Source organism: Cenococcum geophilum (assembly GCF_001692895.1).
Source record: "Cenococcum geophilum 1.58 unplaced genomic scaffold K441scaffold_2, whole genome shotgun sequence".
In the NCBI taxonomy this organism is placed as follows: Eukaryota; Fungi; Ascomycota; class Dothideomycetes; order Gloniales; family Gloniaceae; genus Cenococcum; species Cenococcum geophilum.
In genome coordinates, this window is record NW_027137560.1 from 1,948,501 (window position 1) to 2,019,912 (window position 71,412).

At 39.8% G+C, this 71,412-nt stretch overlaps 8 protein-coding genes across 8 annotated transcripts; 6 read left to right on the forward strand and 2 right to left on the reverse strand.

The window, feature by feature from the left end:
* Positions 1-5,667: 5,667 nt before the first annotated feature.
* On the forward strand, positions 5,668-5,823 carry K441DRAFT_533747 (uncharacterized protein; the record flags this gene model as incomplete). The annotated part of the gene is made up of 1 exon (XM_067642302.1): positions 5,668-5,823. A coding segment is annotated over one exon (156 nt), but the record flags the coding sequence as incomplete, so codon positions are not given.
* Positions 5,824-11,019: 5,196 nt separating this feature from the next.
* K441DRAFT_535424 (uncharacterized protein) lies at positions 11,020-11,172 on the forward strand (the record flags this gene model as incomplete). Its single annotated transcript, XM_067642370.1, has 1 exon — positions 11,020-11,172. A coding segment is annotated over one exon (153 nt), but the record flags the coding sequence as incomplete, so codon positions are not given.
* A 26,050-nt stretch (positions 11,173-37,222) lies between these two features.
* K441DRAFT_625823 (uncharacterized protein) lies at positions 37,223-39,923 on the forward strand. The gene is made up of 2 exons (XM_067646114.1): positions 37,223-37,634; positions 37,713-39,923. Exons 1-2 carry the CDS (start codon positions 37,546-37,548, stop codon positions 39,721-39,723), a joined length of 2,100 nt encoding a protein of 699 aa, XP_067509799.1. The 5' UTR covers positions 37,223-37,545; the 3' UTR covers positions 39,724-39,923.
* A 222-nt stretch (positions 39,924-40,145) lies between these two features.
* On the forward strand, positions 40,146-43,077 carry K441DRAFT_600765 (5'-nucleotidase). Its single transcript, XM_067645207.1, has 7 exons — positions 40,146-40,473; positions 40,578-40,633; positions 40,706-41,327; positions 41,391-41,678; positions 41,757-41,909; positions 42,023-42,588; positions 42,658-43,077. The coding sequence occupies exons 1-7, from the start codon at positions 40,209-40,211 to the stop codon at positions 42,727-42,729; spliced, it is 2,022 nt and encodes a 673-aa protein (XP_067509800.1). The 5' UTR covers positions 40,146-40,208; the 3' UTR covers positions 42,730-43,077.
* Positions 43,078-45,399: 2,322 nt separating this feature from the next.
* Positions 45,400-46,437, reverse strand: K441DRAFT_534907 (uncharacterized protein; the record flags this gene model as incomplete). The annotated part of the gene is made up of 1 exon (XM_067642348.1): positions 45,400-46,437. The coding sequence occupies one exon, from the start codon at positions 46,435-46,437 to the stop codon at positions 45,400-45,402; it is 1,038 nt and encodes a 345-aa protein (XP_067509801.1).
* A 957-nt stretch (positions 46,438-47,394) lies between these two features.
* K441DRAFT_683707 (uncharacterized protein) lies at positions 47,395-51,284 on the forward strand (the record flags this gene model as incomplete). The annotated part of the gene is made up of 4 exons (XM_067651719.1): positions 47,395-47,557; positions 47,712-49,732; positions 49,782-50,972; positions 51,033-51,284. 4 exons carry the CDS (start codon positions 47,395-47,397, stop codon positions 51,282-51,284), a joined length of 3,627 nt encoding a protein of 1,208 aa, XP_067509802.1.
* Positions 51,285-51,936: 652 nt separating this feature from the next.
* Positions 51,937-54,806, reverse strand: K441DRAFT_600771 (uncharacterized protein; the record flags this gene model as incomplete). The annotated part of the gene is made up of 3 exons (XM_067645208.1): positions 54,781-54,806; positions 54,595-54,731; positions 51,937-54,533 (listed from the first exon to the last, which is right to left on the reverse strand). Exons 1-3 carry the CDS (start codon positions 54,792-54,794, stop codon positions 51,937-51,939), a joined length of 2,748 nt encoding a protein of 915 aa, XP_067509803.1. The 5' UTR covers positions 54,795-54,806.
* Positions 54,807-54,963: 157 nt separating this feature from the next.
* Positions 54,964-58,970, forward strand: K441DRAFT_651152 (uncharacterized protein). Its single transcript, XM_067647141.1, has one exon. The coding sequence runs from the start codon at positions 55,081-55,083 to the stop codon at positions 58,891-58,893; it is 3,813 nt and encodes a 1,270-aa protein (XP_067509804.1). The 5' UTR covers positions 54,964-55,080; the 3' UTR covers positions 58,894-58,970.
* Positions 58,971-71,412: the final 12,442 nt, after the last annotated feature.

The window sequence follows — 71,412 nt, forward strand, 5'->3', positions numbered from 1 at the left end:
ATGGGTGGTTCTATCCACCCATTGTACCCGCAGATAGGAATTAGTTTAGGTAGTTCTTTAATAGGTGTATTTAGAAAGTTAGCCAGCTTTACGGTATACTAGGTGTCTATTAAGGCGAAGGCATTTGCTTTAGAGTTAGCTAAAGCAGAGGTTAAAACTTGGTATTTATTGCGGAATAAAGTATAAGGGATAGTGTAGCTTCTTTTACTAACTAGCCAACCCAGATTAACATCTAATATATTAATCCCTTTTAACCCTAAAGAGGAGTTTTTCTTTAGGGTTCCTCTTTTTTTAACTCTATGCTATCCTCCTGGATTAATAGAACCTCATCCGCTTTTGCGTTTGTTAGGCAATCCTTTATATAGTAACCTTTCTATCCGTAAGAGAAGCAAGCTCCTTAATTACTAAGGGCCTGTATATAGGGGTTGCTATATATAGGCCGAGCATTCGCCGGACCTATGGCAGGGCTGGCCACATAGCTAGCTACTAAATTGGCGGTGGGCTGTACGGGTGGTGCTGCGGGGGTTGCTGATCATGCTAGGGCATTACGGGCCGTTCTTATATTGCTTATAGTCTAATTTAAAGGGTTTCTGGCTTTATACCGTTTGGCGCGTACCTTAATTTAGTAAAGGCCTTAGTTAATAGCTAAGCACTAGTCCGTAAGTTCCTTTAGCGTCTATATAGTAGTAAAAACTAGTAGTACGGCTTGCTGCAGGTCTAGGGTAAGCTTGTTAAATAGGTCTGGCATTAGATCTTCCTAGGGAATTTAAGCCTAGCTAGCTAGGTGCAGAAAGCGGGTCTAAAAGGCCGAGAAAGTCTCTATCGTTTTTATGTTTAGGCTTTTATAATTAAGTTAGACGTTTTATACTTTAAAGGGGTCCTTATAAATAGAAGACAGGTAGATAATTATCTCTTCTTTAGAGAGGAAGGGCTCTACTAAGTCCTATACGTATCGCGGACGTAGGTACGTCTGTGCGTCCCTACTAGTACGGCCGAAGACATAGGCCATTTTAGCCTAAGTAGTAGGGAAGTGGTCCATATTAACTTCGAGCTTATCCTGTAATTAAAGCTTTTAATTATTAAATATAGGGTCGGTTCCGTCTATAAGCAATAAGGGGTCCGTAACCTTTATAGACCGCGATAATGCTAATACTATACGTTGGGCTAGAGCCTTAAGGACCATAGCAAGTCTTTAGGTGTCTAATAATTCCTTACTAGGCGTAGGGGGTTCTCTAGCTTTAAGCAGCTCTTAAAGTCGTTTAATTTTAGCATTGGCTGCTATAAGCTCCACTTAGGAGTTTAAGTTAGTTGCTATTTTACTATCGGAGGTATTTAAGGGTCCTGCGGCTGCTTTACCGGCTACTATATTTCTTGGCATCGTGGTATAGTTATTAGGGTAACCTCCGGTAGGATTCTGCAGGGGTTCTGGTCTGTGCGTATTCTATAGGTCTTATTCTTTTCTATTCTTTTAGTTCTGGTAATATTCTTTAGGTCTAATTCTATGTTCTATTCTAGTTTGTGGTCCGTAAATATATTTAAGTTCCTTCTTAGGAAGAAAGGGTAGTTAAGCTTTAGATAATGTTAGTGACTTAGTTAATTAAGGCACGAGTACGGTAAGAGGGGCGCGCAAGCCTGTATAATTGGTAGTCTATAAACGAGGATCTAAAGCTAGAGAAAGGAAAGGAGAAGAAGAGCAGCGCTGGTTAAAGTAGGGTTCTTTTTATGCGGTCTTCTAGTCACGTGACCGCGAAGTTCTGCCAAGTTCTACTAAGTTCTGCTAGGTTTTGCTAGTGCTGTAATAAAGAATAGGCTAAGCCTAAGGGGAAAGAACAGGGTTAAGCTAAGGGGAAAGAAGAGGGTTAAGCTAAGAGGAAAGAAGAGGGCAAGACTAAGGTTAAAGAGGAGCTTAGTAAGGGTGTTAAAGGGATAAATAGTATTCCTTATAAAAGTATAGAGAACGGTAAGAAGAATAAGCCTATTAACCTTATGGGTAAAGATGACTTAAAGGAGGACCTTAAGTATAGTCGATTATTATATTATAGGCCTAGTTTAAAGAAGGTAAAGGGTGTGCCTATAATGACTATTAGGTAGATTAGTAGAAGGGGCATTAAGTATATTAATAAATACGGACTAAAAAGTTATCTAAAGTATTAAATTGAGTTATCTACGGCGGATTCTTAGTATAAAGAGAATCTGCTAAAGAACTAAAAAGTTAGTAACCCTTTTAATTAATATAAAAACTAATAACTAAATAATAGCAAATATAAATATATAAGGCGTTATATTAATAATATTTTTAGAGTTACTTAGTTTATAGAGGACGCAGTTAATATAGATACTAAGTTAAATCTGCTTAATCTAGATATAAAAGGAGATAAAAGATACGGTCCTTACTACGTTTTAATTAATTAGGATATTAATAATAAGTTAGAGAAAAAGTAGGAGATTAAAGTAACTCTGCGGTTAAAATAGGGAGCGTATATTGCCGACTAGGTGTTTTATAATTCTGCTACTATTATAGAAGCTAAATTCTTTAAGTTTATACTAGATAAAGAGCTAGAAAGAAGTGGATCTCCTTCTATTAGGCTTACTATAGAAATAGCCTATATATTTTGTAATTAGTTATTTAGGGGATTACCCACTTTAACAGCCCGTTTATTACCTGCTTGTATAGGCCGGTTATTATCCGCTTATATAGGCTAGCGATTACCTACTATAGACTTGGCCGTCGACAAAGATTCTATATTTAAGAAATTTAAAGAAGATTACTTTATAATAATAGAAGTTAGTAATTTCCGTAAACTTAGTCCTTAGAAAAGAGGAAAATGCCTAGTAGTATAGAACATAAATAAGATAAGCTTAGGTTTTTAGGGTTTAGGTTAAGTAACTAAGTTAATTACGCTACGCAGTTATCCATACTTTGTTATTACTTTTGTTTAGTTATTATTAATTCTTATTTTTGCGTTAAGTTTATTAATTTTCGTATAACCTATATATTATATTAGTTAAGTAATTAACAATCCCTATTTTATAGCTTTTATATAATTTAAGGTTATATTTATACCTTTGTTAAAAACCTTCCTAGTATTCCAAAAATAAGGAATTAAAGAGGTCTAAATACCTTCCTTTAGTTATCTTTATATAAGTCTGTCTCTTAATAATTTAAAAGCCTATTACGATGCCTACCTAGAACTTTTATAGCTAAATTGCTTATGGCTTCGGAACAAATAGGTAGCATAATAAGTATTTACTAATAAGCGCACCTTAAAATGCGGCTATGCCTATTTTATACCTTAAGGAGTAATTTTATAGTATAGATGGTATCTATATAAAGCTAATAGCCTAAAGGCACGCTATTTAATCCTCTATATCTCTTTTTTAATTTAGCGCTTTAAAGACGAATTATACTTAGAATTTAAGAATGCCTAGAGACTAAGAATGCTTAAAAAATAAGAATGCTTAGGAAATAAGAATGCTTAGAAATAAAAACGCTTAAAAAATAAGAATGCTTAGAAATAAGAACGCTTGGAAATTAAGAATGCTAAACTATAGGTAAGGTATTTTATATTTTGTAGTATAAGTAAAATTTTCTAAACTTTAGGGGAATATAAAGAAGACGTATAATCCAACGCTTCTATTTCCCTTACCCTAGAATTTTCCGTTACTAATACTATATCTCTACTATAATATTTACGGTTTGCCTTATTAGATTATTAAGATAACCTCTTTTAGAGGACGCGAATTTATTTGTTCTTTAGGGCTAACGCGTTAAGAATAAAAGTTAATAAGCGGTTAGACTGGCTATTATTAGTTTATAAAGGTAGAAAGTATAGAGATATAGAGTACTTAAACTATAAGCCGCTAAATCTTGGCCCTTAGGTAATTGTTATCTATAAGTATATAAGCGTAATCTTAAGTATACTGCTAGAGTGTAGTAGTAACATCATTATATATAGCACACTATATAGCGTTATCTATAGATAGTTGAGTTAACTGCTATACGAAGTTTATATATAGCTAAACCTTAGCATTAAGCACGTCCCGTATTTGGTTATGCGACTAGATTTTAACTTAAAGGTTATACTGCTTAAAAGGAGGAAATATTTAGATAGTTGCTAGATTTAATAAGTTATACTTTAACTAGGATAGCCATACCTATCGGCTTTTATAGTTGTCTAGTATTAGGGGTTTAGAGGATTCTTTTAGAGTTAAGATGTTTAAAGGTGCTTTATTTATAATTTTAATTAGAGCAGCCTTTAGACTTAACTCTTAACGCTAATAGGGAGGCTTAGAAACGTGCTTATTAGATAACTAGCTTAGGCGAAGTAGTTAAAAATAGGGATACTTAGGTATACTTTTAGTGGGTATTAAAGGAACAGAGTTAAAAATTTATTAAAAGCCTAATAATAGTGGGGAAGCTTGCTATAAATTAAGGACTCTATTTTAAAGGCGCTTCTTTATACCTATTTAAAAGATATTAAGCTTAACCTTAAGCGTAAATATTAAAAGTTAAAGTTTAGAAGATAGAACTGTGTTCTAATTTTAATAACTAAGCTCTAATTCGCGAAAACCAAATTCAATTTCCTAATAACGGTTTCCTGGATTTTAGATTCGCACTAGCCGATTTCTATCTTATAAGGACATTTAAAATGCGCTTACCTCTTACTATAGTAGATACTTCCCCCTATAAGTAATTATGCTACTATATATAGATTCTAGTAGATATATAATTAAGAATGCGTTTACTAGGTATCCTTAACCGCAGAGGATACTAAACCTTAAGGAAAGTGCTCCGATAGCTCTAATAAAAGCCGCCCTTATATAGAAAGCTAAAAGTTATACTAATATAATCCACTAATTTATTATATCTCTTAGCGTACTAATTTTAAAAGCCTTTTTAAATTAAACAAATACTGCCGCTTCCCTAGAAGTCTTAGTTGCGATATTAAATAATACTTCCGGTGTCGAACAGCTGTAAGAGCTTATTACCCTAGGCACGCTTATATAGGGTAAAACTAAATAGGTAATATATTAGCGTAAGTATATCCCTAGTATGATTATATCTAGGAAGCTTAAAAAAGAGCATAAGCTAGTAGAGAAGGATATTCTTAGGTAAGTAGCGTATAATAACATTGTTAAGATTAAGTAAGTATTCTTAGAAGGCGAATTTCTAAGAATTGGTGTTAAATACTGTTAATTTACACTTAAAGAAATAATCTATATTTATATTAGACTAGAAGAAGCGCAGTTATAGTTTATTATGCGTTTAGTATGTTTTTTAAGCTCTTTAACTTATAGTTAAGTACTAAGAGTTAGGTTTTTAACGCACTTAACTACCTTAGGAAGCTAGGAATTTCATATTACCGGGTTAGCCTTATATTAATTTATATATCCGGCCAAGATATATAAGTGCTGCTCTATAAGTTTTCTGCAAAGAGCTCTATTTATTATACTAACTTTAATATAGTAAACTTTAAAGAGGCTGTTAAATATGCTCCTAATATTATCCTAAATACTAACTTAAAAGATTTAGGGTTTATATTACTAGCTTATATAGAGAGGCGCCCCCGACTATAGCTTAGAGATATAAACTATATTTAAGAGCAAAGGGCTATTAATAAGGTATTCGGCTTATATAATTCTAAACATTAGAGTAGCTATAACTAATTAATAGATTTTTTAGATAATCTGTTTAATTTAAAGAAGATAGCGTTCGCGAAATTCTCTAAGCTAATAAGAATATTTTATTATTTTCTTGCCTTAATTACTAATCCTTATAGCATTATTTTATTACATTTACTAAGGGAGATGGGCGGTGTTTAGAGCATTATCTCAAGTTAGTGTTATTTAAGTTGTTTATATTATAGAATAAAGGTAGCAATAGAATAGGAGGCTAAGTGTAATTTTAGGAATAGTCTTTGCCTTTTTAAGTATCTATTTAAAAATCTATTGTCCGTTTTCCAATTCTAATATCCGTTTAATAAGCTGTATAAAATTAAAAAAGTAATAAATTAGTCCTTTTAGCCTAAAAAGTAAATTGTCTTAGCTTAAAATAGAGCGCTTATTTATTTTAAGTGAAAATAGAGGTCCTTTGGTGGATTACTCTTAGCAGATATATTATAAACTACCCTTGCCCACTACTTTAATATATAGTATATTATATATACTAATAAACCTTAATATCTTCTATTAATTTGTTGATTTAAGCCTCTAATTATCTTAAGAAGTATATTATCCAATGCCCTAGACCTACGCTATTATAACCCTAGCAAGACTCCGGATATCAATTATACATTAAACAACCCTACTCTTTAGTCTCCTTCCTTAATAAAGCTAGCAAATTTCTATATATCTATTCCACTATTTTAAAACCACTTTAATCGGCCAAGTAGTAGTTAAGTTAAGGCTTTAGAAGCTATAGTATTGCAACTAAAAGGGTAATGCATTTCCTTGGTTATTTAATAGTATTAAGGCTAAAAAAAAATTAGGTAATTAAAGTAAGTTTAAGGTAAGGTGGAAACACTCCGTAGGGATATAGAAAATCTAGCAAAGTGGGGTAATAGGGTCTTATAATGGGGAAAGTTAATAACTAAAGCACTTAAACCTTTAGTTAAGCAGAAGCTTACTATATAGAGGGAAAAGCTAGAAAGTAATAGCTTTATAAAGGCCTAAATTTAAAAGACTAAGTTTAATAAGATAGAAATGTAAACCTAATAGTGTTTGGTATAATTTACTATTACTAGTATCTACTCTCTACTTGTTACCCTATATCTTGCTATAGTTATAACTAAGTAACTATATAGTTCTTAGCAATCTTATAAGTGGAAAAGATTACTATTTAACTAGGTTATAAAAACAATAAGGTATAAATTAAATAACTAAAAATTGTTGCTAAATATAGCTAAATACTAATTAAGGTTGTAGTTGTTAAATATGCTAAGCTGTGCTGCTAACTATATAATTGCTATAGCTAAATATAAAGCCGGGCTAAGTATGTAGTAAGAACTGGTATAGAAGGGAAGTAAATCTCTAAGAGGTTAAGGTGTATAGGAAATAATTGCATTAATTAGTAGGAAGAGGAGTTAGCTAATCTATAAAATTTTATATCTGCTGTATTATTAAGAACTATTAACCTACTAATTAATCTATATACTAGAGTTAGACTACCTCTAGGCTAATCTTTACCTATCCTTTAACGTTAAATTAAAGAACTGCTTATACTACTATACTAGTCTATAGATTTTAGACTATTACTTTCGTACTCTAGAAGCAGTTAGACTATCGTAGCATCCCTATATACTTTAGCTATAGATAATAGCGTTCTATCTAAGAAGTCCTTTAAGTTAATATTAATACCCCTATGCTTAACTAGAAGTTATACTACTATATTATACTTATAATCAACAGCCTATAATAGTAGTATCCGACTAATGCGGTCTCTTATATTAATATAAACATTTTTATATTCTAGAAGCAGTTAAACTATATTTTTATACCCCTTTTCTACGGCTAGTAATAGCGGTGTCCGGCCGTTTTCCTATTTATAGTTTATATTAACGCTTTCTAAGAGTAGCTGCACTACTATTGTTTGCCTAAACCTTATGGCGCACAATAGCTTATATAAAAAGTCCTTTGGGTTAAAACTACTAAGTCCACTTCTAATTAATAGCCATACTACTAATTTGTGTCCGTTTCTTACTGCCTATAATAAATCCGCACGCCCGTAGTATCGATATTAAGTTACTATTCCAATTTTTGCGGCTTTAAGAGATTTTTAAGTAGTCGCATCTTGTCCTTGTTTCGCAGCCCATATTAGTGCCGTACTATTCTCCCGTTTAACATTATAGCGATAAAGGTAGGGATTTAGAATACTATAAAGGCGGTTGTTTATCTAGGCGAAAGCGTTAATATATCCCTCCACTTATAGGTTCTCGGCTATTAATAATAATATTTTAATTAGCAGATTAAGCAGCAATATTCTTTATAACTGTTTATTAGCACAGTAAGTAGTTATACTTAAGCGGCGAGAATACTTACTACTAAAGTGGAAATCTATATAGGAGCTTTAAAGTAGTAGTAATTATTAATAGGTAAAGAGCTCTAGAGATATAAAGCGCGAAGTAGGAATCCTATAAGCTCGTATAAATAATGTAAGAATAGTGTGTATAAATCCCTTTCTTGTGCCTACTCCTTATATAGGGCATTAAAACGCTATATTCTTGCTTAAAAAGAGAATACCCGCAGCTACTACTTTCTAAAGAAATTAAACTTTAGAGTTGCGATTCGGTTTCCTAAGTATGGTTAAAATATTAAACCGTGTATTTTATTTTTCCGATCCGGCCCACGCTAAGCTAGATTCTAGATTCCGAAATCTGGATTTCAGATTTTATAATTAGGATATTTAAATCCGGCATTTATATATAATTCGTAATTAAACGCTAAGATTATAATATAATAGGCCTACTTCGGAAATATAAATAGCCGTTAGTCCCTATTAAACAGTAGAGGTTAAGCTAGTGCTAGTTATATCTCTTTCTACCTAAGTATAAACAACCTACCCTAGATAAGGATTACCTATATAAGGAGTAAGAGTGTGTTAAGAGTTTATTGTTATACTTTTAGGTCTCTTTCGTTAAAGCCTAACGTAACTCCTTCCTTTATTATACTTATTAGTAGATAAACTAAATCTAAGCTCCTTAGGCAAATCCTTAGCGAGAAAAATAATCCATCTTTAATAAACTCCTACTATTAGGTCTATTTTTAAAGTGACTTAAAGATATAAAGAGATAACAGCTCGTTAATATACATTAACTCTAAGATCTATAATTATAGTTTATTAGATTTTGTACCTAGCCTATAAAACGGGTACAAAATAGTAAAATAGATTAAATAGTTGAAATCAGGCCATTGCTCGGCGAAAGAAATTATAAATTCTCTTTCTGCTTACGTCCTTGCTCCTCTTTTAAACGTTATATATTACTTTACTTTAAACCTAGGCGGGCTTTATAGTGTATTAAAGCATTTAGCATGCTAAGCTACTAAGCCTCTACTATATAGCCTCCCTTAATCTACTCTTCCTTATATACTTGTAGTTCTTAATACTTTATCTACTATATTTAACCCGTCTATTGCGGAAGCTAAGCTCTAGACTAATATAAGAATAGTTATAAAAAGTGTTAAGGAATACGAATAAGAAGACAATATTAAAAAAGACTTAGGTGCCCATTTCTATAGCATTTAAGTCCTTAGATTAAATTAGAAATAGAATTATAGTATTTATTCCTCTATATTACGTAAACGCCTTCTTTTAGCCTCTATAGAGGCTGTATAGGCCCGCCAATATAATAGATTTCTCTTTAATATGCGCTATGTCGAAGCGCTTTCTACAATTATAATAGATAAATTTTGCTTAGATAAGTTATCTTTCTATTTTATTTAGTTATCTCATCCTTAAGGATTTACCGTGCGAGAATTCTAAAAGCATCTATAAGAATTGATCCGTGAAATGCTAAGCTAGGTATAGCTATGGTATTTTATAGTACCTTTAACTGCTTCTGCTTTACTACTAGTAAGTTATACGCTAGGATCTTATTATAAGAGTCGTATAATATACTAATCGACTATTTAGCTAATCGGCGTAGATTTCCTTCCGTCGCTTATTTTTAATACGCTTTTTGCAAACGCTTACAGAAACGCGATTTATAATTATACTATTTATAAAGATGTGCAATAAAAATTTATTTTGGCTATTTAAGAGGAAATGGAAGCCTTATTTATAAAAGTGGTATCGCAGCCCGCTATAGAGAGTACCTTACTTATATATTATTAATGACTTAAGTCCTTTTAGCCACAATTTATACTGTTTAAGAGCTATAAATCTTACTTTTGCTGTCTAATAAGGATGCCTAAGAAGGTCTTTAACTATGGCTATACGGTCTATAATATATGCATTAAGACCTTTAGTTAAAAACCGAAGTCGGAGAAGTATACGTTTATTATTTTTTCTTACTTACTTTATAGGGTACCCTAAAAAAACATCTAGCTTCTAATTTATTCTACCTATAGCTAGCACTTATATTCTTTATATAGATGGAGGCGGTATTTATAGCGTTATACCTCTTACTTTCCTTAATTACATTAAGCAATAAGTTTAGCATTTTAGTTGCCCGCTCTAGGATTATTTTAACTATATCTATAGGACCTTAGTTAGTACGTATTAGTTGCTAGTTAGATAATTCGTCTCCTAATATACTTTTAAGGCGGCCTAATTAGCATTAATATGTACTTTATGCCATGCGATCTCTAAAAGTCTCTCCGTTAATTTGAGGAGCTTACTAGAAAGACTTTTCCATAAGATTAAAAAGGACGCCTTTTCTTAACAAGAAGATTTTAAAGACTTATTAGCGCTCTTATTAGAGACTATTAGTATAATTTATTTGCTATTAAGAGCGCGTTCTAATAGAGTCTGGGCATTTCTCTTAAAATGTTTAATCTACTAAAGAACGACACGAAGGTTGCGGTGATAATAACAATTACGCGACTAACTATACCTTATTTAATGTTAAACTATAATAGAGGATAAAGACCTTAGGAGTGCGGTATATAGGTTAGAGATATTTATTTATCTAATTTTACTAATATTGACTTAAGGGTACCAACTTGTTTAGGCTTAGCGACTAGAGTATAACGTATTAATTAATAAAGCGTAAGTCTCTAGAGCCTACCTTCCTAACTTAAGTTTCCCACTAACTGCGTTAGGAAAGTGCTTCCTGTATATCTACGGCTCTATAGTATTTTAAGCCTAAAGTACTTAATAACCTAGGTACTTACTAAGATAGTGGCCTTAGGTATAATAATCCTTATTTTATCGCTTTCTAGGAATGCTAATTTCTCTAGCTAGATAAGGGCTAACTGGATTTTATACTCTCTTTAGGGACTAGCACTTCTTCTGCTTATAAATATAAGGTAGGAGTATAATCCCTAGTTATAGATTAATGTATTTTACGCCTAGTCTAGACATTTATGGCCAATTTAGATGGAGAAAGAGAATGGAAAAAGTTCTATAATAGCGTGCCGATGAAAGCGCGTAGCCGATACTATTATCTTAATGCATTTTTTAATGGTCCGGAGCCGAACATTAATAATTTATCTTTACTTAAGGATCTTAAATAATTGGTATATAATTCTATTATGTTTAGCATATAAGCAACCCTAGTAAAGGATTTAATCTATACTTCCATTTTCTACCTTAAGCTTAATAACGTACCTTATTTTGTTAATAGTAACTTCTAGTATTAAGGGACTATATTTTGCCGTTTAACTCTTAATTATTAAGGTAGAGAGAACCTTTATTATACCCTTATTAGGACCTCTTTCTTCTTTCTTATCTTTAGGCGGTTGGTAGCTTATATAGAGTCTATACTAAAGGGCGTCCTATTATTTAGACGGCGTATATACTTTACTACGGAAAGTATGGATAAGGAGGTATATATATTAATTAGAGGGATTATAAGTAAGCTAAGAGTAATTAGTAGGCTTCTAAAGACACTTTAGTAGTTGGTAATAATTTAAGGTCTAGATACCCCATTTAGCTGTATTGATTATTAAGTACTAAAGAGGCCTCTTTTAAGCGTTCCGTTAAAACGCAAACGGTAGGAATAGCTAAAATAGTATTAAATGGACTAATGCTTATAATAACCAGATTTGTATTTACGGAAGTAATTTAACTATAAAGTAAAATATATATATATTGTTATATTGCTTAATATAGAATTCCGTTTAAACTTTTAGTAACCCTAACTATTCCTACCTCTTATTCCTTTAATAAATTTGCCTAAATACTTAAGTTTTAGGTTTTTAAAAATAAGTTTATAGAAAATATAGCTAGGGCAATTGTTATAGTTTAATTAAAGGATCTATTATGTCCCTTAAAACTAAAGGTTAATTTTTCTAAAGAATAAATTTATGTTAGCGTAAATCGAAATCTTGATTCTGAAGTTGTTTTTCTAGAAAACGAATTTGGAATCCAGTTTAGCGTATACTAGATTAGAAAAATTAAAATCTAAACTCTATAGAACTATACCTTAAATGTAGGAGAATTAATATACTATTAAAGGCAGTGCTTAGGATTCCGTATAAATGCTCTAATATTAACCTTCTTATATAACTATAGCCCTTTTAAACTTTCTTTATTTTCTGCCTTTAAGATTTTTTGCTATATCTACCTCTGCTTATACCCCTCCTTATAGGGTTAATTAAGTTAAGTTAACCCTCTTACTAGGTCGATAGCCCGGTAATAATCGCTTCTATAGCTATAGTGGCCCTTTATCTAGTTAACCTTTCTTTAGAACTCCTCTTTATAGTTATAGATTATCTTAATCTAGCGAGTTTAAGCTTACTTAGTTAGTCGGCGAATTATCTATATATAGCTCTAATAAGCAAGCTTTATTTTATCGCTCTTATGTATACCTACGAGCTCTCTAGCTATCTAATAACTAGACTTAGTAACGTTATACTCTACTATGGAGAAAGAAAAAGGGGGTTAGTTTTAAAATGGGCCGCTATTTACGACCGCGTATTTACTTTTAAATCCTTATTAAAAAAAAAAAAGGTTAATATCTACCTAAGAGATCCTTATGGAAATACATTGTTACACCTCCTAGTGGGGTAAGGAAAAACTATTTTAATAAAGCTACTGCTTAAGGCGGGAGTAGATGTCTTAGAGCGTAATATTTCCGGCTTTACGCTATTATATTTTGCTACTAGATGGGGATTTACGGATGCTATTTAACTTCTTATTAATAAGGGCGCAGATATCTCTGCTAATTAGATTAGGGATTTAGGGAGGGACTTTTGGGATATAAGCCTATTTAATTAAGGCGCTAATACACTACTGCACTATGCGGCTAATAACGGATATATGGATATACTTCGGCTACTTATTAAGGCAGGTGCTAATATTAACGCACTAAGCCAGTATAGGCGTATAGCGGCGAGTAGCGTAAGCGTTATTTTAGGTATAGCTAATATTCTTAAATTCCTTATAGAGCTTAGGGCTCGTACTCCTTCTATAGTAAGGGTTTTGGCTTATATACGCCGTTTAAGGAAGAATTAAATTAATTAAGTAGTGTTACCGTAACTCGAAATAAATCTTCGGTCCGTAATATTTAAAGGCTATTTTTATATGTGGCGTAAATATATATTAGGCGGAGCTTAAAAGGCCATTTAGAACAGTTTCGCTAATATATAGTTTTTATATAAGTAATTAACTAAAAGGCAGCGTTAGCTAATAGTTAGGATATAAAAGAAAATCTTAGTATAGTCCTTAGTGTAGTAGCTATTTTACCAAAATAGGAGGGTAAATCCGTTAGTTAGGCAATATAAAGTTATATTTATTTTAGTTTTTTTAAGAATAAGGCATATCTAATAAGAGTTACCCTATGCTTTTTCCGTAGAATTTACTATTAGAAGGAACCCTAACTATTTATTAGTGGAATATACTTAAAGAAATACGTAGGCAAGTCTATAAAGGTATCTCTTAATAGTTCTATTAAAGTATCCTATATAGACACAAAAACATCTAATAGTGCGATCCCGTAACTAAAAACACTTTAACTAAAGTATAAGAGTAATAAAATACTTATAGACCGTTACTAATATTACTTAAAGCTGACTGTTATTGCATTAGTAAAGTATAAAAGGTTTACGCATATTACTTACTTACTATTAACGTCCTTAAAAGACTTAACCTTAACCCTTATGCTTAGGAAGATAGGAGCGCTTATCTTTATCCTTAAATATAAGGTCTAGGCAGTTCTTCTTATTTAGGGGCGTTAGAGGACTATCTTCTAGATTATCGTCGTAAGTAGGTAAGTGTCCCCTATTTAACGGCCGATAGTTATAAGTGTTATAGCCCCTGTAGAGCTAGTAACGGAAGTTATGGGCTAGCTCTCGTGCTTAACTAAGAAGGTTACGTCTTAGATAGTCCTGTAGAAGATAGATTGTCTCTAAAGGAGTGCTTTATTTTATATAATAAAAAGGTCCTAAAGAATATCCGCGGATATAGACGATAATGTATATATTCTCTTAGTCTTTTAAGCTATAAAATAATAAATATATAAACGAGAAGAGTAATAGTAATAGCTTTAATAAGGAGTTTAAAGAGCATGGCAAATTATTTAGTAAAAGAAATTACTTAAATATTGTCCCATTCTATTTTATATATTATTATGGGTATCTAGCTTAATAGGGGCCTTTCTTTCACTCGCTTCCCTAGCTGGCGCTATTAAAGTTAAGGTTATATCTCTAAAATTAGTTTTCTATTTCCTAATTTATGATTCTACGATTTGTAAATCTAGATCCTATTTCCTAAATTATAGTTTTAGGATTTAGGATTCATGAAACTAGAAGAGGGATTAGGAAAATAGTTTCTCTGTCCTGCTTGCTAAAAGGCTACCTAACTTTTAAATTAATATAAGAGCCCTTTATGGGGTAGACTGGCTAGTATAGAGATGCTAATATACAATGACGTCTCTGTAGGGGAGGGGATATTATTTATACCTTATAAAGGCTAATTATAATCACGATTATAACTACACTACGGTTAAAACGAGACACATTATTGTAATAAGGCGGTTAGGTTGTCTACTTTCCTAGGTTTATTTAACCTAGGCGACTTACCCTACCCTATTTTATATGCGTTTTATTAAATATTACTACCTACGCCTTAGCCGCTAGTTATAAGCCCCTGACTAAATCTTAGCAAAACTTTACTTATGTAGTAGAAGAGCATAAGATAATGAAATATTATTTTATCTACTCTGCTAGCACCTTTAGATCCTTCTATGCTTGCTAGAGAATCTCTTTTATCTAGGAATAAAGCCCCCTATCTTTCTTCTCCTACCTCCTATTTATTAGGAAAACTACCTTTTGCAGCTTATTAACCTATAGGACTAGTGGCTGGTAGTAAGGTATAAATGCCTTAGCTATATAATTAAGAAAATGCCCTTCCCTATTTACTAGCCCTAATTTTAACTTAGCTAACTTAGTGGTATTCTTATAGTTCTAACGCTTAAACTTAATTAGACCGATATCTTTACCTAGCCCGTTATAGTGTACGTATATCTAGAAAAGCACCTAGAAAAACGACTCTAGATTATGCCTAAAGGAGTGTTTCTTGCCTAGAAGTACTCCTATAGCTATAAATGCTCTTATACTAGTCTTACCCCGTGCTCCTAAAGGTCCTTCTTACTTCTCTTTAATTGCGAGATTGAAGTTAATTAAGAATGCCGGCTAAGAAGAATTGTTGTCTTTTTTATTTATTATAAGGTTGCCTATTAAAATGTTATATTAGATAATACTAGCCTATATATATAAAGACTTGTATCCTTTAATGCCACCCTTTAGTGTAGTAAGTATTGTAGCCCAAGAGCTTACCTTATAAAGAGGTTTTTTGTAGTTACTAGTAATAACGCGTTAATATACGCGATTCTATACAATAGAGCGCTTAGTTGGAAAGGTTGAATATAGGCGCTTACCGGGCGGTAATGGGGCGCTGTAGCTGGAAGACCTCTTTTTGCTAGAACTGCGGCCTTTCCTTATACTAATTTGCGCTACGGCCGATTTTAGAGGCATTATTAAGCCTTTTGGCTTATAGTTTGTTGCTTTTATAATATCTAGCCCCTTACGGATATTAAAGATGTTATTATTTTGTCTACCTATGTAAATAGTCTTATGGTAATAGTACCTGGCTATATTAACTACTCCTTTCTCTATTACCTTAAGTAGTAGTTTATCTTCTTTCTCGCGCTCTAGGTACTGCTATGAGTCTTTAATAATAAGGGGTATCTTAGGTGTCCCTTTACGGTATACTTTTTAGCAAGTAGTTGCTCGACTAGTGACATAGCATATACGCTTTATAAGTTTGTTAAAGATAAGACGCTTAGTCTAACTGTTGCGTATAACCTTAATATATTATTTACTGTCCGATATTAGAATAGTAAGGTTAAACCCAAGCTGCTCCTTATTTATTTAGAGAAATTCTAATATCGCTAAGGTAAATTATAGTCTGTCTTTATTAATATTAAATAATAATAATATAATGCCTCCTACCTAGTTATACTCCTATAACCATATAATAGATCTATAGAGGGTAAAGCCTAGAACGAAGCGACGAGTGTCCTAAGTAGCGAAGACTTCTCTTATATATTTCCCTAAATTAAACTATGCCTGTGAGGGTATATTGGTGTTTAAATTACTCTTTAGCTCTCCTAGCATAAGTATATGCGACTAATAGCATTAAGAGCTTTCGCTAGCTATTAGATTATCTATAAAACCGATATTTAGCTTTTGCTTCGCCGTAGACCCTTATAAGGGCTGCTTAGTGTATATAACGAGCTTTTGTTATATCTTTAGGGCAGACCTATACTCTTCTATAAAGCCTAAAAATAATCCAATTAGGTTATTAAACCACTTTAGGATATCATCTTGCTCTACGCTTTTAGGCCAGTTACGCTAGCCGCCCTTGGCGTATAGCGGATTATCCCCTTCCTTATATTTCTTAAAAATGGCGGCGCTTACCGCCTTAAGGCCTTTTACTTTCCTAAAGAATACTTTATATAAGTTAGGAATCCCAACGTAAAGAGGGCCTAGCTCCTCCTTTAGAACATTATCTACGTATTTTTTATGTTTAGATGAGTTAGCAAAGCTACTTATATTGCGTTAATATAGAGTTTAAATATGGAATGGCAGCGGTTGGGGGAGAGGTGTAGACTCTATTATAGTGGCGATAGCATTACTCTATACGTCCTTATCTAATTCGCAATTAAGAACTGTTTTTAGGAGAGGAGTAAACCGTTTAATATTAAAGTTGTTAGAATTAACTAAGGAGCTAAGTTGGAGAAGGTCGCTATGAAGAGTGCCACGGCTAGCGCTAGATAGCAGTAATTAAGTAGTAGGAAGGTTTTGTAATACTAGGATAAGGTTAACTATAAGATTTTTAAGCCCTATATATGTTAGAGGGGACTTATTGGATAAATTAATAAATACCTTTATTGCCTATCTGATGCAATGAGTCTAAAGAGCTAGGGATGCCTAGATTCTAATAAGTTAAGTTAAATAAATCGCGAAAGTTATTTAGTCCTTCCTTAATAGGCTTTGTTTTAATTATCTTTAATCTAGAGAGATTTACTATTATAAGCGAACGCGCTAAGAGCTATATTAGGAGGGCCGCGTAGTAGGTAGGTAGGTAGGCGAGAAGAGGAGATTAAAGAGGCTAGCATATAAGGACGGTATAATAGTAGATAAGTGTAGGGAGGCTAAGAATATGTTAAGCGCGTCTTGTAATAAGGAAATGACTAAAGAGAAAAGTATAAGGAAGGAAGTAAGGTAGGAGTAAATATAGAAGATTAAAGATTGGGTGTGGAAAAGTTAAGCCGATCTAATATAGCTCGGACTGAGGCTTTATAGGGCTTAGTTAAATATTAAGCTATAATAACCGGTTTTAGTTTGTTTTATAACGCGTAAGGCTCTAATATAATAGGGCTCCCGAGAGTAGGTTAACTAGGGTTAGTTATATAAGCGCCTATGTATAATTACGTAGCTGGTTTTAAAATAAGCTAAACCTAATATACTAGATATAGACAGTTAACCTCTTTTTACAGCAGTTAATCGACCCGTTCCCTGAAATTAGGATTTAGTTTCTTAAAATTAGATCCGGTTTTTAGAATCGCGTCCTTTTTATAATAGTTAATTAGCTGTCTCCTAGGGCTAGGGTTAGGGCTTAGCTTTAGGGTTGGGTTGCGATTTAAGCTAGGGTAAAAATAGCCCTATACTTACCCCTCCTAAGACTATTAAGCCGCTTAGCTTAATACTATCCCTTACACCGTCGTTAGCTATATAGATGTGGCCTATACGCGATCTTAAGAATATTAAAACCTTAACTACTAAAGTATTGCGGTAGAATTACTAACCGCCCGTAAATAAGTAGGTTTACCTTTTTAGCCGTATTTAGTATATTTGGCCTAGTAAGCGTTCCTAATAGTTAATAGGCCCGTTTCCTAAAAACAGAATTAGGATACGGTCTTTAGAATTAGAATATAGTCTTTAGAATTAGACCCAGTTCTTAGAATAAGATTTAGTTCTTAGAGTTACAACTTAGGCTAATATTAAGGGATATATCCTATATTTATTCTTAACATTCCCACCTTATTAATATGAAATTTAGAGTTAACCTATACCCTAGTTATTCTATAAAAACACTAAAGAGCTACTAAGCTATTAATTATTTATTATAGTTATATATCTAAAGCAAAGATCACTATTAAGGTTAAAGCGAGCTATAAATAAGAACTTTTGAAAGCAAAAGGGGACCTTCTTAGAAAAGGCTGATAGATTAAAGCAATACTTTGACGTAGATTGCTATATTCTTATACGGCGCAATGGTCGATTTTATATTTATACGTTTATAGATTAACCTATATAGCCTCTAAACCTATAAGACCTAGTAGGCCCTCTTCTTGCTATTATTATATGGAATATACTAACTGTTTTAAAGGAAAGGTTCTATCCTATTTTAGTTAAGAAGACTCTAGCACATTTTGACTAGGTTAAAGAGGATAGGTCGATAAAGGTTAATTCTAAGATATCTGTAAAGTGACGACCTTAAGAACTAAGCAAGTTATAGGGCAGCTGACTTATTACTACTAAGTATATAAAGGTGGAGGACTTATTAAGCTTACTTACTATAAGCGAGTCTTTAACTTTAATCTAATATATAAGAACTTATTTATTTACGTGCGGATAATAATAAGAGATTCTTAACATAGAAGCAACTATATAAAAACATAATACTAAGCTAAGGAAATCCTAATTAACGCCTTAATTTTTAATAAATGCTAAAAGAGATAAACGTGATTGCGAAAATCTTTATAAGAAATTTCTTATTCCTTAAAGTAGAAAGTATAGTTAAGGTTAAAGTAAGCTATAAATGATAATTTTCGAAAGCATTTAGTGACCTTAGAAGTCTGTTTTACCTTATACACAGTCCTACCTTATATACGGCACCAAAATTATACAAAACACGTCTTTTTAAAATGCTTATATCTTAATAACCATAATAGCTATTTATATAAAATTTTAAATATAGTTTATTAAATAGTAAGAAAAGCTTTTTATAAAATCATTTTTTTAAAATTAGACTTTATACAATATATTTTATTTTTTAACCTATATAAAAGTGATTTTCTTTTATATTTTACTATAAATTATATTATTTTTATATTTTTATTTTATAAAAAGCTTTTCTTATTATTTAATAAGCTATATTTACAATTTTGTATAAATAGCTATTATGGTTATTAAGATATAAGTATTTTAAAAAGATGTATTTTGGTGCTGTGTATAAGGTGGGACTGTATATAAGGTGGGACAGACTTTTAAGGCCTTATTTGGTGACTTTTTTTCTACCTATAAGATTCTACCGTTTTGACTACTAAAATTCGACCTATTTGAATCTTTAACGCTAAATAGCTCTAATTGTAAGCGCTACGAGTTAATGCCTTGCAGGGGTGTAAAATGAACTAGTAGATGTCTATCGTTTAGTAGAATCGTTAATCGCGATTATGTGCTTAATATACACGATTAAAGACTTTATAAATTGGGCAGGATAGTATATAGATGGCCAGATTAACGTCGAAACGGCTAGGTAGGTGTTGAAAAGTACCTAGAGAGGTACTTTTTAATTTTTACCTATTTAATAACTATTTCGCGGCTAAGACTTAGAAATCGCGCACTCTATACTACTTTAGGCCGTAGAATTACAGTAAACGCGATAAAGTTAAAACAGCCGTTTTAAGCCTTAATTTTAGCTGCTAAGCTATTTAAATAGGCTAATCTACTAAACGGAAAGCCTAAACCTGTTTAATTTTTGACCTATTCAATTTATTTAACCTATTTATTCTATTTTAAATTTTTAGTGGTTAAAACGGTGGAATCTTATAGGTAGAAAAAAGTTACTAAATAAGGCCTAAATAAAGCCGATAGATTATAGCGGTATTACTAGGCGGATATATATGTTATAGCGCGGCGTAATAGTTAATGTTATCTAGTTATCTATACATCTATAGATTAGCCTTTATAGCCTCCAGACCCAGAAACCCTTATTTTCTTCTATTATTTTACAAACTAACTTCTATTTTAAGGACAAATTCTATCTTCTACTAGTAAAGAAGACGCTAGTAAAGAGTAACTAGACTTAAATATATAATAGGGGAACGTGGTTCTGCTCGCTTTAGATACTAAGCTTAGTTAGATCTACTAACTTATTACTAATTAAGTATTTAAATGCGGTAAATACTTACTATAAGGGCAGGGCTAGTTCTAGCTTAAATCTAATATATAAATTTCCTTTAATAAGTAAACGATATAATAACTAAAGAGCGTACCATTTAAGCTAATAAATTTCCTCCTTAATTCTATAGACTTCTCTATCCTTAGACTAAGTATGCCCTTTTCCTCTTAAATGCCGTAATTTTGTTTCTAGCCTTTATAACCTATTTACCTCTATAATCTAAAGTTTTATTACTGCCTCTCTTAAGAATATAGATTTCGTTTTAAAACCGCCTAATAGTATCTTCTATTTCTTTCTAGTTACTTCTTAAGCTATTAATCTGATCGTTAACCTTCCCTAGATAACCCATAATATAGCGGTTGCTTTTTTTAAGGCTGCTAACTTTCCCTTTAAGTTGGCTAAGTTTATAGCTAAGTTAATTAACTAAGCTACCTAGTCTCTCTATTACCCCTAATAGAGTAAGCTAAGGTTAATAAGCTTTATTAGAAGGAGTTACTAAACAGGCTATATTAAGACGACTTCTTTATCTTATTAGTGCGGGGTAAATATTTCCTTATAGTTTCTTCTGTATCGGCCTTATTATTCTCTAAATTACTCTTACGTTTTAGTACTAACTAGATATCCTACTTATATTAGTAAGCTAGCAAATAGACAAAACTATGGGGAAGTAACTATCGCATACCTACCCTACTATATTAACGGCCTTATTGGAGCCCTTAGGATTAGAAATAAGCGGTATATCTTAGCTCTATTAGCGGTATCCTATAAAGGATTTAATATTTAGAGCGCACCTTAATCTAATATAATGTGGTATCCTCTATCGTGGCTTCTAAGTTGCTTATTATTAAAGAAATAAGGCAGCTAATAGTTTAAGTGTCTTTATAAGAAAGTAAGGAGGGATTTCCTTAAAGGATACTATACTTAATATAGGTCTAGTTAAAGGATATAGAGGCCTTTTATATCCTGCTCCTCTTTACCGCTTAGCTAATAGGAGAGCTAATAGTAGGCTCCGCTTTAACTGTGCCTTAAAAGTTAAGCTAATTTACTAACTTAGGGATACTAGCATAGTATTACGAATGTACTATAATACAGCCATAATAAGAGCATAATCCTTCCTTATTTATACCCCACTTACTATACCTTTATAGGAGGGTTATATTAAACAATAAGGGCTAATATTAACTCCTTTCTTCTAATTATTCTAAGATGGCGATATAGAGGTAGCTAGTTAAGCGTTGCTTTATATAGCAATGCCCATCTAGTTACGTGGCTTTACTTAAGCCCTATTATACGCCTTAATGTAACTTCCTATTACCTTAATAAATTAATAGCTAACGAGCCTGGCTTAAGGTTAAGATAAGGTAAATAAGTAACTTAGCTTTTAGATAGCCCTAATAGTGTAGGGTTTAGAGGCGTTTATATAAAGTTATAAACTAAAACTAAAAGCTAATAATAACCTCCTAATGACGCCTTACCTAGTAGGAGTAGCATTATATAGTTTACTCCTAACGCCCACCCTTTATAGAGCAGGACACTGCTTAAGCAGTAGACTTATCTTAGCCAGTTAATCTTATATATTTACTCCCTATCTATAGCAAAGGAGCTATTAGTGCGTTATAAGATAGTTTAATTAATATTCTAGCTAAGCCCTTTATAAGCGCTCCGCCTTATATAGGCGGTATAATAACTCCTATTAATCTGCCTTGCGTTAAGGGAGGACTTATATTTAAGATAGTGGGCAGCTAGTACTTAGAGGCATATAGACTTATACCCTTATTTATACGTTTTACTACATCCTTATTTTTATAAGTAGTCGGTTTACTTTTTACTTATTATTTGTCTATTAGAACACTCTATCTTCTCCTTTTTTTACTAGCCATTCTATCTAGTTATTAATGTTAATCCTCCTTTCCTCTATAATAACTATTCTAGAATTTGCTTTAAATCCTCGCTTATAAAATTAACTAAAAAAAAAAAGCTAAACGCACTATTGTGGATTTAAGGCGTCGGTGTTAGCCTAAGTACTATTAAACTTCTTAGTCTTTACTATATATAGGTACCCTCTAGACTATAAAATCGCCCTTCTCTATTCTACTCTTTCTAGGAACAATTAAAAGCCGTACTTATAATAGTATATTTAGATCTAGCAACACTCTTAAAAGCCTATTAAGCAGCTTAAACGGGGTTTAACAATAAACGACCTAATAAAGAGGCTAGTATAGGCCTACGAAGATCCTTATATCCTAGGCTAATAACTAAAAAGAAAAGGCTAAAAGTAGCTTTAAAGCATAAGATACCTGCCAAGGATTAGGTTTGTGCTGTCTTATTTAGCTTATAGATAAATATACTTCTTTTTACTATTCCTATTAGCTTTATAATTAATTATCTTTACGCTAATAGTATTACCATATTTATCGTTAACTTTATTACTATTATTCCGCTTACTATAATGCTTAGCTACACTACTAAAGAGATTGCGCTTCGCGCCGGTGATATATTAGGTGGTTTTTTAAATATAACTTTTAGGTACGTTTCTCCGCTTCTTATTTGTCCTAATATTATCTAACATTTAGCGCAGAAACGCTGTTAAATTAATTATCTCTATTTTAGCCCTAACTAAAGGCTAGATTACCATTATTAAAACTTCCTTAATTAGTAGTATACTTTTAAACTTACAACTTATTCTTAGTATATGCTTCTTCTTTAGAGGTATTAACCAGATAAAACAACATTTTAATATAACAGTAGCAGATACTATGGCCGGTCTTTTAGCTCTATACATTAGCGGTCTAATTATTCTAACTACCTTTTACTTTATACTATTAAGTAAGTTTAATAATAGCTTTAAACCTATAATAGATACTAACCTATATAGCCATAAGCCCTAATAGCTTTATACTTAATCGGGAGCTTTTCCGCGGAATAGCTATTATCCTCCTAATTATATACGTTTACTACCTTATATTTTAATTAAAGTTATATACTAAAATATGTAATACTTTAAGCTAAAGGGCTCCTAAGCGCAAATCCTCCTAAGTTAAGCAGGGTATATCTCTCCGTGGTATCGCATAGATTAGCGTTAGAGCGGCGGCTATATCTAAAGGCGGAGTAAACTAAAAACAGCTTATATAGGATTTAAACGTAAAAAAGAAAGATAATAAGATTAAGAAGCCTAAATTAACAATTTAGGGTGTAATTATAACCCTTAGATTCTCTACTATATTAGTCGCCTTTTATTCTAAGTTTATAGTTAATAGCATTAGTAATATTACGGTAAGCGGCACTATCTCTACTACTTTTGTTAGTCTTATCCTACTTCTAATTATTAGGAATACTACTAAGTATATAATAGCGGTTATAGTAGCTTATAAGGATGAGATAAGTTTAGTAATTAATGTTGCTATTAGATCTAGTATATAAATTACTCTTCTAATTCTCCCCTTTATTATTATACTCGGTTAGATTATTAACTAGGATTATATAACGCTTTATTTCAATATCTTTCTAATTACTATTTTATTTATTGCCGTACTCCTAGTAAACTATCTTATCTAGGATAATAAATCTAATAAGTTTTCCTTTTTATATAGGTAATCCACTCTAACTAATACTAAAATAGACTGGCTTAAAGGCGTTCTTATTATAGCAATCTATACTATTATTATAGTTGCTAGCTGGTTTTATCTAAAACAAGTTTTAGATCCTCTCTATCTTGCTTAGTTTAAGCCTCTAATTACTATCTTACTCCTCTATTAGTGTTGACTAGTTTCTATTACCTAGAGCTAAATAGGATTTTTATAAATTATGTGTATAACTTTCTAGCAAACCCTAGGCTGATCTTCTCGTATCTATTAAGCCGTCTAGGTTACCTAAAATGTTACTTTCTTTTATTTTCTCTTAAAAAAACCCCCTTTTATATTTATGTTACTTTTCTTTTATATATATATATAGATTATATCTTATTATACTGTTCTCTACTACTTAAATCCTCTTATATACTTATTATACCTATAATAGTACGAGAATGATTGCTACTATTAATAAATTAATAGGTTTAATATATCTCTAGTATAATAGATATATAGGATAGGTAACTATATATAGTTATAATAGCGCTAATACTAGTGAACTAAATATATCTTAGTATATAGATATTTACTATATAAGCGCACGGTATCTAAGCTATAATGGGATATTATTATCTCTTTAGCTACTTCCATTAAAGTCTTATATAATAGCTCTTTTACTACTATAGTGCCTATATAATAGTATAAAGAATGTAAATAATAGCTATATCTCTAAAGAAAGGATGAAATTTAGTTCCTGTTAGACTCTTAGGCGTTACTTTAAGCTTTAGCGCTAATTAGTATAGGTCGTAAATAGGGCGGATTTAAAAAGGCTCTATAAGGTCTTAAAACGTCTCTATTAAGTTTTATTACCACTCCTATACCTAAATATAGCCGCTATACGTTATGGGTTTAACTACTTACTACAATTTAAGGCAAGTTTATTCTCCTTAAATCTTGCTTATATAGGCTACTTATTACGTAAACTCTAATTAATATAATAACTAGTGTCTAGTTAAAGGAAAAGCCCTTTGCTAGCCTTAATAGCTTACTAGTAAGCTTTTAAAGGATAGATTAGGAAATAGTCCCGTATATACTAAGAGTATAGTTTTTATAGACTTTATATTTAATCCGTTTACCTTACTTAATATTAGAGAAATGCTTCCGCTAGAAGTATTTTACAGTATTAGTTTAGATTGATTTTAGTGCTATATAACATGTTAACTACCTAGTATTTTAGGGCTAAACCGTTTTAACTAAGCTTGGTCTCTACGCCAAAGGACTTATATAGTGGGACTATCTTAATATAGATGGTAAGGTAGGCGCTAGTATATACCTCTTTATTTTTCTCTTCCGTTCCTTTACCTCTACCTTACCTATTAGTAGGCGAGGATTAATTCTTAGAAGAATATTGGAGTCTATAGAAGACGCTAGAGTTTAGGTACTAGATATTGTTATATCTATCGCCGCATCTATTGTTATATCTGTTATTACTTCCGCTAAGCTACTGCCGGCGCTAGCGCCGGCGTTACCCTTATCCCTCTTTTACTTCTTCCTACTAAATATTTTCTAAGTTCTGTTGTCTAAGGGCAAGCTAGGCGAATGGTATGGACTAAACGGAAAATTAGGTATATAAACCTTACTATATACTAATACTACGTGACTAGGTTATATAGAGAGTCCATTAATTTAAGTATCCTCCTTTCCCTAGCGGCGGCATTTGGGATATAGGAAGGGCTGCTTAAATATGCCTTCTTTTTAAATATAGGTTAGTCTAAAATACCTTATAAGACCTTGCCTAGGAAGAAAGAAGCTAAAATAAATAAGATACCTAGATGGGCCCTTAGCTAGGGTTAAATAAGAGGGGAAATAAGGCGTGTAAATTTTATTATAAACCGTTTTAATGTGGTTACTTTATATAGACTTGCCCCCGCTAATCTAAGAATCCTCTATCCCTAGGCGGCGGCATTTAGGGCACTAAAAGGGCTGCTTAAATATCCCGTTTTTAATATAAATCTTTTTATAGTACTTTATAAGTTTACTATAGCGGCAATAAACGCTATAGCTAAGAAGGCACTTAGGCTGTTTTTTATAATCCCTTATTTCCTTTATTTTAGTTAAGGATAAAAGCGTACCCTACTCGCCCTCTACGTTACCTACTTTATCCTTTTTATCCTTTTTATTCTCTTTATCCTCTTTGCGTATTACTTAACCTATATTATTTACCTTACGCTCTGAAGTTTCTATATCTAAAGATAGGTCCGCTTTTAGCTAGCGAGTTAAGTATCTAATAAGTAGGTTTATAAACCGTTCCGAATACTATTTAAAGGGCTAGTGTTTATTAATATCCTAAGTATAACTCTGTAAAAACTAAGCGATTACAGCTACTATATCGCGAGAGCGCCTTCTTAGAGCGCCTTTACCTAAAGCGCCCTCGCTAGAAGCGGATCTGGCGGTTTATACGGTAAGTATATCTATAGTTAGTAAACCTAGGGCTCTTAATCTATTAACGCGACTAAAGTATTCCGCCCTCTTTTTTTGCACTTTTAGAGATAATAAAATCTTAATAATATAGCGGAGCTGCCTGTTAAGCGCCGTTGCTACCTTATAATCTTTTACTCGCTTTACCGCTTTTAAGCTTCCGCGGAGATTATATATATCCTTACGCTATTTAAACTCCCGTAAGTCCTCCTTACTTAGGCCAATAGAAGCATTTATGTTCCTCTATAGGGATATATTACAAAGGCGCTAAAAGAGGGTATTATTCCGTCTGGCTATAGATCTAAATGCTAACCCTATAAAATCCTTACGGACGCGTTTAGTCTAATAGCTACCTTAAAATACTTAGGTTGTGTTAAATAAAATATAATTATATAGCGTATTAGAGAGAATACCTAGCGGTTTAAAGAAGTTAGTAGCTATCCCTACTATTCGCGGAGTTAAAAAGGAAAGTAGTAGGGAAATACGCTGCTTAATATATGTATATGCATATATATATATTTGCCTTAAATTCTCTTACTATTAAGTCTAGCTTCTGCGCTAACCTATAGCGTATAGATGCGTAAGTCCTTCCAAAAACTAGCTATAAGGCATGTTTGGTGCTATAGATAATTAAAACTTAAGTAAGCGAGTGGAAAAATAGGCCGGTTTAGTATCTCTTTCTTCTACTTTAGCGGGAGGAAGTCTACTCCTTTAAGGGTAGGTTAATAGAGTAGCGCGTTAACGGACTTAAAGCTAGGCTTAAAGGCGTTATTTATAATCGCACGCGTAGTAATAAGGCTAGTAAGGTATATATTTAGATATAGGACAAGGGTAATAGAAAAGGATATCCTGTTAGAATAAAGGAGGTAAGTAAGGGAAAGTAATTAGGGTAGGGCGAGGAGTTCCTAAAGACGTAGAATAAGAATAGGGTTAGGCTTACATATTAGCTTTAAAGCTATAGCTAGCCCGCTTTTTCTTATTCTTCTTAACTATAATTATAGCAATAAGCCTTATCCTTATTTGGTTATTTAAGTCCTATATAACCGCTAGACTAACTTACTAGTACGGGAGGTACATTATAAAGGCTAGTTTAAAGCTACTAATGCCTACTATTAGGAAAACGGCGTAAAACGCGAGCTGGGTGTTAGGCTTATAATTAATATCCCTAGTACACTTCTATAGCGTATTAAGGACGACAATAATATCTTTAGCTATCACCTTAACCTTTTTAAAGGTCTAATTAACTGTAAGACCAAGCTTGTCTATAAGGCCATTATAGATCTACTAAAAGGGGGGGGGTTAGAATGGATATTTTAACCTTTTTATATACCTACGCAGAGGATCCGTAGAGGGGAATAAGAGAAAAGGAAAGGGAAAGGGGGATAGGGAGGAGGGGCGTAGGGTTCGTTAGTGTAACCGACCTTAAATATCTTAAATATCGGCCCTTACGCACGTTGCTTAGTGTAGTTAATAAACTTTAGTCTCTAGAGAGCCTTATTCTTAGGATCTTGCCGCCTTTTCTCTAGTAGGACTATAGAGTTGGCTTAAGTAATAAGCCCCCTTTAGAACTGCGTAATAAAAGAAGCCGTATTTACTATCTACCTATATTTATACTCTTATAGTCTAAGGACTAGATATCTTTACTCTAAGTTCTTAATATACGCCTAGAGGAATACTTAGTAATAATCCTTAGCCGTTTTAGACGCGAGGTATAGGTTAAGCCAGATACTATCTAGGTCTACTTATAGAATATCCCTAGCCCGCGAAGCCCTACTGCACGCGTCCACGTCGCCGCGGGTGGAAACATCATCAGGAAATCGTTTCTTTTGATGGCCAAGTGCAGAGGCGATGGTAGGGAGCCGTCGCAGCGCGTGCAGCGCGCTGTCGTCGCGGTTCTGTGGTGTTGAGCTTGCGACGCGTACGAAGCATCGTACAAAGCATCGCCCTCAACAACACCAGGAGTCCTACTGCCCCCGCCTGGGGCTCCTGCTCTACCATCTAGGGGGGCCATCAAGGGAAACTGGGATACGAAAACCACCCGATATACGACTACCTGGCTCGCAGCCAGGCCCGAAACTGGCCTTATCATCTAGCCAGTCGACGTGGACGCGTCCTAGTCGTATAACAGGACACCCTTGGGCTTGCACTAGCTCTGAGACCGTAGGGACACGGCGAGGGCGTAGGGAACCTCTTTTTATAAGAACTTGTTAAGGTTAACGCGTCGCAGAATTATACGAAACTTGTTAAGGCCCCAAGGCNACCGCGAAGAACTTGTTAAGGCCCTGCCTAGAGAACTCGTTAAGGCCCCTCTACGAGGGCCTATCTGGTATACGACACCCAGGTGACTCAGAAGAGGGTCTTAATAGGCGTGGTGCGCGCGACCTGGACGACAGACGCGACAGCGACGCGACAGCGACGCGACAGCGATGCGACGGCGACCAGACGGCTCGACGAGGTGGAAACACGGGCAAAGCTCTAGGCAGCGGAAACACAGGCCAGCTTCGACGGCCCCATGGCGTTCGACCTACGGTTGACCTACAGGTGACTCACAGGAGGGTCTTAATAGGCGTAGTGCACACAACCTGCGCGCATATATATGGGGGAGGCTCTAAGGAAACACAGGCCAGTCGTACAAGGACTCGACGGTTAGAGACATAGCCAGCAGCTTATACAAAAGGGGGGACATAAGCTTGGTTAGTAGAATAGGGTAGGGTTAGGTCGCCTGGCACGGGACCTTGTCTATAACCTATTCTGCAAGACACGGTCGGCCTGTCAAGAGGAGCTCTACAGGCAACGCGAAAAACGGGAATTAAAACCTCCCGCGGGGCGTAGTGCGCGAGTAGCCACTGCTAGCTCTGGGACCTTACCCCTTAGCCTAGGCTCTAACCCCTAGTGCACTGGTAGGCAGCAGGATTACGTCCTGGCCGGAGAGACTACTACGTGGCTCGAGAGAACGGATGCGCGTGTCGGTATATCAACAGACGGAACCGTTCGTCTCTAGGGCGGTACGCCAGTGAGATATGCTTAGGAGCAACAGGAGTTACTCAGTCAGGCGGGAGAAGGTTTTGGCTGGGCCTTAACCGTAGAAGGTGTACCTAATATATATTGCAGGATGCAGCCACGGACACGCCCTCGTAGGATTACGCCAAAAAGTAGGCGCGTAAGACGGGAGTTGCGACCCCTAGCAATAGAAATAGCGTTTTAGTCCGTGGCCGGCGGGAAATAATGAAGAGAGTGTAAAACTAGGAGCTATGGAAGGCTCCCAAGCTGTGCGGAAGGCGTACTAACTCTAGGAGGAAAACTCTTATACAGCCTACTGGGGGCGGACTGGTACTAGCCAACCCCATTATAAAGATATCTGTAAGAACTGGTGAGAATCCCGAGGCGATGTGGGCAGCCAACTGCTTGTAGTTGGACTATAGCACTAGAAACTGGGGTAGAGGCCTGAATAAGCAGGCATGTTACCTGAATGCTTATACTGAATTAGCTCTAATCTAATATCTACGTCGTCGTTCGCTCCTCCTGTCGTCTCCTCTCGCTCCGCCCTGCGTCTAATAGGCGAGGTATCATATGGCCCCTAAAACCGCTTCGACCGGTAATGCGCAACCTCCATGCAACAACCTACATAATAGCTACAGCCATCACGTGCCAGACCGAACTCTACTATGCTTCTTCTGCCATCACGCTGCAGACGACTCTCTAAGTCTCGTCCTACGGGATTCACGTCTGCAGACGGCCTGCATCTCCATCCTTCCTGTCTGCCATTACTGCTGACGACCTTCCTCTCACATCTGTCTAGCGGCCATCACGCTGCAGACGGACCCTCCATTAACCTGTCTTACGGCCCTTAACGCTGCAGACTTCCACAACTGTCTACGGCCATCCGCTGCAGACGACTCCCATAAACTGTCTTCTATTCTCGCTGCAGACGAGCCTCCACAACCTGTCTACAGCCCATCGCGCTGCGACGAACCTCACACAACCTCTGTCTACCAGGCCATCGCGCTACAGACGACCTCCACAACCTGTCTACAGCCATCGCGCTGCAGACGACCCTCCACAACCTGTCTACAGCCATCGCGCTGCAGACGACCTCCACAACTGTCTACGCCATCGCGCTGCAGACGACCTCTACCACAACGCCACCACCGCCACAACATACCATACAATACCGCACTATAGGCGTACCGCAGATGCGCAGATAGGGGTGGCTATAGTAGGGGAGGGGAAGGGACCGGCCCGTGTTACTTTAGCAGTTAAATCTAAGGTGTATAGGCGAATTGGTGTTTATACCCTATAACAAGACAACTTCGTGAAAATTTTCCTATGGGAGTGGGTTTATGTAACGAGGTTCGCCCTTATAAAATACCATTAGTAGGTTATTTTTAGGGAGAGTACCTATTAATTACTAATTCCCTACCCATTTTTTAGCAAGGAGAAGAGATAGGGTACAGGATAAAAAGTCACTTTAGGGGTAATTGGTAGCTGCTTCTAAGCTAGCAAGCTATTATAACGCCTCTTATTCTTAAGTGCAAAACTATTTAATAAAAATCTTTCTTTTAGAGCGCTTTTCTACTCTAGGAACGGCAGAATACGGCAGAAATAGATAAAAGAGCTAGATTTCCTTTTCTTGGTGTAAACTGGACCATAGTAAGCAAAATACCAGAACGAAAAAACACCAGTTACTAGAGCTCCCCTAGCATTTTAAAAACGGGCTAGAGTGTCCACTTAGCTACTAGTACATGTTAAGCTGCCTAGGAAGGATTCATGTATATAGAACTATAGCGCCATAGCCTAGAGGCTGCATGCGCAGTATTGTACGTAGTATAATACAACGGATATAAAAAAAAAAAAAAAAAAAGAATATCCCTAATAAATCTATATAGAGAGGCGCGTAGGTTAGTAAGGAGAAGGCGGCTAGAAATAAAAAGAGAGGTAGAGAAGAAAAGGGTAGTAGGAGACGTTAGACGGATAGGTAAGGGCGTACTTACTTACGATCTCTAGACTACTATAGTACGATTATAACGGTGGCCTATTACGTCTATAATCACTAGGCGGTTATCTAGCGGCTAGGAGGTATATAATTTTAAGGCTAATAAGGCCCTCTACCTCCGTAACTCCAGGTTATTAGAAAAGCAGCGCTTAGCTTTAAAGGGCCCTATATTTACCTCCTCTAGTAAATATGGATTAATAAGGAATATAGGGACGGATATAGGGACGGATATAGGGATGGATGTAGAGACCGTTATAGAACGGCTGTTACCGTATTATGCGGTACTTATCGCTACTAAAGGGAAGCTGTCTTTAGGGTATAGAAGAATAGAAGTAGCGAGGGATAGACGCGGACGGAGGGATTAAAAGGATAGTAGGTGGGCTAACTAGTTAAAAATCACAATAGCAAATAAGCAAAAGGAGCGGTTAGAATTTAAGGTTAGAGATAGAGAAGGAGATAAGACTACTAAAGACTATAGTAGAACGGCGGGCGAAGGATATATATATCTCTATTTATCTTAGGGGGGGCCTAAAATAGGACCCCTAGCGGTTAAACTAGGCGTTAAGGGCAGTATAGTATGGGAAAGATAGGCCTATATTTTTATAGTGGGCTAAGAATATAGAGGAGGTAGAAGGAAGAAGGCGGCACGGCATAGGTGTATAATTAGGAGCGCTTGCGTAGAGGTTAAGAGGGGGGAAAAGGAAAAGAAGGGAGGAGCGAGCAAGAAAGAGAGGCGGTAAGGTTAAAAAACTAAATGGCGTTTTTAATAGAGGCGCGGAACTTTAAAAAGAACAAAAGATAGGGTTAGAAAAAGAAAATAAATTACTAAATAAAACGGTTAGTTTTCTATAAGGGCTATAGAAAAACGTGGATTCCGAGGGGTGGCTTAGTAGAATGTTTACGGCTCCACAGACGGATTTGCTTAAAGCCCTATATAGAGCTCTAAAGCTCTACTAACACGCAGCGCTAATATACTGGGAAGGTTCTACAATCGCCCGTACGAACGCCCATATAATTAATCGATTAATTGCCTATACAATCGTTTCTACAAACGTCTCTGCATTTGATCGCCCGTACAAACGTCTGCACGTCTGCACAGCTACACGTCTATACGCCTGCACGTGGCTCTGCACGAAGCTCTGCACGAAGCTCTGCACGTGGCTCTGCACGAAGCTCTGCACGAAGCTCTGCACGAAGCTCTGCACGAAGCTCTGCACGAAGCTCTGCACGAAGCTCTGCACGAAGCTCTGCTAAAGTTCTACACGAAGCTCTGCTAAAGTTCTACACGAAGCTCTACACGAAGCTCTGCACGAAGCTCTGCATTAAGCTCTGCATTAAGCTCTGCATTAAGCTCTACACGAAGTTCTACTAAGGCTCTGCACGAGGCTCTGCCCCCTAGTAGTAGCAGAGACACTCCAGGCCAAGGGAGGATATTTTCAAGAAAGGACCCAACTATAGTACCTACTAGGTGTTGCAATAGCTTTAAGTAGTAGATGTCTACATATCTATATAGTTTTATTAATATTAGTAGACTATTTAATAAGATATAATACGTGCTTAGGCTTTTAATAACGCGTTTTTTAACTTTAATGAAATTAATATTAGGACTAAGCAATAGCCGTATTATAAAATTTATATTATTTAGAAGCCCTAAATCTTAAAAATAATATATAAACTTTTAGTAATAATAACGCGTTATGTGAATAAATGAATTAGATATCCGCAATCTCCGTTTTATGGATTTTACTTAGGATTTTAACAAATCTCGCCAAACCCTCTCAGACGTGATTTTGCAATTCGGAAGACGGCGTAGGTTATTCCGATGCTAGCTAAAAAAAATCGCGTCTGAGCTCGCTGAGGTAAAGCTGAAAGGCCCGATTTGGGCAAGCAAGCAAGCTAAATGAGCCCCAGCTTGCTTGCTTGCTTGCCCGCTTGATAGGAAATATATATATAAAATTTTGGGTTGAGAGTTGAATCTGATGATATATTTTTGAATGTAAATACTGTAAACAAACACCGTTTATTCATTTTTCCGTGCCGAGCGTATATATGCTTCGCACATGTACTTTCACGTGACGCGTCACGTGCAACAGCACGTGCCTCTCGCATCCTTTTAGAGCCTCCCTTGGAGCCTCCGTCGAAGCCTCTGTTGAAGCCTCCGTCGAAGCCGTCCTTAACACCACACTAAGCCTCGTAATAACTATCTGCACCGTATTATTACTATAAGTTATAGCTATAAAGGAGCTTTAAGGTAACTCCAGCCTTAATTTTATATACACTAAATATTTCTACACAAAATCAATCAAGCGGCCAAGCAAGCAAGCAAGCCGAACGATTTAACCCAAACAAGCCAAGCAAGCAAGCTCAAGGTGTCAAAAATTGCAAGCCAGCAAGCTGAGGCCTCTCAGCTTGGCTTGCTTGCTTATTACCAACTCTGTCCGCAGAGCTCTTGTAAGCTTTATATCTATATAATATTACTTACCCTTAGGATATTTAGATAAAAGTGATACCATTTTAAAGCGCTTTATAAGCTCTATAAATCTATACTAATAGAAAATTTATTTATTTAATATTGGGAGGTGCATTACAAGTGTAAGCATATTAAGGGGATTTTGCCAAGACTATCCGGAGACTATCCGGATAGTCTCCGGATACTATCAGCTGATAGGCCTATTATCCGAGAGGCCTATCCGGCCTAACGTCTTAGCCACCCAGACGAGACAGCCACCCACCCGAGACAGTGCACGGGCCTCCTACGAAAATCAAAATCAAAACATTAAAATACTCCTTGACTACACTACCACTATGTCCTCTACTACCCCCCAATTGCTGTCGCTTGACCAAGAAGATTGAATGCAAATTGTTCTTTAATTATTAGAAGCCAATCCTAATTAATCTGGCCGTTTGCTTGCCCAAATATACGGTCTATCGCCTTTTTCTGTTTACCATCGTTGTAACGGCCGCTAGTTAAGCAAGGAGTATCACTAAAAGCTTTAAAAGCTCTCAGTTATTAAGGAGGACTCCCTAGTTAAATGGATTAATATAATGGGAGCCTGGGGTTGGCTACCTCGAATTTAATACCTTAAATCTATAGCTAAAAGTATCCTTACTGTAAAGAAGCGTCCTCTAGAGCTTGGCTAATACTAGTATAAAAACTTCCTTACCTAACACCCAGAGCTTAAAGCTCAATTCGCCCGAGGCCTTAATTAAAAGCGAAAGGATGCTAAGGATCCAGAGATTATTAAAGAGTGGTTTAATCTCTATAAAGCTACTATTACCAAGTACGCAATTCCCCTAGGCGATTAATATAATATAGATAAGAAAGGAATTGCAATGGGGTTAGGCGATAAGGTTAAGGTGCTTGTTCCTTAATTAGAGGCTTAAGCCTTTATTACAGAGCCGGGCAATCGCGATTGGGTGTCTATTATTGAGTGCATATCAGGAAGTCAATCAGGAGGTCAATCAGGAGGTCAATCAGGAGGTCAACCAGGAGGTCAATCAGGAGGTCGATCAGGAGGTCAATCAGGAGGTCAACCAAGAGGTCAACCAGGAGGTCAATCAGGAGGTCAATCAGGAGGTCAATCAGGAGGTCGATCAGGAGGTCAATCAGGAGGTCGATCAGGAGGTCAATCAGGAGGTCAATCAGGAGGTCAACCAGGAGGTCAATCAGGAGGTCGATCAGGAGGTCAATCAGGAGGTCAATCAGGAGGTCAACCAGGAGGTCAATCAGGAGGTCAACCAGGAGGTCAATCAGGAGGTCAATCAGGAGGTCAATCAGGAGGTCAACCAGGAGGTCAATCAGGAAGTCAATTAGGAGGTCAATATCGATTACCTCCCTACCTTATCTTTTAGGGGAAGCAAATGCAACGATCTTGGATATCACCTGGACTTGATCGCGAGACAGTAATTTAAGTAAGCGATTCGGGCTGGACAAATTCGGACATCGCAGTTAATTAGTTAAAACACTTTAACCAATATACAGAGCCACGCCTTTAAGGAATCTATTGCTTATTAATTCTTAATGGACACGAGAGCTATATATTAATGCAGTTTGTTAAGTATTGCGAGGCTTATAAGATTATCCCTCTCTATCTACCACCTCATTCAACACACCTACTTTAACCCCTTAATATTGGTATATTTAGCCCCTTATTAAAAGCCTATTAAAAGCACCTCTACGACTTCGCCTTCTATGGAGCTGTTAATATTACTAAGCTTAAGTTCCTTAAGTATTACTAAGCTGCATAAGACGAAGCTATATTACTAACTAATATAGTAAGCGTATGGCGGGCAACTGGCCTTCTACCGTTCAATCCTTCAATTGTTTTAGAAAAGATTCGGCTAACAACTCCTTCCTGTATAAGCTTTACAGACAAGAATGGCTATAAATTTAATATACCCGTGTCTCTTTCCGTAGAGGAGAGACTTACTAAGATATTTAGGCAGCTCTTGTAAGGTATATTACCCCTACGTTCTTAAGCTATGCATAATATTCAGTAGTTTATATTAAGTACGGTAGCTAATAATATAATCCTCAAGCGAACAAATCAGGAGCTTCTTAAAAGATAGAAGAAGGAGCGTTATAGCAAGATAAAAGCCGCCTATGGGAAGGCACGAGTTTTATTAGTAGCAGAGGTATAAAAGAAGAACAATAAAAAGCTTTAAAAGGAGCAGGAAGAGAAGAGGGTAAAGGAAAGAAAGGCTGCATTATAGGGGGTTATTACCTTTACAAAGAAGGTTTGGAAGGAACTACCAATGGATTATAGTGTATTTATATAATAGGGTTGATTTAGGTTGATTTTAGGGTTGATTTTGATGTTAATTTGATTTTGATTTTCGTAGGAGGCCCGTGCACTGTCTCGGGTGGGTGGCTGTCTCGTCTGGGTGGCTAAGACGTTATCCTCCGCAGGTCTGAACATCAAAAATATAGACGATTTGGTTGGTTCGCTTACCAGAGCGCCTATATCGACGGCACATGGGATATCTTACCACTCCTTACGGACAACGACATTAGAGAGAGAACACGCAGAAGCAAACCCTAAATTTCCAGGCCTACCTTTGCAAGATCTTGAAATTTTATGCGGGCTGCTTCGTTCTTCTTAGCGTCGAAGACACTTTCTGTCAACCGATAAAATACGTCCTATTTGGCTTCGCCAGAAGGACCAGTCTTTTTGGGCCAATTGGGCGTTCGACACTTTCTCCAGCGGTTGGCACAGCTGCTATAGGGCTCAGGATGTACGCAGCACAAAGTATCAGGATCGCAGAGAACCAAACTGGCATGCTGATTTTACATCCGCAGCCACTGGATGTATGCAGAGTCGTTCTGATATGAGACGATGGGGGAAAAGTTCGGGGTACTTGACCCAGAGAGTGAGTGACCTCTCTTAGACGCTTGTGGCCGCAGCGATGGCCCTCAGGATAAATTTCAGTACAACTGCAGAGAAGAGAATTGGAAGCGCTGCAATTTTAGATATACAGTAATACGGCTTGGTAGAAAGCCGGGCTGTCCATGCGGGCATATTTCCGAATCTATGGCCAAGAAATTCTGCGCTTAGAGTCTCAAGGGTTACCCTCGTCTTCGAAGGCAAGCAAGGCTGCAGGGTGGACGATTACAGTGGAGTGCATTGCGTTAGTTACAAGCTGTAGCCAACCAGGACAATTCTCCAGGGCCACCAAAACGGTTTTTGCGTGCAGCCACAGCCGTTCGCTACAATTACTATATACAAGTTGGTGGCCATTAAGCGAAATTGGATTTGAAGCTCGACAAAGGGGGGGAAGCTGGCCGTGCACCGAGCTGTAGAGCAGCAGCAGCAAGCCTGGACCGGAGTCAATTCAGCAATTACCACGAAGGCAGCTGGAGTTATAGCATCACCACGTGTATGCCACGTTTATTATTCCGTGGTATGATACGGAAAGCCTTTGGCTAGACTGTGGGAGCTCATAAAAAACTTCGGAATGGCACTGGCTTTCAGTCATGCGGAAGCCATAGCCCCGCATGACATATTCCACCGGCATGGGCTGTAAAATTCATCGAGCTCTGTCCATACCTCCACAACATCACGTCTACACCAAAGTTCATCTTTCACTATTTCTGTGGTACTCTCGTTTGACAATTCAAGTGGCTCAATTACAAGCCGCCGAGATTTTCCAGTCCCTGCATGCTTCTTGGTTTGCAGCCTGTTGCGCCACGCGTCGCGCTCACAATCTGCACGATGCCGCCTAGTCCTTCGGTTGTAATAATCGTTAGGTAGGTCATAGCAGCAATCGAAAGTTACATCACAGCTATTTTCTGTCTATAGGAGCTTGCTAACTTGTCGTTACACAGACATGGAGCTCGACTTGATGCAGCTGACAAGACTTGGCACCTCACATCCCCAACTCCCTACGACCCACCTTTGACTTATGGTGGTTGGACTCAATCGAAAGCCCTCGGTACCCGGATAGCGAGCTTGCTGCATGCTAGAGGAGAATCAGCTGACGATGGCGTGGAGGCGAACGGAACAAATAATGCTGTGGATGACCTTGATTTTGGACCTCTCGATGGACCCACCGAGTTGAAAAACCCTACGAAAGCCCATCGTACTACAAAGCGAAAGCACAAGATCATAATACACTCGTCACCTTACCTACGGTGTGTGCAGACTTCAATCGCTATCAGTGCTGGTATTGCCCAATTCCAGCCCAGTCAAGATTCTGCTGGGAAAAGAAGCAATTCTCCTAGAGGCAGAATGGGAACAAACCTTCGATCTGGATCTCCGAGGCCCCGCGCAGCGGAGTCTACCTCCCCAGCGTTGACCTCTATCCTAGAGCTAGAGGACCACCCTACCCTAAATGTCTTCCGCAAGTCGTTGAGAAGAAAGGCACTTGAGAAGACGACGTTGCGAATAGATGCTTTCCTCGGAGAATGGCTCTCACCTGACTATTTCGAGGATATCACACCTCCGCCGAACTCTACAATGATGGTAGCTGGGGCGAAGGCAGACCTGCTCCGGCGTGGAGAGTACGTGGAGGTCCAACAAAATGTCAACACCAACAAAGGTCATTTTCCTGGAGGGTGGGTGAAGGGAAATGGTTTATACACAACACAAAACAAACCAATTCAAACGGAAGATGGCGCTCTAACAGACCTGGGAAGTCTAGCCCAAGTTTTGCCTCTTCACAACCGGTCTAGTAGCCAGGGAAGTGCAGGTAATGTTGGCAATAGAGCGAGCCATAGAGGCGCCCAATCAATATCTACTTCCAACAAAGTAGCTAGCAACATCTATGATCCACCGGTACCTTCCTACGCCGTGTCGACTGCCGATCCAATCCCTCGTGGCTACGTAGCCCATGCGCGAGATGCTTGTGTCGATGCTGATTATCAATGGGATAGTATGCGAGCACCTCAGGAGTGGGGTGATGGAGGCGAGTACGGCGACGAGTGGAGTACAATGCACAAGCGTTTCCGAAAAGGCCTTGCTGGCATGATGGCTTGGTATAACGAGCATGGTTGTGGAGGTCCACAGGATAAGATTCACGAAGCTATTGGCGCTAGTTCTGAAGATGACCATGAAGACGACGGAGATCTCGTTCTTATTCTGGTTACCCATGGCGCTGGCTGTAATGCGCTTTTGGGTGCTATTTCTAATCAACCAGTATTGCTCGATGTTGGTATGGCTTCGCTGTCAATGGCTGTCAGAAAAGAGAGTGGAATAAATAAGTCTCCTTCACCGCCCTTACCCTCAACGCGAAGATCATCAGTCATGGACATGGGAATGTCTGAGGAGTACGAAATGAAGATTCTGGCTTCATTGGATCATCTCCGCCCAGGTGTCGACCCCGCGAAATTATCGCAAACCCCTTCCCCAGCTCTCTTGGCCAATCCCTCTGAGTATCGCCGCCGATACAACTCCAGTACTGGAACAAATAGCCCTATCGATTCCCCATTCACCCTTCCCGAACCGATACGAGGGGTCAATAGCGCTCTTGGTAGTATTCGACGTAGCTCGACGTCTGGCTCATCGACCTCAAGCAGACTGTTCTCATCAAGTACCATCCAAAATGCTACTACGATGGGCTTGTGGAGCAAAGCTCTATCTAATGTAGATGGATCGTCTGAAGTATCTGGTAGCCCGGGCAATGATTTAGTTTTGAATTTTGGAGATGTTAAACCAAGCACTCCTCTAGCAAAGACTGTTTCAAAAGGATCGGAGAATGATGAAGTAGCTCCTCTTCCCCAATCGTTGGGCAAGCCGACCACTCACCACGGACTTTGGGGACCCGCTCCGTCGGGAGCTCGAAACGAGCGAGAACGGGGCCCAAAGCGGAGATGGACTATCAGCGAGCGAGATGCTTAGAGGTCAAATTGTATGGCCGCAAGGGAGGTAGGGGATTTTTGGTGTTTTGGTCCACTCTTCTCAATATAGCATGGGCAATGACAAATTGCAACATGCCATCACAGCGTTTATGATACTAGCGAGGAGCATATTTTAAGCATATTTACCTAGGAGCGATCATAACAAAAGACTAGCATTATACCCTTTCGAAGCCCTCGATGATAGGTAGCTTGCTTCTATGAAGAATCTTTAATGATTGATTGGTTTTTAGCACGCGAGTTGATCTATCCTCAACTCGCTAAAATTGTGAAATGGATATCTCGTCTAGCCTACCCTAACCGCGATTCACAAAATCTCTCAATTTTAGCCTATTTGCGATTTACCGGTGGTTATGTGCCAAGGACGCTGGTGTGACCTTAGGACCACTTCACCTCAGTTGTGAACGGCCATTATCTCCTCTCCTTTGCCCTATCAGACTCTACAAATATCTCTTTTGACTGAGATAAATGGATTCTAAGCAGTCTAGTGCCGAGGAAATCATTGTTCACTCGAGCGATAATGCCAGCGCTCCACCGGACCTTCGCTTTCTCCACTACAACGACGTCTACCATGTCGACGCCTCATCTGCAGAACCCGTTGGTGGACTCTCACGTTTCCAGACCCTTTGTAACTTCTACAGAGACGATAGAAGATTCAAAGATCAACCCGGGCTCCTTACCTTCTTCTCAGGCGATGCGTTCAATCCGTGCTTAGAGAGTAGTGTGACCAAAGGTCCGTGACGTCTCCGCTCTCCTGGCCCAGGCCCTTTCGTACAAGTCCGCAAATAAGCTAGAGTACCCTATACAATATCGAACAATGATTTTGACTTCAAGGAGGCAGTCATATGGTCCCGGTCCTCAATGGCATTGGGACGGACGCCGCATGTGTCGGGGTGGGCTTGATTCCTGTCATTCCTATAAGCATGAATTAGACTCTGGCTGACTGCTGGACCTATCTACAATAGAACCATGACCTCGACTTTGGTGTACGTCAGTTTAGGCACCTTACCTCCCAATGCACGTTTCCATGGCTATTAGCCAATATTCTTGATCCTGCCCTTGGCGAGAACGAGCCGCTTGGAAATGCAAAGAAGACGGCTATCTTGACATCTTCAAATGGGATAAAAGTGGGAGTTATTGGACTAGGCGAAAGGGAATGGCTAGGAACAATCAACTCTCTCCCTCCCAATTTAATATACAAATCGGTATCCGCTACTGCGCGGGAGCTCATCCCTGGGTTGCGGGACCAAGGTGCAGAAATCATTGTGGCTTTAACGCACCAGAGAGAGCCAAACGATAACAAGTTAGCTGAGCTAACAGAGGAGGGGCTGATTGACATTGTACTAGGCGGGCATGACCATTATTACTCCCACAGCTTCATTAATGGCAAGCATATCTTGCGCTCAGGCTCGGATTTCAAACAATTAAGCTATATTGAGGTCCGAAGGAAGACAGGTGGAATCGGGAAGTGGGACTTTAACATTATTCGAAGGGATGTGGTTTCAAGCATACCTCAAGACCCGCAAACAGTGGAGCTAGTAGAGACACTTACGAGGGCATTGAATAGTAGGCTTGAGAAGCCCATAGGTACCGATTTCGGATATCCATCCGCTGCTTCAGTAGCAACTTCCATCTAATTATTGCTTCTAGGATACACTGCAACTCCTCTGGATGCACGCTTCACCACAGTTAGACTCCGAGAATCTAACCTGGGTAACTTCGTTTGCGACCTAATGCGTTTCTATTACCAGACGGATTGCTGCATTATGGCAGCAGGAACAATTCGTGGTGATCAAATCTATCCACCTGGTGTACTGAGACTGAAAGATCTTATGAATTGTTTTCCATTCGAGGATCCTGTTGTAGTTATCAAAGTCACAGGCAAGGCCATCCTGGAGGCTTTAGAGAATGGCGTTAGCAGCTATCCAGCTCTAGAGGGTATGTGCGGACTAGTTTAGGTCATCGAAAAGCTCATAAGGAAGTGACCGGTACCTGGGTTGACTCGGTTTTGATTAGGACGCTTCCCCCAGGTTTCAAACATCAAATTTCAAGTCGACTACTCCCTCAAACCCGGATCTCGTATACTCTCCACCAGGATTAACAACGAGCCCCTCAATCTAGAAAGAGAATACGTCCTTGCGACGCGTGGGTACATGGCTAGAGGCAAAGGTAATTTTTTTTTCTTAGTACTTTCGCATTTAAAACATTCTCCTCGAATATCGTATATCAAACCTTCCGAATGTTTTTCTTAAAAAAACTAACATTACACGCCCACCACTTAGACGGCTATACATCGCTGCTCATCCAAGAAGAAGGTGGCACGGCGACTGAGCTTGTCTCTGAAGAAAATGGTGTGCTCATCTCTACCATTCTCCGGCAATACTTCATGTCCGTCAAAGTGCTCGGGAAATGGAAGATGTGGGACCCAAGCCTAGGCCGTTACTGGGGCACCGTCCATCAAGAGCTTCAACAAGTCCACCCAATCCTCGAGCCGCAGGCTCCAAACACGAAGGCCGTGGAAGCGTTCCGCGCTGCCGCAGCCAAGGATTCCACAAAGCGAGGCCATGCAGGGTCACATCACGGTGGCGGGAGAATGACGCCCGGAGGCATGCGGCCTGAGGGTGCAGAAACGCCACTAAACGAGTCGGAGTCAGAGTTCGAGGAGGATGGATCAGCAGGCGCTAAATCGGATGTAAAGCCAGTGCCTATGGCGGTTAGCCAACGCGAGCGCGAGCTCGTTATTATGCGCAAGGTAATGCGCAAGTGGTGGCGGTTAGCGGGTCTCCCTGGCCACCCAAGCCTGTGCGATGAATTAGGTGAGGGTGAGTTTATGGTTAATTGGACTAAGGTGAGTGCGGTTTTCAGAGCCCTTGGTGCTCCATTCAAAGAAGTGTAATTTTTACTAACAGTTCAGCAGGCTATCGCCCCTAGGCTTGAAGGCCGAATTAAGGAGATTAAGTCTAGTAGTGCAAGTACACGAAAGAAGTGAAAGTTTCGGTCATAGTGTTCCTTTGAATCAAAGACTGGATTTTTATAGAACATGGCCCTCTAAGTTAGCATGGCATTTAGCGAAAAAAAATTATGGCGACGGAAGATATAGCTAGACTTGTTGGAAACTCAGCGAGACATCCTATTGGATGATAGGCATGGTTGTCTAATGATTCCGTGAAACGTTCACGAACACGTGCGTTCCCAAAAGCGACTCTGTCACATGTATAAAGAGGAAACTATCTTCGTGAACAGCTCTTTAACAGCTCTGGCTGCAGTAATCAGGGCATGTGAGAGATGTGCTACTACCGTGACACTATGTGCTTAAAGGCCACGGTAAAATCCTCCCCTTGATCTCCTTTGGTCGTTCACTTTCGACAATAGTACTTCAACATTTCTTAACAATTTCTCCTTGTAATGGCTGATTAAGTGACGTCAGGATGCATCTTAAGAATCGAAGACAAGGGCAAGGAAGCTTAGCGTACTTAGATATATAGCTGTGTGAAAGAATAATGCATCCATGAAACCCTTTCTCCTGTTCCTTCAAGTACATGTCTTGCTAACCTTTTCATAAGGTGAGAAAGGCTGGTTTTAGTTTACCTGTATAGCGAACAGGGTTGTCGATGATATTTTTATTCATTGCTTTATAACGATATATTCATTCATAAGGAGTGATAATGATTGAATATTTTGCCAGCCCTTATAAATGAATATTCATAAAATTATGAATATATATAGAGACTTGGGGTAGTAAATATTAAGCCGTCGGAGTGCTTAAAGTCGTGGGTAAAAGGGCGAGTTGTGTGAGGCTAGAGGGGAGAGCTACTGGTGAATGTTTAGGGGGGTAGAGGGGGGGGGGGGGAGGCCTCTAGGGAGACATCGGCCCTATCGACTTAGTACCCCCCACTATTCCAAGACTAGTGATACCGCCTATATCTAAAATATCGCGATTATTCATTCATATCGTGATATTTTGGTCGGCTTATGAATTGAATGCGATATTGGGCCTATTTATTCATTCATTCATCATCGACAACCCTGATAGCGAAGATGCTCGATGACTAGTGGGTTGACGTGCAAATAATTATGCTTAATATTAAAGTCTTCGACCTTGCTAACAGATGATAGAGGCTCTTCGGTGAGTTAACCTGGACATTTTCCCAATCCCTTGACGGTCTTATTCATCTCCATCGGAGCTGGAGCCATCGCTCACTTATTCGTCTTGCAGGGGACAATGCATACATTGGTGTGTTTGCAATGGCAGCACAGATGTGGTCGATTAAGGTTCGTGGGCGCTGGATGGCGCGCGGCGTGGCCTCGATCATTGCCAGTGCTGTAATCACCAGCTTTGCGCTCTTAACGCTGCCAGCCATCGGGACGGCGCCATTGTACGAGCTCGACAGCGAATAGTGTTCCACAATGCTAGACTCTTTACCACAAGGTATAGGCTCCGGCGTGGGTGACTGCTCTAAGTACAAAACGATCACACAGACCCTTGTCGGTTTCGCATGCGCGAATAGCAGTGTACCACAAATCGATGGTTCGCAAGGAAATGCCTCAGGTTGTTGACTACGCATTTGAGGAGTGGTTCTCCTAATGATCCAATGGGTCAAGTGGTTCGTGGCAAACTCAAGGTGGGGAGCAAGATGAGAGCAATCTTGTTACTTGGATATCCTGAAGACCCAAACACGCCGCCTTACGTCCGGGAATCGTACCAGATCGATACTCCTGGGCTAGGGCGCTGAGTGGCCCAGATCGATAGTGGCGAGCGCACGGAACGCTTGGGTATTTTGGAGAATCCGACGACTCTTTCATTTTATTTTTCTAAAATAATTGTGGTCAACGCAAACCCACCGCGCCGTTCGGGGCCGTAAGGTACTAGGATTGATTTCGAGGGTCCATCATAGCCCGCGCGGATAGGACGGCAGGCTCAAATAAATAGTACTAAGGAAAGTGGAAGCAATAAGGGAACCGGAAGCGACGGCGATACAGGCCGGTGCTGACGAGACAATCCGATATTGGCGTACTAGAAGTTTTGAAATCGAGAAGAAAGACGAACCAGACTCGTTCGGGACTTGGGATATGCGGACTGTAACTATTATTTGATGCTATTTGCATTGTTTCTTGCTGCATTACCGAGACTCGAAATCGGTTGAAGTGGGCACATCTGATATCTCTCCTATTTATATTCAGGGCGACCCGCTAAGAGGTATGACGGTCTGGACATATCACGACTTAAATTTGCTTGGGCTCCTTCAGTTTCAGCATTCCAGGTAACAGCCGCTAATCCTGGCCTATCCCACGACTTAATCGTATATCAACTCACCATTTGCCTCCCTCATCTCCTCATTCTTCTCACCATTCCTCGACCTAGGAACCTCGCTCTTCAATTCCTCCTCCCTATATGCTTCTTGGAGGTTTTACAAAGGACACGTCATCATGGCACACTACGCAAAAATGTGCCAACCAGCTGTCCTCAAGTGCCGAGAGTGATTCATCCCATCAGCTAGAATTTAGAACCTGTGAATGGCTCTACGGGAACTGAAAACTCTTTTTCTTTGGCTAAGAAGTTGCTTCAACACCCTGGTGCTCAAGATTGAGGTTGATGTGAGGTTACGATAGGATTTCCCTAATAAATAGGTGGACGATCTAGAGCCAACGGTGGCTTCTATCATTCCAAGTAGATATTCCCGCGCATCCTTTGTAAGTTTTCAAGGAAGCCACCGCCCTTCTCCCGCGTCTGTTTCTGAGCCATTCCATTCCGAGCACCGCGCTGTCTCTGGCTGACAGCGGAATCCAGCGCCTTCTGCCGGTCTTCTGCAAGCCTGACAAGGCTCTCGACAAATTTGATCCTTGCCTTTTCTTCAGCCGTGCCTTTCCAGACCTGCGCTAGATCCCTTAAAGCTTGTATCCGGCTCATGGCGGCTTTGTGTCCAGACTCTTCTTCGTCGCTGCCGGCTATGAGATCTGCTATTTCGTTGCGGAGATTTTCTGCAAACTCCCAGCCCTTCTCTTCACGACTGTGGCTGTCCGAGCCAGGCTCAGGGGCGGATACCGAGATTAGCGAGGAAGCTAAGGAGACCTCGGATGGAGGAAGAGTCCATTGCATAGCTTCACCAAAGACTTTGATGACACTTTCTAGGCGAGATCTGACAAGGGCTAAAGTACGCAGATGTGAAATGCATAGAGGTGAATCTGCTACTGGTACTGTGGCACTAGGCATTGAAGGCTCATTTGTGATATCTTTCGTGGTGGTTTCGTCCACGAAGCTCGCGGTAGTGTCACTAGACTCCTTCGATTCTAGATTCACCCCTCTAGGCAGAAATTTCACAATGTCCTGGTGTAAGCCATCTGTAAGGGCTTCTGAAAGCCCAATTGTCTCTCCTCGCAGCACCTCAACCTCATAGGCTAGTCGTCCGCCGCTTCGCAGAATGTCGTCAGTCAATTGGGTCAGGGTCGTCGAGAGGCGTGCAGTGTGGGCATTGAGCTGAGAGAGAAGGGTTTGTGTCTGCGAAGAGAGTTCCGCTAATGAGACGGCAGTGGCTTGCTTGGACGTTCGAGAGGAAGCCGAGTGTAAGGCGAGAGAAGGTAGCGTGGCATTGAGGTAATCGACAGGGTCGAAGGTAGGCTGGAGAAAGGGGCGAAGGGCTGGTTCAGAGACGTGAACGGACCTAGCGGTATCTTCGCTGGAGGCAGCGGATACAGTCATACTGAACAGACTTGGAAGGGGTGATGAGCAAGTGCCGCGATGATGAGCGGTGCGAAAAGCTAGGGCGTTTACCGAGATGTCGGGGGCATCCCTCGATCCCACTATTAGGGCACCAGGACACCCTGGCTCACCAGATGTAGCGCACTAGCCAGCGTACTTAGATGTTTATCCGTCCAAAAGACACGCTTCTCCTGTTCTTCCACGCTGTGAGGCGGTGTCAATGGGGTGTCAATTGACCTTCCGGCTGTCTTGTGGGTTGTCCTGGTGTGTGGCTCAGGGCCTGCATAGCGGGGACAGGCCAAAGCTGTTGTATCGCTAAAAGAACGGGCTTCCTTGGCTAGAGTAGTGTGAAGCTTACTACCACTCTCTTGCTGCCTGGAGGCAACAGATTGAACAGAAATGCCTTACAAGTAGCCGCCGCCTGTCTTGCTGTGGGATTGGTGTAGATTATTCGCGTGTTGAGTCGTCTCTGAGTGAATTTTCTACTTCCCGCTCTTCTTCACTTTCCTGCCTTCCTTGGTCTCACTCAACGACGCTCCCGCTTTTCTGCCTGCCTGCTTAAACCTTTGCGGCGCGCATCCCCCAAAACTCACTCAATCCTTCGCTCATTGACGCCGTGTTTTCTCTTGCTTCCAGTCTGCAGTCAGTTACTTTTAGCTCTTCCGCCTAGATTGCCTCGTTTGCGGAGCCTTGTCACTTGTGTCTGGCTCTGCCGTCCACGTCCACAGCAAACGGCTCACCCTCCACCCGCCCTGGAATATCCTCAGCCTGGAGCTTTTCTCTCAGTTCCCCACTTCAGACGGCGGTTTCTTGCAGACCTGTCCCTCAGCAGACATCCCGCCAAGCTAGGCAGTCTCTTTGAAGTTCCTGCCAAGCCCTAAAACGCCCCAGTTTAACCTTGCCTAAACGTAAATTGGATAGTTGGAAGCTTTCTTCGAACTCCACCTCGCTGAAAGTATGCCTAGGAAGGCCTTTATCACCGACCTCCAGAAGGCTGTGGGTGGTGTTGTCATTGCTGGAATATCTGACGTTCAACCCGGAAATGATGATGGGGAGTTCACATTTCTTGTTAAGAGCGCAACAAATGGTGGAACGCTAGAGCTTTCGGCTCTGATACCCGGTAGGTGCTCACTCTATAAAGAGCCATGTGAAATGGCGACTTCGCAATAGTGTAGTTCGTGCGCTTTTGTCACTTTATCCATCCAGCACCTCTTAGAGCGGGCTTACCGCCAAGGCACTCCCTTGTGTACCTATGCTAATGGGGGAATTTACAGATGTGTCGGAATACCCCTCAAGCCATACTTGCATGTTCTTCGCCCCAGATAATGCCCCGAATAAGGTCGCACAAGCCTTATCAGATCTTTCGGATTCCGCTCTCGGCAAGAATATCATTCAGTTACTAGAGCTCGTTGCGAAGTCCTTGGAATCGACCGACCGTGATGGTGACACCCAAATGCTTGACTCAGGAGATGACTTCCAATCAAATGATGAGGATGAGGAAGACGAAGAAGATGACTACTCAGCAGATGAATACTTTCCTGATGATGACATTGTCCCTCAGTCAACATTTGGCAAATCAGAGACTTCCGACGTGCAGTCACATGCCCAGCCAACCTCAGTCTTTCGAAACCGTATCCGAATGGATCTCATGACCGCTAAAGGAAATGGATTTAAGATTGGTCATCTTGGCTCTCTCATGGACGGTCTTGGTTGCTACGTTAGCATTTCTTGCCGCATATCAAAGCTAGGTATCTCAGAGGAGGCTATGCAAGCGTGGCAGATAGATCCTTCGGAATATCTGATTTTGATTATCCACTACCCAAGTGGATACAAGTCCATTGATTCTCTCAAGAGTTATGATGCCCAAACAGCCCGTCGGCATATTGGAATGCGTATAGGAATTAGCAGTTCATACAAGCCGACGATGCAGGAAGCGGTGCGCGCTTTCACAACCATGTCCAAGGATGAGGAAAAACGCCGAGATGACACACAGGGAGAAAGCCAGGACTTATCAAATCGAGGATTCCGGAATTCGTTTATTTCGTGCCCTTTGAACGAGCTTCTGAATGAACGACTCATCACACTGATCGAGTATAGATACATGGGTATGCCCTGGTCTGGAGCTGAAGAGTATTACAACGATCACTACGGGACAAATATCGAAAATTCCGACTCGATGAACGACAAATACATGGAAGTTGAGAACGTTAGCGCATCTTTCCCTGGATTGGTCACCGCCGATCATATCCGAGAAGCTGGTACAGACCAATTGCACTCATTCCCACTAATTGCAATGCAATTCGTCCTTCGACACTTCGTTCGCTGTACGGAGTTCTGCCTCGTTTGTTTCTGTAAGATGCAGGACGACCTCGAAGCCATTAAGCCATACGTGTGCGACAAACCATTGTGTCTTTACCAGTACATGTCTCTAGGATTTGGGCCCAGCATTGANCATGAAATCATTGCACAGCCTAAAGTTGTTGATCTTCTAATTAGCTTCTGCTATGCGAGTGCCAGGCAAGGGGGTCTGAAAGACTTCCCCACAGGTTTAAGCTTAATGGTTCCTCCATTCAGCGCCTTCGAAAATGAGCAGCTTAATCAACCTCAAACGGCAAACTATCCCTACAATTTCAACCAGCCAGCTGTTGCGCCACCTTCGCCAGCTGCAAACACAACAACTGGCGCGGGAGAACCTGGGAAGATGCGATTCAATTATTCGAAACTTGAAATGATATTCGATGATCCGAACCAGAAGGTTCCTTTCAGAACCGGCGATTGGGTCGTCATCCGTACATCAGACAACCCAATGAAACCCTTGCACTGCCGCATTGTCGAAACAACTTTCTTCCCAACTATTAAAGTCTCGGAGCCGGTTGTCCCATCTTCTGCCATCCCAGTGCCTTCCATACCAACCATTCCGGGACAGGCCAAACCACCCGCGCCGCCAGTGCCATCAACATTTACCCCGGCAACTTTCTACATCTACAATCAGAATTTTGATGACCTTCACGAATCCCACAAGAGACAAACCATTTACTCGCTGCTGGAGACCTTACCCAGTGTAGCTAATATGAAGCAGTACTTAACACGAAAGGCGCAATCAGGTCTTAATACTTGGGTCGACCACCTTTCTCCAGCTGCTTTAGGTATGCTCCGATGGATCATTGCCTCTAACCGGGCTTGCATTATTCAAGTCGAAGATTGTAGGGATTCTGATCCCAAGGCCAAAAAAGGGGAGGAACGGCTCTATGGAATGAATGGTTGGATGCAATTTAGGTTCGCAATGGGCGCTCCAGTGAGTACCGCCTTCACAGAAGGGAATTCGTAGTACTAATTTTGAATAGGATAAGGAAAGGCGTTTCATTAATTCCGTCCGGTCTACCACAGACCGATTGAAATTGAAGTATCCCACCCTCTTTGCCTGGCATGGAAGCCCTCTTCAGAATTGGCATAGCATCATACGTGAAGGACTTCATTTCAATTTCACTGCTCACGGCCGAGCATACGGCCACGGTGTCTATCACTCTCTCGATGTCCATACAAGTTTGGGGTATACCGGGATGGGCTATACGTCAACTTCTTCCTGGCCCCAGAGTGAGCTGAAGGTCAACTCTGCCATGGCACTGAACGAGATTGTCAACGCACCGAAGGAATTTATCAGCTCTACTCCACATTTAGTTGTCGCGCAGCTAGACTGGATCCAAACAAGATATCTTTTTGTCAAAGGCGCCCAGGCTGACTCGAAATTAAACGAGGCAGACGTGAAACCTCTTCAGGTTCACGAGCAGGACCCTGCCATGACTCCAAAGGGACAGACTGACAAAGTCGTCATTCCTATTACGGCTGTATCATGCTCGCGGAGGCCTCAGTCACTATCGGTCAAGACCGGCAGCAAGCGAGTCAAAGCGTCTGGCAAGAATATATACGATCCGATTGTTTTGGACGGCGAAGACGACGACTCTGCGAGCGTCTGTACCTTAGACGAAGATATTGCTATATTTATTGAGGAAGTGCAACCTGACCCTCATCCTGAGTCTCAAATAAGCTCTGGTAAAGGTAAAGGTAAAGCTACATCGTTCTTTTCAAAACTTGTAGGTTCTTCACAGCCAAAGGACTCCAAACCTCCGAAGCCCTTGACGGACTTTGTACCCGGCTCTCTGGAGCATTCCAACCTGCCGATGCTGGAACCACCAGCGTGGGCGACCCCATCGGCAACGAAACGCCTCCAGCAAGACTTCAAGACCTTGCTCAAAGTTCAAAACAGCGAACCGCTTCACGAACTTGGATGGTACATTGATCCGGAACTTATCACCAACATGTATCAATGGATCGTCGAGCTGCATTCTTTCGAATCGCATCTTCCTCTAGCTAAGGATATGAAGTCAAAAGGCACCAAGAGCATCATCATGGAATTACGTTTTGGAAAGGACTATCCGATGAGCCCTCCTTTCGTGAGGGTTATTCGCCCCCGATTCCTTGGCTTTCAGCAAGGTGGTGGTGGGCATGTTACCGCTGGCGGTGCTTTGTGCATGGAGGTAAGCAGTTTTAGCTAAATCTAGCATCATATAGAAGATAAATTGCTAACGACGTTACAGCTTTTAACGAACAATGGGTGGAGCGCTGTTTCTTCAATCGAGTCCGTACTCCTCCAGGTTCGACTCGCCATGTCCAGCCTCGACCCTAAACCAGCGCGTCTCGAGAACGGACCTCCCCGTGATTACTACGTTGGCGAAGCTGTTGAGGCCTATGTCCGCGCATGCAACACGCACGGCTGGACTGTACCTGCCGGCTTCCGTGAAATGGCATACGGTGGTGCACCTAACCAGGGCTCTGCATATTCTTACTGAGGCAAATCATCTAAGTTGTTTGAATTTGCTACTGAGGTAGATTTAGTCCGCCACTTCTTTCATTCTTTGTTAAGATACGGCGTGTGTTGTGCATTAGGATTTTCTTATTACAAGAAAGCCAGCTAATGCCATACCAGCTCGCATTTCTGCATTGGCATTGGCGTGATATGGAGGCGTTTTGTGTGGCAACGGTGTTTCTTGCTCTATGATGAGACGATTCAAGGCCACAGAATGAAACAAATTACCAGGACAGAGTGGGCGTGGCTTCTTCTTTGGCCATTCTCTATACTAGGCGCTGTCCTTGTTGCACCGCAGTGGCTTTGGGATTGCTGTGGTTAAGCTCGTGGGTTTTGAAGGAGAAAAGTGTGAAGTTAGAGTAGAAAACTAATGCAGCTTCCTTATCGGAGCGAACGGGCAAACTAGGAGTATGGGATGGCTGGCGTTGTATTCAATTCATATCACGGACGTCTGTAGGATTTGCATCTCTACCCTAACCAATACACTCAACTCATTTCCCAATAATCATTCAATTAGGCAGTGCAGCATGCCTCTGAGCCTACCGAGATCCCCACTCGACATGCGACTCCAAAAAGGGTCGAAGCGAAAGCGGACAACGCACCCAAACTCCTACCCGCGAACTTGACAACACATCTTATAACCCCGTCAAATCAATCTCCTCAACTTGACTCACCCTCCATGTCCGCGCCCCCCTCTGTCTCCCCTTCCCAATGCCTCCTGTTTTCCCTACGCCCTTGCTGTTATTCTCAAGAGATGCCTCGGCATCTATAAATTCCCACGCGCCTTCTACGCTAGTTCGCAGCGCTACAGCACGCTTTTTCATGCTCTGGACCTTCCAAGACGCAGACGAGGAGGTGGTTGGGCGCAAATGAGCATGTACACCGGACTTTCCAGTCACTTCGCTCGGGAGTTCAGAGTCAGGTAGGATGCGGATGTCGTGGGCGGGGGACGAGGCTGAGAGGTCGAGGTAGTCGGGTGGTGGGGGTGAGGCAGCGTGGCATGGAGAGCGATGGACAGCTGGGGCGGAGTTTTTGAGGCTGGGGCTGAGGCTGGAGCTACGCTGGGAGGCTGTGGAGGCGTTGGACGAGATGCTGTGGAGAGCTGGACGGGTGCCAGAGCGGGTGCGGCGAGATATAGGAACCGCTCCTGGGCGTGGAGGGGGGGAGAGCGTTAGGTCGAGGTGTTCTGGGACCGGTTGGAGGAACGGAGGAGCTGGGTTCGGCTTGGTGGTATTGGGAGGGTTGGCGTGGCGTGCGGGTGATGGTGTTGTAGTTTGGGAGCGCCGTGACCATACGTCTAGCGTGGTCTGGTGGATACCGTTGGAGGATTTGGGGGTGGCTGACTTCTGACGTCGTGTCCGTGGGGTTTGTGGACTGGTAGCGCCGAATTCTACGGTTTTTACCTTTTTGGTAATGAAGTGAGAGGGTGATGGGAGCTCTGGCGAACTCGCAAGATCCAGGATGTCGGTTGTGGTAGATGGTGGTGGTGTTGACGGGCGAGTCTGTGATATAGCTCGATTGGCGGGTAGGGTGTGGAAGCGTTGGAGAGGAGCTCGTCGCCGCCTCTTTGTTACGCTGGGTGGGATATCTTCAGTAATCGATTCTAAAAGGGTTTCAACTGGTGCCTGCGCAGCATTGTAGCGCGTATGACAAGAGGCTGATGATGATAGAAGTTTCACAACAGTACGTTGCTGGCATCTATCAGGTGATACGGGGAGATCTGGAGGCATATGGAATGAAGATGGGGTTTGACTAGGAGGTGGAGGCAGCGTTCGTGGAGGTTCATCGGCGGTATTGATATTGGTATCTTGAATTTTCGTTGGAATTCTGGATAGACTGCTGCCGGGTTTCGTGACTCTTGTGAAACGATCCAGAGCCATATTTTGCATTCCAGATGTCTGCTTGGCTTTCTTTGTCTTACTACCCTGAGCAACAATTCTATTTGCTGCCTTCACAGCCACGTACTTTTTTGGATTCTTGGAAGCTTCTTCCCAGCCCTTGACCTTCAAAGGCACACCGACCCGGACGAACGTCTCGAGGACCCACACCTTCTCAGGTTTTGTAGGGTCATAAGTCGAGGGACCTCTCTTCTTTGGAGCATTGGCAGAATCCTCAGTGCCATCATAATTATCTGTGGGAAGAGGTATCTCATCTTCGGAGTCGTCTGGCAATTCGTCGTCAGGCTCCTCTTTGTCGAGATCTATGTTGACAAGGTCTATTGGCGTAAATGCGATGCGTAACTCGGTGTGATTATCTGTGGTAATGTGGTTTCTTTTACCATGAATGCTCTTGACCAGCTTACTCTCGTCTTCTTCCGCCATGTCAGGCCCATCGGAACTAGAAACGTTGCTTTCGCCTCTCATTCTAAGATGTCGAACAAGCAATGCTGGAGCAAGATTTCGAATGAACTTCTTTGCGCCGCCTAATTTTACCCAATCAAAAGCATCTCCAGTAAACTCCCTCAAGCCGGGAAAATCAATGTCTTGATCCCACTTCAACGAGTTTCGCAATTTTGTGAGATTAGTTTGAGACGAGACAGCCGGGTGGGTATAGTATCCCAAAATATCAACCCTCGGAAAGTCCTCCGGAATAACCAGCGCAGCGTGCTTTCGTTTGAAAAGTTTGCTCTCATTGGTCCTCAGCTCGTGCGCCAGTCTATCTCTCCATTCTTGCAGAGCTTTTGTATCACCATTTGATATTTTGCAGAGATCACCTCCAAAGCCCGCTCTTGCAGCCTCACAAGCGGTTTTGGGCCCACAACCTGGAATACCTTCTGGTATATAGTCTCCTCCACTCATCAGAGCAACTAAGATCATGCCCTCTCGATCAAGGCCTGATCTTCCACTTTTTGTCTCCTCCGCATCATATAGATTCACGTGGGTTGGTGTCTTGCTGGATTTGAGCTCCGGAGACCAATTCCGCAATGTTATCCCACTTCCGAACATGAGTGTATCCACATCTTCGCTAAGCACAGCATCTACTATCCCTTCGCGCTGAAGCAACGCGCACTCTGCTTCTGCTTCGCCGGGTGCAAGATGGATCGTCAGTCCGAATTGCTTGAGCAGTTGCTTGGCAAGGAACTCCGGAATCGAAGCTACGTTTGGTCCAGTCCTCTTGTTTCTCTTGAATGGTGGTTTATTTGGCCCGTCAAATACGAAGATTGGATGGATAGAAAGCGATATGAGACGTAGTAGGCGGTAGTAGAAGGTGCGGAGGGCTGGATTCGTGCCACCTGAGCATCGCCACGTAGAAGATCAGTATATAGTGTGGTCGCATAGTATCTTAGATGCTACCTTTGCTCGACTGAATCTGAAAGAGCCATATTGATATGTCAATGGCAATGCGCAAAGGCCGTCCAGTCTGCTCGAACTTTTCCACAGCAAGTTTCGAGAGCGCTATTCTTTCCCCCGGGCCTATTTCTTTGTAAATTCTAAGACAGTCAATCCCAAACTTGTGCAACTAAGGGCAAAGAAACTCACCCCTGAATACCCATTTCTAATACATATTGTTGTGAGGGCTGAGTGGTGTTGATGCTCTTTTGTCACGGTGTTGATTTCGCGGGGAGCTTAACGCCGAGAAATAGCCGATTGTTGACATGGAAACAAATAAACAATAGACTTACCTAGCTATTCAGTTATCTCAGTCTTTAACATGAACACCATTATCGACAAGCTTTTGCGTCCCATTTTATAAAAATTTAAATGGAACATATCTAGTGTGAAGCTTTTATTTGGCTCATTCTCAGGCAGGACCTTCCTCTCCTATCTAGCAGTCACAATATGGCCTCAAGAATCCAAGCGCGATCCTCGAGCGAAGATGTCAACAATGACAGCTACCCTGAATCATCACCAGATCCTCTATTAATGTCTCATATTGACTCGCGGCCAAAGGGAGTGCGGGCAACATCGAAACAATCCCGCAAGGCACCCATGGCTTCAAGCTCCGCCAACACCCAACGACTGCAACAACAATCTAATTTCGAGATGTCCGCTGTAGATTTTCCTTCTCCAACAAAATCTATGACGATGCACACTGGAGGAGCGGGCGGAATCAGCCCGTGGAGGATCAAAGTGACTGTAGAGGCGGAACCGGAATTCGATGGCTCAGACGAGGAAAATATTGGATACAGATCTCCCACACGCAGCCACACAACGCGTACTACGACTGCAAAAATCCCTCTAAAAGATCCTCACCCGTCATCTCCTGTTAAACGTAGAGGTAGACCTAGGAAATCGGACGCGTCATTAACAGCAAAGCTCAAGAGGAGTGGAACACCAGTGCGGAGAAAATCGAAAGCACGAAATTCAAGTGTTGGGGTTGCAGATAACAGTATTCCCGATGTTCCGATTAATAACGTCAGTGCAGCACCGAAGAAACGTAGGGGACGGCCTAGGAAGAACCTCCAGAGTGAAGCAGACATCATTCCACTGAAAAATCATAATAATGCTTGTTCTGAAAACATATTGCAAGACCCGCAATTTGAAACTACCGCTGGCCCGGACGAGGATCGGAGTTTTGAAAACAATGCCTCAGAGCGTACAAGCTTTGATTGCTCAAATTTCAAGCCGCTGCATGAGAAATACCCAGTTGAGGAACAGGCCCCAAAACCAGAGATCCGGCTGTGTGACCAGAAGATTAGGAGAAGAGTACCCACACCAAGAGGGTTACCAGAAGGCGAGCGTCAGCTACAGCAACTCCAAGACGGAATTAGGCATGAACAAGATGAAGAAAGTATATTGGGGTCCCAAAGGAAGCGGAATGAAACAAGTTTTTCCGATAACTATAGAAGCACTCCAATCAGTGTGAATGGAAGTTCCAAAGAAAAATCAAAATCCCCCTCCTCTCCGGAGAATGAGAATCTCCACACTCCGTCTGAATCCGATCGCAACGACGCAAACATGTGGCGTTGCATGGTAGCAAACCAGCGTAGAGATGACGGAGAAGTGTTCGAAGTTGAAGACAGTGGAGTTAAGGATCAGAACGAATCAAGTATAGAAGATGCAGATGGAAATTACGAGCTAGAAGAAGACAATACAATTGCCTACGCTGAGCCAGATACCACAATTCTCGAGGGTGAGGGTTTCAGCATGGTTTCTATCGACTCTTTGCCTAGCAGACAGACAAGATTAAGCAGCCCACCATATCGGAATGCCGGTATCAATATTTTAGAACGAACCATTGGTCAAGGAGTTAATCAGGATTCCCTCAGCCAACCTAACCAGGTTTCTGAGCAGGACCACTACGACCTCCCTTCTGGACTATCCACGTCCTTCATGCCTTCTTCTACAGGCCTCACGCCATCGAATATCCGCTCATCTCCACCAATAGCATTGCCAAGGCAGCACACCCCTTCTATAATGGCCAAATCCCAATCCGCTCCACCCCCCATTCAGGCTCAACAGTTTTCGCCTCAAAAGGCATCCACGCCTAAGCTTGTTAGGGTGGTAAAAGCTGGTATTGCTCTCCATGGCGTCCTGGATCCAATTACGGAAGCATATTCTGGAGAATCGGCCAATGAATCCTTTGAAAGGAAGATAGACAGACTTGATGATCTCTTCAGTGGCTTTAGCGAAGGTACTAGGAGAGAGCTTCGGGCTGGCTTGAGGCTCGGTGAGCAGATAGCTAAGCAATACCAACAGCGCGATACAAGTAAAGAAGCATCTCCGGTTCTCTCTGGGTCGTCCAAAATACCAGACATTAAAGTCGTGGAAGACGATATTTTCAATGTCCCCCAAAAGGCTCAGCAAAGCGACGCTAGCAATCCACGCCTTCCTACCCCAGAGGAGAAAGATCACTATGTGCTTGCGCTCCCCCCACCACCATCAGAGAGAACTGGTGTTGAGTACCCAAGCTTGAGTGCACGTATGCAGTCTGCTCAGCTCGCCAGCCCTGCTAAGAGCGTAGATGAGATGAACTGGCAGGCCGATACGCCCCAGTCTACTAGGTGCACCGCTCCAGAACTAGCAGCGGGGAGCTTGGGACATATCGGGAATGTGAATAGCGCACAGCAATCCCGTATTACTTCCGGAAAATGTACTAACGAGCCTGATGCTCAAATTCAGCCGGAGCGGGAATCTGTGAACCGCCAAACTGAAAAAGCAAATAGCAGCCAAGTAATCATTATTAAAGACGGCAGGCCCGAGGAACAAGAAGGTTACTCTGACGTCTGGCACGAAGAGGCTAGTCGATCTTCAGAGCCGTTGCCGTGTGATGAAGCAGCAATGGATGACTCTGCCAGGAAATTCCCACCACTACAGGATCCATTGATAGATGGTACAAGTCAACTTAAGCCGACACGTGGAAAGATACCAAAGACGTGGCGTAGAAAGAGCTCTAGTGACTTCAGCTATAGCGACAAAGCGGGGCCTGGGCCAGAAGAAAGCAGATCTCCTAATACTGCCCGACAGGAGCGCACAGTCCGTACAGAGGAGAGCAAAAGCAAGTTCCAAGAATCGAAACTTGTCGAAGAAGCGGCGAGTGAGGATGATAAGAGCGAGGAAGGTGGTGATAGTGGCATATTTTGGCAACAGAACCTCCCAGCTTTTTACAGAAAGCCAAACTCGCTAGAACTCAAAGGCACCAAATTAGATCTTTCAATGCTTCTCGGCACCAACGACAGTCTTCTGAAGAGTAGTCCATTGAATAGCCCACGCAAGCCTAGCCCATTTGAGAATGTACCTCCGAAAATCGCTCCGTTGCAGCTCTCGCCTTACAAGACTAGTCCGCTGGAGCAACAGGTGGTGTCCAAGCATCCTGAGAATGCTCAGCACGTCAACCAAAGTGTCCAAGTCTCTAGGCATGAGCAGAGTTTGCCTGGCCGAGATGTCGCTGACGATAGTGTTTCCTCAGATATCCGCCAGTTGCGTGCAGAAATGGAAGCCCGTCCATTTGAGCATCACGGCCTTACTCTCCATGAGATAGAGGAAGTTACTGGGCACTCTAAGCGACAGCAGAAGCCCATCAACACTAGCACTAGCAAACCGATCGACCGTTCTACGAGATCTGAAGCCGCTAAACCCCAATCCGCCGGCCTCTTCAGCCGTCTGACCTCAACTCTCTGGAGTGCCGTCACTCCCGCTGCTCCCCCGCCCTCACATCCCATCATATCACACTACGACCCGCTCCCCCGCTTTGAACCTTGGACCAAAACGCACTATAAAACTCTCGATGCTATATTCCAATACCATAAACGGCATCCTACGGCATTCACACCCAGCACACCCCCTAGCCTCAATAACGCCCTCCTAAATTCCTTTTCAGACCGGGCGAAATTCCTGGGTGCAAAGTACTCATGCTGGGGTTATAGCATTGTTATCGATGAAACTCACCTTGTTATCGCTGCCGTGTTTATGCAGTTATTAACCCTGCAAGATATTGAGGAGTATGAGAGGATCGCAGGGAAGGAAATTCGAAGGGGGAGTGTGGGTCCGGGACCGGATGGAAAGATCATAGGTGCGGAGACTGTAGTCAGGAGGCTTTTCACTATTGTGGCGGGGGAGGAACTAAGGAAGGATGAGAAAAAGGGGAAATATGTGAGCAGGAACGGCGGGTTGAAGATTCAGTGGCCGAACTACGGAAACGGATTGAATTAATAGAATACGTAGCCGAGTTCGTCTTGGATTGAGATATTGCGACCCTTGGAGTTAAACTAGCAAAAGTGCCAGGGGAGTTGAGGGTCCGATTGGTATCACAAGTAATGATTGCATGACTGCAGTTACGATTTTTATAGTGTTGGTCGGGCTGGCCGTTTTATATGAGGCTTGTTAGTTAGGGAACTTGGATGCGCATGTGACGCCTCTGTGATACGGATATAAAAAAGTAATAGCCTTATTAACCTTGCTTAGCTACTAGGCCTTACTCTCTCCACGAAGCGTAAAAAGCTAATCTTAAAGGTTCTATAGCCGTTACTCCTGGTCTATTTTATAACTCCTCTAAGTCTAATTATCTAATACCTAATATAGCCGCGGCTGTTCTAGCACCTTATTTAACTTCCTCCCTCCCTACCTAGCGGGTTTTAGTGCTGGTATATGGTAGATTTGCTTAAATATCCGTAACTTAATAATTAGCGTATAATAAGGTTTTAATAGGTGTTATATACTATAAGATGGATGCTATATATCCGCTAGGCTATAATAGGTTCTTTAAGGTAGCTATTATAGATCTATATAATAATAATTCTTTAATTAACGTCTGATACGGATACTATCTAGCCCTACGCAGACTACTCCGTATATAAGGGAAAAGTAATATTAACGGGAAAAAACCCTTGCTGCTGGGGGGGAGGAAAAACCCTATAAGCCACCTTAGTAGGATAAAAAACCCCAATTTGCCATGTCCGTCCGTAGCGGCGGCCCTGCGGGTCTATAGCTACGTCCTGTCCTCCTTAGATATTTAAACTCCTTAGGAACCACTACTTCCTTCTCTAGCTTACCCTAGCTAGGGTTTACTACGTCCCAGCTAGGCCTTACCAATTAATTGCCGTACTACTGTTTCCTATATCTTAGCCATCCCCTATATGCTATTTCTTATCTAACTATTACTATATACGCCATACCTTCCCCCCCCTAGGGCCTATTAAAAGCATAAGGGGGATTTATCCGTTCTAACTACCGTAATACTAATAAGCGAGCGGGATATTATGTTATATTTAGGTATCTTTTATACCTAGGCCCCAGCTAGGCCCTTTCTAAGGGTTACTACTCCGTTAAAAGAAGATAGGGAAAACCGTAGGTCGCAATCCAGGCTACTAGGTAGTATTTAGTAGAAAAAACGGCGAGTAACCGCATGCTCCGCGGGCGATTGCCCTAGGGGTTAGGAGGGGCCGTATATTTACTTATTCGTCTACTTATTTATTTACAATCGCTCGTTCGTTAATATAAGAGGTCGTTAATACTTTCTATTAGGGGTTGGGGGATGCTATTAAATGCCGTATATTCACGTTGGATTATATAGGTGCCTTAATAGGAGAATAGCGTAGCTAAATTATAGAGGGCCATAGTAGTGGTTTTCAAGATCTTACTATCTAAAAAATTTTTACTACCGCCTATAACGCTTACAACCACGACCACTAGGTCCTATCGCACGCTATATAATGTCTCTACGTTGGCTCTAAGTCTAAACTTCAAAGACCTAGGTTTGTAGCCGTCACTACATATAGGTGCAGAGTCCGTTTTCGACGGCCTTATAGATCTATATAGGTTTTATATATATTAGCTAGTATTTAATAAAGTTATATATAGTTGCAGGGTTACTAATAACGTGTTTTTTTAATAAAAATAAATATAAAACCTAAAAATACCTAAGTAATAAGAAAAATATATTCTAAGAGCCTACGTTCTATTATATAATCGATTAACTTTAGGGAATAATATAAAATACTATAGTAAAATCTCCTTAATACAATATAGGGTATATAACGATACCCTCTATATTACAATCTATACCCCTTAATTAAGCCTTTTTTGGCATAATATTATAATAATCTAACTTTTGCCGATATTATTAAGCACCTACTATTAATATCGGTATAAGTAGATTTTAATTCGTAGGATTTAACCTTTGCTTACTATAAGTTTAGCTATTAAATCTATTATATAACAATTAAAATTTATTAAAATTACTCTTAAATCTTACTCTCTATACTTAATTTTATCTTATTTATTATAGTAAGATATTAAAATCCTATAAGGCAACGCTATTACGGCTTTATTAATTATAAGCGCTAAAAAATATATACTTACTACTAAAAATACCCTGGTCTACTATAATTAGAGATTAATTACTAAGTAAACAACTTCCTCTGTTATAATATTAATTAATGCTTAATATTAGAAATACTAAGCAATAAATTCTAATAGCTTAATTAAGCTAAATTATAACGTGGGTAAAGTATATAAAAGTAAAAGAGAGCTGCTGAATATCCTCTTTTAGAGGACGCTCTTTTTAAGTAGCACTAACGCCTATAAAACTCTCGCATTCCTATTACTGGCGACCTTATACGTGCTACCACCACTTAATTATAGCAATAAATACCTATATTAGCGATGGCAATTAAGCCAAAGTAGTTGCTTAGCTAGTTAGAAGGCTTTAAATCTCGTAACGGTATTTATAAGAGAAAGTTGTTACGAACCTTATATCGGCAGTAGTGCGACTACTAAGGATGGACATGAACGGGTTGGTTGAGACAGCACGGGAGGCGCTGGAACCGATCGAGCCATGGGACGAGGAGTAGCCGAGTTACGTGGTCAGTCACGTTACGAGTTCGGAACGTGGGAACGTAGAAACGTGGGAACGCGACGTACCGACGTACTGACGTACCGACGTACTAAACCCTTTACTATGGGGAGGAGTTATATATTTAAGGACGTACGGTCTCTACAGATAGTTTCTCTTCTTCGTAGTAAATCTCAGAATACAATTAGAGTTAATCTGTTGGGTAACCACTCCACTAGTTGTTATTACGTTGTTGACTTCTTATTATCTATATACCCAGCCCATTAACAAGTCCACCGTAGTTCTTGCTATAAGGCTTCGTTACAAAAGTAGCACGGTAAGGCTGCCTTAGCTAATATAGATGGAGTAGAAGATTATATAGTAAAGCTTTAAGTAATTAATAAGCCTTATTTACTAAAGGATATTTATAATATAGATAAGATAGGGCTATTTTAGAAGGCTATACTAGATACTATATTAGCTATTAAGGCTCTATTAGGAATAAAGAAGTAAAAGGTATAAATCTCTCTAGGTAATTACTTTAATATAAATAGCTTAGATAAGCTTCCTTTTCTTATAATTTTCAGCCAGGCAGGTATTACGATAAATGACTTAAGCTAGCTAGTAGGTAGAGACACAGAATTGAATAAGTGATCTGTTTTATTCAAGGTGGCTCTAAGAGCCCTAATATACATAAGGAAACAACCCTAGTTCAACCTTCGGTGTCCGTAGTCGTTCAGAGTCCAACACCTCAGCAGTAAAGCTACCTCCGTGGCCAACATACCCCCTCAGATCTAACGTAGAGCGGCAGAGCTAGATTACCGGATTAGGTAGTCGGGATAGACGACCTGGTAGTAAGCTTTGCTATTATCCGAGTGTCAATTTATTAAATATCTAATATCGCGGAGCCCAACCACTTCGACGAATTTTTGATGATTTTGCTTTAAGAGAGCTTTAGTTAATCCGTCTGCAGCCATTTCGCTTGTTGGTACCCATTGTACGACAAAGCTTCCGTTTTGGACCTCTTGGCGAAGCTAGAATTGATAGATATCTATATATCGGAGCTTTATAGATACCGTAGGAGTCTCTTTTATCACGATCCATACTAACTGCTAATTATTACAATTGATAATAACGTCCTGTTCTAGATCGAATCTAAGGGCTTTAAAGATCCGAACTATATACTTAACCTCCCTACTAACGTGCAAGAGAGCCAAGAGTTCTGCCTCTATAGTAGACTTAGTTACTACTTTTTATTTAGTTACCTGCTATGCTATAGGCCTATTAAATAAGCTTATCAAGAAGCCCTATAAGCTCCGACGTGTTAAAGCATCGTTAGTAAAGCTAGTATTAGAAGCAGCTTTTAGAACCTAGTTTATCTTATACGGCGTAATAGTAGAGAACTTAAGAGCGAGGTATCTGGTATTATAGAGATAGGTAAGCAATCTGTTAATCTCCGTAAGATAAGCTGGCGATAGATTTTATAAGAACTTAGCTAGCCTACTAATAGAAAAGGTGACGTCTGGTTATATAGTAGATGTAGGATATATCACAGAACCTATATAACGTTGATATCCTTTTATCTAATTCAGTGTAGCTTCTCCCTTATACGGCGTCAATTCCTGGCCTAATAGTGGTATAGCTAATAGCTTCAGATATTCTAAATGGTATATCGAGACTAGTTTTTCGAGATACTGATTTAGACAGAGCTAGAGCTTTCCCTTTTTTCGATCTTGCACGACACGAGTATTTAGGAATGACGTAAATTAAGGTATTTGGCGTATCTCAAATCGATCTTATAGCTACTGTAGGATATCCTATATCTGCTAATAACAGCTCGGGTGTCCTATAATTAGGATATTATCGACGTAGAAAAATATAAAGATAGGTTTAGTAGGGTATATATAGAGACATGGCTTATCCGGTATAGCTTTTAAACCTATACTTTGTAAAGCAGCTAAGATTTCTAAGAACCATAGTTTAGGAGATTTCCGTAGTCTATACATTACCTTTTTTAGACGGAGAGAGAATCTAGGTAGTAGGTCTATACCCTTAAGGGGAATAAGGTAGACCTTATTATTAACTAAGGCATTAATAAAGGCGTTAACTGCGTTAATCTGTATAACGTCTAGGTCGAAGCTAGTAATAAGAGCGCAAAGTAGACGGAAGGTTTAATAGGCTACCGTTATAGCTTTGACCTCCTCTTATAAAACTGCTTAAAGGTCTTTACGGATAACTAAACGAGCTTTAAATCTCGTAATAAAGCCGTCTAAATCTTCCTTGTACGTAAAGACCTATATAGTAGGAAGTTAATAAACCTTCTTAACTAGTCGTACCTCATCCCAGGTCTACTTTCCTGTTAAGGCCTTTATCTTAATATAAGCAGCCGCTTTAAACTCCGTAGCATACTTATAATTAAGCATCTCTTTCTATAACTTTAGTAGTGGTGGAAAATCGTCTTAATATCCGTACGTCTTTATAGCAGGAGTATAGAAAGCGTAAGCCAATAGTATCGTATCTAGATTAATAATATCATCACCGTTATTAATTTGAACTATAAAGGCTCGTCGTTATAGATCCTAATTTAGCATTTCTTTTTTCTTTGCCGTAGACCGCTTTTTACGGCCTGAACGTCTTTTACCCCCTAATAATAAGCCTACTGTTGTCTAAGGTTCGGAATAAGGTATAGGATCTATAAACGGTGGTTTAGTGATATTAGAAGATGACTAAGTAGTAGACAGTATCTATGGCGTAGATACTGCAGTAAATGGTAATTACTAAGGCGCTAAAGACGCTAATAGTATAGACGGTTCTGGAGTTAGTTTTGGGGTAGGTAGCTAACGGAGTTCTTCTATTAAGATCTAAATGCTTTTTAATATAAGAGTAACGTCGATATTTGCTAAATGCGGTAGTCTTATATCTAGTTCTTCGTTAAAGTTCTTTATCTAGTCCTTACTGCCATCTTAAAGATTATCTAGTAGGTCCTAGACTTGCTAAAAACGGTCCTTTTAAGCCTATAAGATAATAAGGTGTTCTAGTATCCTAAAAGGTTAATATCTTTTTAACTTATTAATTCGTATATTACGAGATCGGATAATGCGGTTAGTGGTTAGTATCTATATCCTATAAATATTTAACGCTTCTATACCAACGAGATAACCTATTTAGGCTTATAGCTTAAACTTTGCCTTCCTAGGAATGCCGTATTTAATAAGTATATAGGTTAAAGATCCGGCTATATAAAATCCTACTAGCTATAGCTTACGTTTATATAGTATCTTAAATAGGGTCTTTTAGTTAATAGACTTAATAGAAGTTTAATTAAGTAGGAACACTACTAGAAGTACAAACTCGGGCTATAAATCTACGGGTAACTTTACTTTAATAACTATAGTCCTTACTTATTTAAAAATAGCTCTCCCTAACCTCTCTATAGGTCTATTTTAAGCTAGGGTATATAGCGTCAATTACTTAATAATACCTCCGTTAAGCTAGATAAGGTTCTTTACCCTAGCGCCTATACTTTACTTCTTATCTATATACTAAATACGGATACCTTAAGCATTAAATTTCTTCGTAAATACTATTATTAATTTAAAGAGTAGGAGCAGTGTCTCTTACTTATAGTTCTTAATAGGAAAAGTATAATAGTACTTTATATAGTTATACTAAAAGTAAGCTATATATATGTCTCTATTAAACCCATCCTCTTTTATAATAATATTAAAGTAAATATGTTTAAAAGGGTAGGTTCCCTTTACTAATTTTCTATAAGATATCTACTAGGTTATCTTTCTAAGAATATATAGTTTATATAGTGGTATACTATATAGAGTTCTTCCTCTATCTATTTTAACTACTTTAACCCTATCTACCGTAGTTGGTAGATAATCTACTAACTCCATATTATAGTGTAGTAAGCGTTAATACTATACTTTGTTATATGCTAAGGTCTTAAAGAATCTAATAAAGGTAGCGTAGGCGGTAGGAGTAGATGGTAAGGTAGTAATGGCATTAATAAGGTAGAGACCTTTATATTCTATAAGGTTACTAAATAGGCTTCCATTATTTTTATAGCGTAGATAGTTTATAAATTAATTAATAATTACTCTAACCCTGCGGAGCTTTACTATAGATATTAGATTGGTATAAACATATAAAGCGTACGCTATGTTCTATAATATTAGATACTAAGTTAGGCGTTGTTTTCCCACCTTAATTGCCAAGTTAATATCACCGTATTTATAGATTTCTGCCCTAAAATCTCCAGCTGTTGCTATAGACATGCTTGGCTTGAAATTATAGAAGTATCTAATATTATTACAGAAGTAGGTGTCTGCTATAGTGTTATACCCCTAGGCATTAATTAATAACAGATCCGGGTAATCGTGCGATGATAATAATAAGAAGGATATTAATATAGCAGTTGCTGTAGCTCGAGGTCGGTCTAGATCCTTAATCTTTTCGGCAGTAGACAAAGCTGACGGAGATATCCTTAACCTAGGACCTTCCTTCTTAATCTACTTAAGTCTCCTATTATAATACTACTTATTTGTTAAGACCTTAAGCTATTCCTAATACCTTTATAGATACTCGTTATTTAGTATAAAGTTTGAACCTTAAAGAGACTAAAATAGTTACTTGTAGTTCTTTAACTTATAGGGTAAACCACAAGCAGAACACTTTATCTTAGGCGATTAAGAAGGTATTAGGGTGGTAAACGTTGTAGGATCTGCAGCTGGCTGCCCTAAGAGTATAGTATAGGCGTTACGTCCCGTATTCGGATACTTATAGAGGAGGTTAAATTCCTTAATTATTGTTAACATTTCGAGCTTCTTTAACCTCTTTGCTACCTTTTAGATAAAGGCATAATATAAAGCTGGATAGATCTCCTTACAGTCCTAGACAAAGGCTTATATAACGCTGCCTTCTATTACCTCTATTAACCCTTCCTCTAGCTCTTCGCCGTTCTATATAATGGTAATATAAAGCTAAAGCTATAATTCCAGAGTCTGGCGTTTAGGCCCTTATTTCCGTTTCTTAAGATTATCTAATACCATTTGCTGTAACGTAGCTTGTGACGGCTTTGCTACCTTTTTTAGCTACCTCAAAATCGAATATAGTGTAGTAAGGTTTTTAAGATATCCCAAGAAGTTAGTGCCTATAGTAGTATATAACAGTGCTATAAAGATATAGAGCTTCTCTTCCCGTTTTATATAGTCCTGTCGTTAGAGCTTATATAGCTTAAAGAGCATTCTCTATGTCTCTAGAGATTGCGGAGTTTATTATCCTTATTAACTCGATAACCTAGGTATAGCTATTCTAGCAGACGCTAGAGTTGCTACTAAAGTTATAAGAGCTGCTACTAGTGTTGTAGAAGCTGCTGCTAGTGCTATAGGAGCTGCTATAGGTGCTATAGAAGCTATAGGAGCTGTTATAGGTGCTATAGGAGCTGCTGCTATCGAAGGTATAGCTAGCTTAGTGTTTTCTTTAATTTTATTCTCCGTCTTATCTAGGTCAATATAGTCCCAGATCTTTATAAAACTTACTTCTTAGCGGATAAATTAAAACTATATAGGCCAGTCTTTCTAGGTTAGCAAAAGAGAGTTTATAGAGTCCTTAGTTGCCATATTGGCTTTTATTTTAAGGTTACGTAAAGAGACGCGCTTACGCGTAAAGCACGCGATATTCCATAACAAACTATGCTTAAAGAGGCTTAGTAGTAGTAGTCTAGCCACTAAAATCTCCCTAGTGCTTAGAAGGTTACCAGGCTTATAACTTTTAGCTAGGCAGGTATCACAATAAATAACTTAAGCTGGCTAGTAAGTAGAGATATAGAATTAAATAAGTGTTCGTACTAACTTAATAGTACAAGTAAGTCGTATCCCGGGGCACGAAATACATATAGTATTATATGCTCTTTGGGATAGTGGTGACTATCGATTCTATTAAGGTAGACTACATGGTCTATATACTAACGCGCCTCCCCCCTAATTAGTTAGCACATAGGTAGTTAGTGCACGAACGCGTATTTACGCGTTTGTATACTAGGTGCTATAATTATATACTAGCGGTACTTAGAAAATAAAACCACTTATATATAGCCTCCGTAATTGCCTTAATAGAACCATAAAATATATAAGAAAATATATAAGAAACTCCTCCCAAGGTGCCTTCTGGGCTGCCTTCCAAACGGTGCCCCAAGCTGGCCGTAAGTCCTGCTTACGGTCCGTAAAATAAACCGTACGGCCTTTTAACGGGCAGTAGATAAGCCATAAGTTAGATCTTAAGGGCCGCTAAGACGCTAGTGCTAAGCGAGCCAATAGCGATTTTCCGTGCCCGGCATGGAAAATTATAATTAGTGGATTTAACCACTGTGGCAGAATATGGCAGAATTTGACAGGTTACGTAAGTCCACTAAGTTCCATCGCAGCTTTCCACTATTTTCTACCTAATAGCTTACGGTCTATAAAATAGGCCGTATAATAAGCCGTACGGCCTTTTAACGGGCTGTAGGCGTACCATAGGTACTCCGTTAGTCCCATTCTATCTATTTTATAACTTTTAGGTTAAGCTTATTTATATTAATTAGGGTTTTAAGGGCTTAATACAGCTTTGCCTTAGTCATAGCGTCTACTAGGTTATTTCCGCCGCTGATCCATTTAACCTTTATAATTTTACGTTGTTTATAGGCCTAATATAAGCACATTAGGTCGACTATAAGCCTTTTCTCTTATATCGTACCTAGTTTAACTAGGCAGTTATAGAGGGACTTTAAATTAGTGCATAAAACTAGGGGTAACTACTCTAGTTATAGAATCTTCTGGACCGTTAATTTAATTGCGGCTGCTATATTAAAGCCATAAGCTAGTATATATAGTTTAGAGGCTAGTACACTGCGGGTTACTTATTTGCACTTAATTAAAGACTAGTATAGTATATTTACGTCCTAATTACGGTCCGTAAGTACGATTACAAAGCCGATTTGCGATAATAGGTCCCTGTTATTGGTAAAGGAGGCGTTTATAAATACTAGTAAGCTAAAGGAACTTAGGTCTAGTGGTATAAAAGTAAGTCCCCTTACTATATTATCAATTTGCCACTAAATGCGCTTATTAAGCTGCTTAATATTTTCTTCTTGCGGATCTACTGCCTAGGCCGCAAAGGATAAATCATAGGTAGATTTAGGTTAACAGACTATAGCAATATAGGCGCCTCTTACACGCTATATAACGTATTAGTCCTTCGTATTTACGGTCTTATAGGTCTCTCCGTAGGAGCTAGTAAGGTCCATAGGCTTTGCTGTAACGGGCTTTAGGTTTTAAGCTTAGCGTTCCTAAATCAGCTTAATTAGGTTGCCCTTTTATGTAATTAGGCCTCCATTAAACTTAATTAGATTCTGCTTAGTTAACTACTCTTATAGCTTTACCAAGAACTTAGCCTTTTATAGTTTAGTTTCTTTAGCGTCTATAAAGGTCTAGTCTGCTAGGAATAGGGTATTGTCTATTTAGAGTCTAACAGTACTAAGGCCGTTTAATAGGCTGTATAGGAGGCAGGGGTTGTAGGTCGACTATTCCATTTTAAGTTTACTAACGTAGTGCTAGTGGTATATTTTAAACCAGTGGTTTTTAGCTTCTAGTACCCCATAAAGAGGTTTTATAACCTATAAAATTGTTTCTAGTTATAGGTTAAGCTCATGGGGTAGTCGTATAAAGATATCCCTACTTAGGTAGGTATTTAACTGCATGTAGGCTTATAAGATATCCCGTAAGTAGAGGGCTACGGGTTTAGTTTGCTATAGTCTAGGCGTAAGTGCAAGTATAATCCGTTAACTGACTTATTAAATTATAGGCGATTGCGTAAAGACTAGGTTCTTTCCCTAGTTATTATAAGCTTATATAACGAGCCTTAATTTCTTAAAAGCTTTATTAGTACTAGGGTGCTTAATCTTATTAATAAAGCGTAAGTTAAATATACGGACGCCTTGCGGAACATCTTTTTCCGTTATAACCGCAAAGATGCCCTTTTTAAGTAGTCCGTTAATCTCTTTACGCCGTAAGTCCGTAAAAGGGGTTTCCTATATTAGGACTGATATATCCGCAAGTGGAGATTGTCTTGCGGATATACCTGCGGAGGTTAGGTAATTCTTTATTATAGGGTTTTTAGTTACGGGATACTTTTGGGGGCGTCCTTGGCTATACTTTATAGTAGGTTTAGTAAGTTTAGTAAGTTCCTAGAGGACTTCTAAGGTAGGCGGGGGTACTTCCAGTTTGTCTAGTTCGGCGGGTGCTTCTGGTTTGTCTAGTTTAACATCATAGGTATTTTCGGATCGAAAGTAGGGTTTTACGGACGTGCTTCTAAAGCTAGTTAGCCTACTAGGAAGCTATACGCAGCACGTCTCGTTTTCTACGGCTAGTAGGCAATAAGGTCCATTTTAGCTGCCGCTTTTACGCCATATAAGGACTTTAGAGTTAAGCGGGAGGTTATATACTAAGGTTGTATTAGGTCCGTTACGGTAGTATAGGGCGTTATTAATAGTTTATTTAGCCCGTAATTTAACTATTTCGGCCATTGCCTTCTATATTATAGCTACTCATTCCGTAATAGACGGGGTAGGGGGGCCTAGGTTGCTTATTCTTGGGTAGGCTCTATAAACTAAGAGGGTAGGTACTAGTCCATTAGGGCCAGCGGTGTTATTAACGGCTTTTACGGCTATCTGTAAAGCTAGTTCCTTTTAGATGTCCTTACACTTATCCATAATAATCTAATAAGCTCTCCGTAGAGCTAGGTAAGCTCGCTTAATAAGCCTAACGGACTAATACGCCTTAACTAGAATAGCTTTTATTAATATAGCTATAGCTATAGCATACTGCTAGAATTCCTTGCTGATAAAGTTCCTACCGGCGTTGTAGGTAATATACTTAGAAGGTCCAACGTACGTGTTAATCTAGTAGGTCCGTAAAATATCCCAAGTATACTTTGCGGATATATTTTATAACCAACGGGCGGCTTAGTAGTGGGTTGCCTTATTAATTATATATAATACTAGGCTGCCGTTAATGTACATAATGTCTACATATACTAAGTGGTTAAAGTTAAGGTCCTTATAAAGGGTAAACTTAAATCGGCCTAGGGAACGTCTGTATTTCTGGCAAAAGGAGCAGTATTTAGTTAGGTAATTAACTGCCTTTTTATCGACGTTGTCGTGTCTAGAGCATTTAAGGACTCTATATAGCTTTTCGGCTGACGGGTAGCCAAAACAGCGGTGTAGATGGTAGATCTCCGTACTGGTAAGGTAGCACGGGTTATAGTTAAAAGATTCCTAAATGTAGGTCCGTAAAGTCTCTCCCTATATAAGGAACGGGTGTCCAAATCGTTATATAATTGGCAGGGTAATATGCTTGCTTCCTAGGGCAGTTTCGGGGCCGATTAAGGTGTCTGTAATATTGTTATAGTAAACCTGTAACCTATCTATGTCCGCAAGGCAAAATAAGAAAGGGGTGTCTACTTTTACTATATGGAAGTTAACTAGGCTAATTAGGGTCTTAACTGCAACTAATCTAATTAATGCAGTTAAGCTAATGCCAAATTAGACGTTTACGGCCCCAGTTTACGTAATATTAATATCCGTATTGTCATTTACGGTGGTCCTATATGCGAGGTATTATCCATAGCCTACAGTAGACTTCTTAGAGGCGCCTATGTCGATTATAACACCGTAGAATTCCTTAGGGGTATAGCGTTCTGTGGTGATATATGCAAATGGGTCCTGCTTATAATCTATAACGTCCGTAATAGGGGTGCTTATGGAATAGTTTTTAGGCGCAACTAAGTGTATAAAGGAACGGTCGGCTAATATAGTTATAATATTAAAGGCTTAGCTGTCCGTAAAAGGTCTA

Coding starts and splice junctions, on each gene's coding strand:
- K441DRAFT_625823 (XM_067646114.1), top strand. CDS start 37,546: ATGCTTCTTGGTTTGCAGCCTGTTGCGCCACGCGTCGCGCTCACAATC. Junction 37,635..37,712: donor TCGGTTGTAATAATCGTTAG/GTAGGTCATAGC, acceptor GTCGTTACACAG/ACATGGAGCTCGACTTGATG.
- K441DRAFT_600765 (XM_067645207.1), top strand. CDS start 40,209: ATGGATTCTAAGCAGTCTAGTGCCGAGGAAATCATTGTTCACTCGAGC. Junction 40,474..40,577: donor AGAGAGTAGTGTGACCAAAG/GTCCGTGACGTC, acceptor GACTTCAAGGAG/GCAGTCATATGGTCCCGGTC. Junction 41,679..41,756: donor CAGCTATCCAGCTCTAGAGG/GTATGTGCGGAC, acceptor GGTTTTGATTAG/GACGCTTCCCCCAGGTTTCA.
- K441DRAFT_651152 (XM_067647141.1), top strand. CDS start 55,081: ATGGCCTCAAGAATCCAAGCGCGATCCTCGAGCGAAGATGTCAACAAT.